The 72,089-nt window shown below is 39.6% G+C and overlaps 1 long non-coding RNA gene across 1 annotated transcript; it reads left to right on the top strand.

Moving 5' to 3' along the window:
- Positions 1–23,899: 23,899 nt before the first annotated feature.
- LOC133552383 (uncharacterized) lies at positions 23,900–61,949 on the top strand. The gene is made up of 4 exons (XR_009806693.1): positions 23,900–24,594; positions 25,901–26,143; positions 26,212–26,254; positions 61,873–61,949. It is a non-coding gene; the product is annotated as an uncharacterized LOC133552383 (long non-coding RNA).
- The last annotated feature ends 10,140 nt before the right edge of the window (positions 61,950–72,089 follow it).

Here is a 72,089-nt window from a genome sequence, read left to right as displayed (position 1 = left end):
TGTTTGCGTCCCTCACTCTTAGCCCGCTGCCCCAGCAAGCCACAGCATATAAGAAAGCGCTCGCCACCACCGACTCGTAGAACATCTTCAACATCTTTGTACAGACTTTGAAGGATCCTAGCCTCCTGAAGAACTAGAGGCGGCTCTGTCCCTTCTTGTACAGGACCTCAGCGTGTTTTTACCCATTCAGCTTGTTGTCGGTGTGTACTCCAAGGTATTTGGAATCTTCAACCACCACATTGACCCCCCTGATGGAAACAGAGGTTGCCGAGTACTCCTCCTCCTTCCCAGGTCCACAACCAGCTCCTTGGTCTTCGTCACATTAAGCTGGAGGTGGTCCTTTCCACACCGTGTGACAAAGTCCTCCACCAGTGCCCTGTATTCCTCATCATCACCATCCTCAATACACCCCACTATCGCAGAGTCATCAGAAAACTTCTGAAGGTGGCAGGACTCTGATTGATAGTGGAAATCAGTGGTGTAAATGGTGAAGAGGAAGGGGGAGAGGACTGTACCCTGCGGGGCCCCGGTATTGCTGACCAGCCTGTCAGACACACAGTCCTGCAGTCGAACGTACTGTGGTCTGTCAGTCAGGTAATCTACAACCCAGGACACCAAGGGGGCCTCCACCTGCATCTTCTTCAACTTCACACCCAGTAGCCCAGGCCGTATAGTATTGAAAGCACTGGAGAAGTCGAAAAACACGACCCTCACACTGCTTGCAGGCTTGTCCAGGTGGGTGTGGGCTCGGTTCAGCAAAAGAATATGTGTATTGCATTTGAAAGGGTTACTTGCACTATTATTGAATATTATGATTACGATAGGGCTTGATTTAGCCAAAGTTAGAGTAAACTTTTCTACTATTTAAAGGGGAACATTATCACCAGACCTATGTAAGCGTCAATATATACCTTGATGGTGCAGAAAAAAGACCATCTATTTTTTTAACCGATTTCCGAACTCTAAATGGGTGAATTTTGGCGAATTAAACGCCTTTCTGTTTATCGCGCTGGAAGCGACGTCAGAATTTGACGTCGCCGACGTAACACACCCGCCCTTTTCATTTTCAACACATTACAAACACCGGGTCTCAGCTCTGTTATTTTCCGTTTTTTTGACTATTTTTGGAGCCTTGGAGACATCATGCCTCGATGGTGTGTTGTCGGAAGGTGTAACAACATTAACAGGGAGGGATTTAAGTTGCACCACTGGCCCGAAGATGCCAAAGTGTCTGCCGCCAGACCCCCATTGAATGTGCTGGAGTTTCTTCACATTTGACCGGCGATGCTAAGGCAGACATGGCACAGAGATGTATGGATAACCTGCAAATGCATTTGCAACGATAGTCAACGAAATCACAAAGGTGAGTTTTGTTGATGTTGACTGCCAGCTAATCGATGCTAACATGCTACGCTAATCGAAGCTAACATGCTATTTACCGGCGGCGCTAAAGCAGACATGGTACAGAGATGTATGGATAACCTGTAGATGCATTTGCAACTATATTACGTTTCCTCCCACCCACATTTAATGCGAAAAAAACACTTACCAATCGACGGATTTAAGTTGCTCCAGTGTCAAAAGATGCGCAAGTCCTGATCGTTTGGTCCGCACATTTTACCGGCGATGCTAACGCAGCTATTCGGCCATGCTATGGCTATGAATTGCGTCAATAGCTATTCGCTCAATAGCTTCAGTTTCTTCTTCAATATGTTCCTACTCCAACCATCTGTTTAAATACATGCGTAACCTGTTGAATCGCTTAAGTCGCTGAAATCCGAGTTTGAATCCGAGCTAATGTCGATATATCTTGCTGTGGTATTCCCATTGTTTATTTACATTGGCAGCACTGTGTGACGTCACAGGGATATTCTGAGACCGGTAAAATTTAAAAAAAAACTTCAAAAAATACAACAAGCCACTGGGAACTGATTTTTATTGTTTTTAACCCTTTTGAAATTGTGATAAATTTCCCCTTTAACATTATCATTGTCAAATGCTTTAATTTTGTGTCTACAGACAATTGTATGCTATACACAATAACGATCTGCAGTAGGACACGGGCATTAAAATTGTTTAAGTGGCATCAAAAAGGCATTCAAAGTTAAAGTACCAATGATTGTCACATACACACAAAGTGTGGTGAAATTTATCCTCTGCATTTGACCCATCCCCTTGATCACCACCTGGGAAGTGAGGGGAGCAGTGGGCAGCAGCGATGCTGCGCCCGGGAATCATTTATGGTGATTTAACCCCCAATTCCAACACTTGATGCTGAGTGCCAAGCAGGGAGGCAATGGGTCCCATTTTTATATAGTCTTTGGTATGACTCGGCCAGACTTTGAACTCCCAACCTACCGAAATAAAAAGTCAGTTGTTGGCACACGTCTTATTCTGGTGCATCGTTACAGGATTACTCTTTTCGGTGCTACTCAAACATGGGCTGACTTCATGAGCACACTCACTGGAAGAATGGATGTCGCTGCAAGCATAAGTCAACTTTAAGTAAACCTTAAAGTTAACACACACACACACACGCATGCGCACACACGTACACACACACACAGTTCAACAATATGCTGTTCCATGTAGAAATGCACACAATGACTTACATTACAAAGCACAAGCAATGGAAATTGATAAGATGTTTCCAGGTTCTGATTCCACTTTTGATTCCGATTAACGATTCAGTTGTTAGGATGTAGAGATAACAAAATGGTGGATTAGCATCAATATTGTTTAGTTTAGAGTTAACATGGCCTTACCAAGCCACCAGTGAGGTCTTAAGAGGCACATAGCATAGAAAAACTCTTTTGAAAAGAAAGAAATACAAAATTCTGTAGAAAAAATTACAAAAGAAGACATGTTAAAATTACACAAGAATAACATTTTGTAAAATTTCTAAAACTTTTAAGAATCTGTTGTTGAAAATACTATTTTTAACAAAAAAACAAACAAACTGTAAGCCATGATCATCAAAGTTGTATTGAATAGAGGCTTGACATACACCATATTGCCAAAAATATTTGGCCACCTCCCTTGACTCACATATGAACCTGAAGTGCCATCCCATTCCTAACCCATAGGGTTCAATATGATGTCGGTCCACTTTTTGCAGCTATTACAGCTTCAACTCTTCTGGGATGGCTGTCCACAAGGTTGCAGAGTGTGATTATAGGAATTTTCCACCATTCTTCCAAAAGAATAGACACTGATGTTGGTCGAGAAGGCCTGGCTCTCAGTCTCTGTTCTAATTCATATCAAAGGTGTACTATCGGGTTCAAGTCAGGACAGTCAAGTTCATCCACATAAGACTCTGTCATCCATGTCTTTATGGACCTTGCATTGTGCACTGGTGCACTGTCATGTTGGAAGAGGAAGGGGCTCGCTCCAAACTGTTCCCACAAGGTTGAGAGCATGGAATTGTCCAAAATGTTTTAGTATCCTGAAGCATTCAAAGTTCATTTCACTGGAACTAAAGAGGTAAGCCCAAATCCTGAGAAAAACAACCCCACACCATAATTCCTCCACTGACCCCTCTCTGTCAGTTTACATGGCCTACCACTTGGTGGCTGAGTTGCTGTTGTTCCCAAACTCTTCCATTTTCTTATAATAAAGCCGACAGTGTCACACCTATGGATCATGTTTTGTTTTGGTCCTGTTCGTTTTTTTTTTTTTTTGGACATTTGGTTCTGTCTTGGCACTTCCTGGTTTGTTTTCGTCTCCATGCCAACTCATTAGTTTTCACCTGTCATGTCACGTCCCTTTTCTCAGCCTCACACCTGTTTTCACTAATGATCACGGCTACTTAAGTCACTCTTTTTCTTGTCTTCATTCTGGGATCTTCACACGCACACACGCTACCCTTGCTGCACCTCCTTCATGCCCTCGTCCAGTTTCATGCCTTGTAAGTTTGTGTATTTATGCTATTGTGCTAGTTTTGTTTATAGTCATTATCATTCATGCCAATCGAGCAAGTGTTTTTGTTACATGTTTGTAGTTTGCAGCATTTATGCTAGTCTTTTGTTTCACACCCTAGTTTTGTACTTCCGCCCTCTTGCGTGCTTTTTGTTTGTCTTATTAGTTATAGTATCAAATAAAAGCAAATGTACTCACAGTCACGTCTCGCCCGTGCAAATCATTCTCTGCATCGAAGAAACAACTTTAAACCAAGCCCTGTTGTGACAGACAGTTGACTTTGGAATATTTAGGAGCGATGAAATTTCATGACTGGATTTGTTGAGCTGGTGGCATCATATGACAGTTTCAAGCTGTAAATCACTGTTTTACATTTGACGTTGAACTGCTGACATAAATAAACTTTTCCACGATAATCTCATTGTATGGGTACCCCCTGTTTAATATGAGTGAAAATGTTGTAGGAAAAACATGTAACTTTTCTCTGACTACATACCCCTACCGAAAAAAGGAGAATCTATGTGGCAAATTGTTGTAAGCTTTTGACAACAAACGTTGTCCCCGCTCGGTGACTAGAAATATTACTGCCACCTCCAAACCAGTTAGAATATGTCTCCTCATGCTCATCTAAATGAGATGGCATTCATTTCAATGAAACAGGTAATGTCGCTAACATTATAGACGGTATTAGTACCTGATGTATTTACATCAGAGGACTGATGCTGCCTGGCGTTAGATTGGCGTGGTTCAAAAACATCCATCCATCCATCCATTTTCTACCACTTATTCCCTTTGGGGTCGCTGGTACCTATCTCAGCTACAATCGGGCGGAAGGTGGTGTACACTCTGGACAAGTCGCCACCTCATCGCAGGGCCAATTCAAAAACATGACATTCATTTATAGGTATTGCATACTGTATGTTCTGGTATGTCCTCCTCTTGAAGAAATAGCAACGTTGGAATTATTACAAGTAGCGCTGTTGCGATGTTTTCCTGTAAAATGTTGGAGCGCTTCTTCCGCCCGGTGCCGCCAAGTGGCTTTCTGACGCTGGCTGACATCACTACGCACGTTGCATGATGACGTCATCCTCACCCGGAAGAACCGTTAATGGAATCGGTTGACAAAATGGCAAAGCTGATCCACATTTAAAAAGATGGAAACCCCCCCACAAAAACACACGCAGAGACACACACCCGCAACATGAAAACTGTCATGCATTAAAGTAGGACAATGCAGAGAGGATGCACTAATGCAGCAGCCTAGCAAGTGACCACACACACACACACACACACACACACCAACAAACACTCCATGCATATTTAGGTCACACAAATACCCTCAAACAGCCTTCTAACCTGACACACCTTCCATTCCGGTCTGTCTCTCTCTCACACACACACACACACACACGCACGCACGCACGCACGCACGCACGCACGCACACACACAACACACACACACACACAGTCTTGTATTTGTTACCGTCTTGAGACCTCCAAATAAGGCCTACTTCTTTAGGGCCACCCTTTTCTAGATAAATGAAGATTTGTATTTACAACATTATTAATATATACAAATTATGTGAATATAAAAAAGGTTGTTGTAAAAAAAAAAAATGTTTGAATTTAACAAGAAAAAGGTCTCAATTTCACAAGAAAAACTTTGTATGTTGGCAGTATTATAATAAAAGTTGTAATTTTACTCAACGCAAGTCAAAATGTTACAAGAAAAAAATGAACGTTGGAATTTTACTCTAGAACAGTCGCAATGTTAGAAGAAAAGCTTAAAATGTTGTCAATTTTATGAAATGAGTCTTAATTTGCTAAAAGCCACAATTTTAATAAGAACACTTAAAAATGTTTGGAATATTATAATAATAATCAGAATTTTACCTGGCAAAATTATGACAAAAGTCATCATTTTACCCAAAAATGTCACTATTTTACAAGAACAACAAAAAAATTGGCAATATTTTATAAAGGTCAGAATTTTATCCGACAAATGTCACCATTTTGCAATAAAAAGTAATAATTTTATGAGAAAATATTGCAACATTACTAAAACAGAAAGAATATGACAATTTCTTCCCTATTTTATAAGAAAAAGTCGACTCATTGTGAGAAAAAGACTGCTTTTAGTCATTTTTTTTTTTTTTGTAATTGGTTTTTAATCTTCATTATTTACTTCAAGTTATTACAGTATGTCTCTATACACACACACACACACACACACATATATATATATATATATATATATATATATATATATATATATATACATATATACATATATATATGTATATATATATATATATATATAAATATGTATATATATATATATAACACATTTCCAGTGAGGGTTGGACTCCGCCAAGGCTGTCCTTTGTCACCGATTCTGTTCATAACTTTTATGGACAGAATTTCTAGGCGCAGTCAAGGCGTTGAGGGGTTCCGGTTTGGTGACCGCAGGATTAGGTCTCTGCTTTTTGCAGATGATGTGGTCCTGATGGCTTCATCTGACCGGGATCTTCAGCTCTCACTGGATCGGTTCGCAGCCGAGTGTGAAGCGACCGGAATGAGAATCAGCACCTCTAAGTCCGAGTCCATGGTTCTCGCCCGGAAAAGGGTGGAATGCCATCTCCGGGTTGGGGAGGAGACCCTGGCCCAAGTGGAGGAGTTCAAGTACCTAGGAGTCTTGTTCACGAGTGGGGGAAGAGTGAATCGTGAGATCGACAGGCGGATTGGTGCGGCGTCTTCAGTAATACGGACGTTGTACCGATCCGTTGTGGTGAAGAAGGAGCTGAGCCGGAAGGCAAAGCTCTCAATTTACCGGTCGATCTACGTTCCCATCCTCACCTATGGTCATGAGCTTTGGGTCATGACCGAAAGGATAAGATCACGGGTACAAGCGGCCGAAATGAGTTTCCTCCGCCGTGTGGCGGGGCTCTCCCTTAGAGATAGGGTGAGAAGCTCTGCCATCCGGGAGGAACTCAAAGTAGAGCCGCTGCTCCTTCACATCGAGAGGAGCCAGATGAGGTGGTTCGGGCATCTGGTCAGGATGCCACCCGAACGCCTCCCTAGGGAGGTGTTTAGGGCACGTCCAACCGGTAGGAGGCCACGGGGAAGACCCAGGACACGTTGGGAAGACTATGTCTCCCGGCTGGCCTGGGAACGCCTCGGGACCCCCGGGAAGAGCTAGACGAAGTGGCTGGGGAGAGGGAAGTCTGGGTTTCCCTGCTTAGGCTGTTGCCCCCGCGACCCGACCTCGGATAAGCGGAAGAAGATGGATGGATGGATGGATATATATTTTTATTTTTTATTTTTTTATTTTATTTTATTTTTTTATTTATTTTTTTAATACATTTTGTCAAAAGGGGAGCATTTCAATTTCTTACACACACTTGTTATTACATATGTTGGCAAGAGGGAGAGCACTTAAATTTTTTACACACACTTGTTATTTCATGTGTTGGTCAGAGGGGCCATCCATCCATCCATTTGTACCGATTATTCCCTTTGGGGTCACGGGGGGCGCTGGTGCCTATCTCAGCTACAATCGGGCGGAAGGCGATTACACCCTGGACAAGTAGCCACCTCATCGCAGGGCCAACACAGATAGACAGACAACATTCACACTCACATTCACACACTAGGGCCAATTTATTGTTACCAATCCCCAGGTGCATGTCTTTGGAAGTGGGAGGAAGCCGGAGTACCCTGAGGGAACCCACGCAGTCAAGGGGAGAACATGCAAACTCCACACAGAAAGATCCTGAGCCCAGGATTGAACAATGACTACTCAGGACCTTTGTATTGTGAGGCAGACGCACTAACCCAGGGGTAGGGAACCTATGGCTCGCGAGCCAGATGTGGCTCTTTTGATGACCGCATCTGGCTCTCGGATAAATCTGAGCTGACGCTGCTTATTACGATAAGTAATGAATAATTCCACTTGTAATGCAAAATAACGTTCAAAATATAACACATTCTCATCCATTTTTATGTTTTAAGAAGTTGCGTTTATGGTAAGAAGTAAGTTATTTATTATTGGTTGGTGTAGGACTAGCCCCCGTGGGGGTTCTTCAGACCACCAAGCACTGACATGAGAGCCTGTTTCAGGGTTACAATATTGTTTTATTTTTCAGTAAGTCTCTCAGTTGCTTTCCAGCATTTGTCTTTTTCTCTTTCATTCTTGCTCGCGCTCTGGCTCCAGCCCCGACCCCGTCTCTCCTCCTAGCTGCTGCTTATAAACAGAGCGACAGGTGAGTAGATAACAAGGCCCAGCTGGGCCATCTACACACCCGTTGCTGATTTCGAGGCCGGTCCTAGCAACACCCTGCTTTGCTGCAGGCCCGCAAGCCACGCCCCCTCTACATTTAGCTTCAGAATAACAATGTTTTTAGAAAGAATAAGATACATTAAATGTTGGTCTTACTTAAAAATGCACGCGTTTAGTTGTGTTCAGTGTTAAAGAAAATATTATATGGCTCTTACGGAAATACATTTCCAAATATTTGGCTTCTTGGTTCTCTCAGCCAAAAAGGTTCCCGACCCCTGCACTAACCCTTCTGCCACCGTGAAACCAGAGGGGCAGCACTTTTAAAACCGACACACCGCCAATTTGAAAAATCCCTCCTTTTTGGGACCACCCTCATTTTGATTTATTTCACCACCAGGGGTGAAAAAGAGAAATTCTCTATTAGATGCAGTATTGGGAACATGATTTCGCTCCTAACTTGTTCATCGGTCCTCATATGGAAGGTCATTTTCCTTGTTGATGTCTCAAGAAGGGTAGAAATACAAGAACACACACACACGCACATGCACGCACACAATCTACATAAACCTTCTCCTAATGAATGTGGCAACCATTATGAAATTCCCCTGCTTGTTTCTTTGCCTTAACAAGCTTCAATCAGCTAACAGAGCACTTTGAAGTGGCAACAGAGTTAAAATATTATAGAACACTGAGGACATGAAAAAGCAAACTAAAGAGGTCAGGTTTTTACAAAAGGCAAAGGGTGTGCAAGCAAAGTTTAATCTACAAAAAAGGTGAAATTCATTTTGACAAAACAAAAGACCTATGAATATATTTTTAGACCTATTTTAATGTTTTGGCCGAGACGAGGAAAAGGATAGATGCAAAGAGGAAAACTGACGTTTTTTTTGTTTTTTTTCTCTTCCAGTATCCCCTGAAAGAAAGAGAGGAAATGAGATACAGTAAGCAAAAAAAAAACAAAAGGTATCAAGGATAAGTGTGGAAAAGGTGCAAAGAGAGAAGAAGGAAGCTGCCAAAACTATTTCTGGTATACACAAGAAAAAAAAGAGGAAGGGAAATGCTGACAGCAGCCCGATAAACAAACTACAGCAGAAAGTAGAAAACAAATACTTAATGGGCAAAATTTATTTAAACATTGCAGGTTAGAGTACATATAATAATAGTTACATTTACAATGTAAGCACTACTTTGGAGTATTTTTAGTGCAACATACCTTTTGCTTGCACTTTTATTCAGAATCTAGTCAAAATATGTATGTAATATAGTTACAGGCACATTCATAATACGTAATATTTATGTGTTTTGCTCATTTTAAGCATACGGCAGCGTATTAATTTCATAGACGCATCGCAACGTTTATTTTTTCCTCCAACAAAAAGTACTACAAATGGCAGATTTAATGAGAGCCAACGACTTCTTTGGAACAAGTGATGATCTAGAACGAGGGACGGCAACCATGCGGCTCTTTAGCTGGAGCTTTAACAAAAATGTATGAAAAATGGAAAAAGATGAGGGTAAAAAAAAATATATATTTTTTTGTGTTAATATGATTTCTGTAGGAGGACAAACATGACACAAACCTCCCTAATTGTTATAAAGTACACTGTTTACATTAAACATGCTACACTGATTTAAGTATTTGGCAAGCGCCATTTTGTCCTACCAATTTTGGGGGTTCTTGAACTCACCGTAGTTTGTTTACATGTATAACTTTCTCCGACTTTCTACGGTGTGTGTTACGTCACTTCATTTTTTCCCCCAAACTATTAACGTTGAGCATGAATGCACAAAGGTGAGTTTTGTTGATGTTATTGACTTGTTATTGACATATTTGGTCACTGCATGACTGCAAGCTAATCGATGCTAACATGCTGTCTCGGCTGTGTGTACATATTGCATCATTATGCCTTATTAGTAGCTATATTTCAGGTAAATTAGTTTCCTTTAAGTCCTCTTAATTCAATTTATGTCTTATGACTATCTGTATATAATATGGCTTTTAATTTTTTGCGGCTCCAGACGGATGTGTTTTTGTATTTTTGGTCCAAAATGGCTCTTTCAACATTACCGGTTGCCAACCCCTGATCGAGAACCTTATATTTTAGAGCCAGAATATAAAGAAGATGAGCTATAAGTTTTACATGCGGAGTGATGAGTAGATCCAGCTTTAGTCAAACACTAATCATTGTGTAGCAGTACTGTTGAGTACTGAACAATATATACAAACAAAAAGAAGTTGAATGTTAAAGTTGACCAACTTCTCGGTTTATGGCCATAACCTTCTAAGCGAGTTAGCTCTAAAAATAGATTGTCTGTGTTAGCGCTTATAAGAACAATATCGCTAATACTTTGTACAAGTATATCGCTAATTCTTTTTAGAGGACTTTATAAGCGCAATAGGTTGTATTCACCTGATGTCACGTCCAGCTCGTTACATGCGAGGCTGGAAATGGTGTGCCAGCGAGCGTCTGTGATCGTAGCGTTCTGGGTGGCATTTTGCCTTTCCCGAAGAAAAATGCCATATGTGTAATTTTCTTGCATCCGGGTGATGCAGAAATAATGAGAGTTTGTTCCTTGAACTCGTAACTTTAATAACAACACATCAGCGGCATCTCCTAACTGGTATACATCACTAGTCAAGTAGCAACTCCACTGCACGTACTTCCTGTCTAGCAACATGACTTCAAAATAAAATACCTTACGTTCTGGTAAACATCACCATAAAAGAGATGTCCTTCCTTGGTGGTCAGTGGAACCCGCACGACGAAAGCGAGCAACTGTCACAGCCGCCTTTTAGATGCGGCCTCAGTGATGTTGACTATGGGAATCTGAATAAAAGAGGGACGCGGGAGCTGAACCTTAGAGTGTAGGGCGAGACTGTGACTAAGTGTGCAGCGCCATGCTAAATTGAACTCTGTCTCTGCATGATTCCTCGCTTCTTGTCTGTTTAATAGATGTCATCAGTGTTTGAACCTGACATATCTCTCAGAATCCTCTGCTCAGCGCAGCCGACATGGTGGGAGGCACGGTATGCTGCTGTAAGCAGGAATGGAATTGTGTTCGAAGTAGATGAGAGGAATAATTTTTTTAACATTTCAAGAAAAATGTTATCAAAATCTATAGCTTTTAAACCAGCATGAGACTTTGAACTGTTTAAACTGGTTTTCGAATTTTAACTGCCTTTTATTTAACAAATTGCTCTTTAGATTATGTTCATATATATATATATATATATTTGTTTCTCTATTATAAATTATATTTTTTTGTCTGTAATTTTTCTGCACTTCTCGGCTTTTTATATGTTTACTTGTTCGCGTGTACAGCCCTTTGTTTTTCAACTGTGATTGTTTTTAAAGGGCTTTATAAGTTGTTATAACTGTTTGAGTTATGTTGCTCACAAACACAAAAACAAACCCTGGCGAAAACATAACATCTTGGCAGAGGTCAAAAAGTTTGCGTTCGGTAAAGCAAAGAACATTACTTTCGTCTCAAGCTTTTCCAAGGCCACACAGAAGCAGCCGGTCACGTCGCACCGCTTGAAAGGAAATCACCAAAGAAAGCTGTACACCGCTGGAAATACAAGTAAACTGAAAATCCCCTTGATATATCCTCAATCCATCCAACCATGTTCCACCTTTTGTCTGTCTCGATCTCACTGGGGGGCTGGAGCCTATCCAGCTCCACTCGGGCGGAAGGCAGGTGCACCTCCGCACACAGAAAAAGCTCTTTGAAGCCAACATTTGTGAGGTATTTACACTTTCCATCCATCCATTTTCTACCGCTTGTCCCTTTTCAGGTCGCGGGGGTTGCTGGAGCCTATCTCAGCTGCATTTGGGCGGAAGGTGGTGTACACCCTGGACAAGTCGCCACCTCATCGCAGGGCCAACACAGATAGACAGACAACATTCACACTCACATTCACACACTAGGGCCAATTTAGTGTTGCCAATCAACCTATCCCCAGGTGCATGTCTTTGGAGGTGGGAGGAAGCCGGAGTACCCAGAGGGAACCCACGCATTCACGGCGAGAACATGCAAACTCCACACAGAAAGATCCCAAGCCCAGGATTGAACCCAGAACTACTCAGGACCTTCGTATTGTGAGGCAGATGCACTAACACCTGTTCCACTGTGCTGCCCCGGTATTTACATTTTTGAAGTTAAATTGTTTGTTAACTTTTCTGAGAAATGTAATTTTCCTAATTGGTAAACATGTCCACTGTGGAAGACACTAATTTCTCAGAAAGTAAAAGTTGAAAGAAACCAAAGTGAACAATATTGTTTTATACTGCATGTTCACATTGTCACTTTAAAGACTTCAACTGTAATTATTAATGTTTTGATTGAAACAGTAGATGTTTTTGCACAATTATTTGTACTTATAAATACATGTTTGTAGTAATGAATATGATTAGAATATTTGAGCATTATTTTTGCATTCAATTCAAGTGTTTATCCTATGGATTGAATTTTCACAATATCATGTTAGACCCGCTTGACATTCATTGCTTTCGGTACCCTAGGGGGTGGTGGGAGGGGGTTGCCCACATATGCGGTCCTCTCCAAGGTTTCTCATAGTCATCATTGTAACTGTCACCGACGTCCCACTGAGGTGAGTTGCCCTTGCCCTTATGTGGACTCTACCGAGGATGTCGTTGTGGTTTGTACAGCCCTTTGAGACACTGGTGATTTAGGGCTGTATAAATAAACATTGATTGATTCTAAACTTAATTTTACACTATGTTTTTTTTGGACACATATACCACAATAGTATTGTACAGTGGCCTTAAAACCGTGATAATATTGTGCCGTGATATTTTGTAACTTCCCTCCTGTTTAAATTGTAGGGTGTCTAGAACGGGTTAATTGGATTTACATAATTTCTCAAGGGAAAAATGTTGCTTTGGTTATGGACAGTTGGGTTTTCAACTACTGTAAGACCATATCTTCTTACTCTGTGCTCATTAAGATGTTAGGTCGGATGTTGGTTGTTGAATGATGTCGGTGGAGAGACACAGAGAGAAGAAAAGCACTGACCAAGAGAAGCTCTTTTTTTTTTTTTCCAAGATGGTGCCGCTATATTGGCTGCCCGGTCGAAGGAGGTTTGTGCTCTTGTGGATTCTTCTTTTGTGTCCTTGATGTTTCCCTCCTATTTTCATGTGTTTTTTGCCTTATATTTGGGGCACTTTTGGAACTGCGCAATAGGGGCTTGCACTTTTGTGACTTCTGTGGTGCTTTTTTGTAAACTTTTGGATCTGCGTGAGGGAGCATTTTGGCCATGGTCATGTTTGCACTGCAGACCAACTGCTGGATTTCTGCTACACTGGAGTCTGTGTGGAGGGACCAGAAGTAATACGGAGGAAGAGACGGGGCTGCCTACTAGCTTAACGGATTCTTGCTCATCCGCATAGACTGGACATTGGCCGGGGTTAGTGGGCAGCCTATGATGGAGTCGGCTCTTTTGGTTGGTATATTGGGTCTGATCCTGTCTCTGGCCAAGCGGCCCACCACCCTAGCAGACGACGAGGTTGGTGTTGAAATTGTATGTTTGATTTTTGTTGTTGTTTGTCTATGCAAGTGTGCAATATGTTTTATTAATTTCTATTTTTTCATTTGGTTTTACCTTGTAGCTGTATGTAGAAATTGTGCAGCTGAAGTGGCAGCGTTGAATCAGCTCTGTGCTATTTTAATGTCCACCTAGCAGGCAGAAGACATTGTTTCAATGAATACGTATGTACAATCAACATGGTATCAACTTTGCAAAAGAGTTATTTGTGTAAATTGAGACAAGATTGATGTCTAACGTTGGATCCAAGTTGTTGGTTGGGCAATTACCAAATTTCAAAGGTCAAATCAACGTCACAACCTGACATTGAATAAGTGTTGTCAAAAAGCATGTTTTTCAGGCCCACTATGCCAGTAGTAAAAAAAAAAAAATCTGAATTCGGACATCAATCTGGATCAAGCCCAAACTGTAGTCACTTGTTCCTTACCTAACTTCTGTAATTTCTGGAAATTTACATGAAAATCCATCTATAACCATTTAATATATCTATAGTGGAATGAAAAATACAGAGTAAGTCATAGTAGTCATAGTCATCCACTCCCTTTGTAGTTGTATTTGTGTTGGAAAATATTGGTTGAAAAATGACCAAAATTCAATGTTCAAATAAACCGCTGTCAAAAATAATGTTGTTTCAATGTTATGTTTGAGTTACCCACCATCAGGACCTAATTCAACAAGTTCTTAATGTTGTTTTAATGTTTTGTGCCGGCTGGGCATTATATTCTCTGATGTTTCTTTCTTGTTTTCATGTGGAATTGTTTGTATCTGCAGTGCAACCACGTAATTTCCCCATTGTGGGATGAATAAAGTATATCCGCTCCTATCCTCCTATCTTTCTAACCAGCACGTCACACTTGCTCTTATCAGCCAAGACCAATTGAGAAAATACTTTTATCTTCAATATGAACGTGATATGAATCGCCACCCAGCTCACTTTCTCTTCTGTAAAAGGGGGGATTCCTGATTTCCAAGACATATGCAAAAGTACTTGTCTTACTTAGGGTACACAGCGATTCCAAAATTTACAACAGTAATATTTGAAACACGTGGCCTGCTTAAACTTTGGGCATTCGAGGACCAGTTTTGCCCAAAAAAGGTGTTTACAAAATAATAAATTTGTTGGTAACAACTCAGCACGATACTTATGTGTGACACAAACATACTTTAAATTGAACAGAATAACATTAAGTCATATAAAATAATTAAATGTAATAAAGATTATTCTAGTTACGAAAGGATACGTAGTGTCAGGCATTCTATAGCAATTTCAAAGCCAAAATTCCAATTATATCTAAATTTTTACTTGCATACGTTGTTTTCTGGATTTGAATATACGTCTATTTTTAGTAGGACATCCACACAACTCTTGTCACAAAAGGCCCCTGGCCTTGTGGTCAACTACCAGAAGTCGTTATTCACTGTGGAACTAATTACCACGGGACAGTTGGTGAAGCATATCAATGGAAACAACTAAAGTGCACTCATACTTGCCAACCCTCCCGATTTTTACGGGAGTCTTATCAATTTCAGTGCCTCTCGGGGCAACCATTCTCCCGAATTTCTCCCAATGTCCATCCGAACAACAATATCGGGGGCGTGCCTTAAAGGCACTGCCTTTAGCGTCCTCTACAAGCTGTCGTCACGTCCGCTTTTCCTACATACAAACAGCGTGTTGGCCAAGCCATATAATATATGCGGCTTTTACAGACACACACAAGTGAATGCAAGGCATAATTGATCAACAGCCATACAGGTCACACTGAGGATGGCCATATAAACAACTTTAACACTGTTATAAATATGCTCCACACTGTGAACCCACACCAAACAAGAATGACAAACACATTTCGGGAGAACATCTGCACAGTAACACAACATACACACAACTACAGCACAACAAAAGGGGGGAAAACAACCCAGGAGGTGGCCGCCTGTCCTCAGCAACTAAAATATGAGAAAACAAAATTAAATAAAGAATACAGAAGAAGACAAATTAGGGGTTAACAGTTATTTGTACATAGAAATACAATTAAATGTATTGCTAAAAAAAAAGGCATGGCATGTAGATAAAAAGGCAAGTTAAAAATATTAAAACCATACAAACTTCCAAGTGGTACGGTTAAGGTGCCAACTTTGCTATAAAGACACACAACAAAAACGCACAGGAAAACCGTCTACAAACAAGTAACTTGTCTAAAAAGTAACAATTCCGTTGTCTGATTTGGCCACACATGACCAAATGTGCCGAGGATTCGAGGTAATGGAGGGGGTGTTCCCCCGAGGCACGTATCGAGTAACCGGAAATGATGATGTGTGAAGCCTCGTTCCCAAGTTGTTCCATGTGACTGTTTCTGGACGCGGTTCGGATTTGTCTGGAGATTTGACAACTCATAAACCGCCCAAGCTCCATTGAAAATGTGAGCTTTTGAGACTTGTGGTCAGTTTAGAATATACACAGAAAGTTTTAAAGATGCCGCTAGAATCAAATGAATACAAACTGAATCCAAACAACAAACTAGATATCACATTACGCCTATACTGGCTCACCTGCACTGGCTTCCTGTGCACTTAAGATGTGACTTTAAGGTTTTATTACTTACGTATAAAATACTACACGGTCTAGCTCCAGCCTATCTTGCCGATTCTATTGTACCATATGTCCCGGCAAGAAATCTGCATTCAAAGGACTCCGGCTTATTAGTGATTCCCAAAGCCCAAAAAAGGTCTGCGGGCTATAGAGCGTTTTCCGTTCGGGCTCCAGTACTCTGGAATGCCCTCCCGGTAACAGTTCGAGATGCTACCTCAGTAGAAGCATTTAAGTCTCACCTTAAAACTCATTTGTATACTCTAGCCTTTAAATAGACCTCCTTTTTAGACCAGTTGATCTGCCGCTTCTTTTCTTTTTCTCCTAAGTCCCACTCTCCCTTGTGGAGGGGGTCCGGTTCAATGGCCATGGATGAAGTACTGGCTGTCCAGAGTCGGGACCCAGGATGGACTGCTCGTCCAGAGTCGGGACCCAGGATGGACCGCTCTCCTGTGTATCGGCTTGGGACATCTCTGCGCTGCTGATCCCCCTCCACTTGGGATGGTTTCCTGCTGGCTCCGCTGTGGACGGGACTCTCGCTGCTGTGTTGGATCCGCTTTGGACTGGAGTCTCACGGCTGTGTTGGATCCACTATGGATTGAACTTTCACAGTATCATGTTAGACCCGCTCGACATCCATTGCTTCTGGTTCCCCTAGAGGGTGGGGTGGTGGTGGGGGGGGGGGGTTCTCATAGTCATCATTGTCACCGACGTCCCACTGGGTGTGAGTTTTCCTTGCCCTTATGTGGGCCTACCGAGGATGTCGTAGTGGTTTGTGTTGTGGTTTGTGCAGCCCTTTGAGACATTAGTGATTCAGGGCTATATAAGTAAACATTGATTGATTGATCCATTAAATTAATATTTCATGACCACCTTCTATAGGTGACATCATCAGAACTTTAAAAACTCAGTTATTTTTTTTTTTTTGTGGCAACGTCAGTTCTTTAATGTGTTTATCACTGTTAACATTAAATTTAAAAAGTAAAGCATTCAGTAATTATTCATTTTAACCAGGTACCAGGAATCAATAGCTGGATAATGGAGAGGTTTTTTCCCCCAAAAAATAAAACAAAATAAAATTAAAATAAAAAAAAATAATCGCCTAAAACCACATCTCCTCTGTTCTGTACACCATTGTCAAAGTTACATTATATTGTCATATTCCTCCTTATACCATTTCCTCAACCTGCCCTATCATATGATTCTACCATGTTGGTAAAATACAAACACAATATATAAATATATATATATATATAGATTAATATATATATATATATATATATATATATATATATATATATATATACAGTACAGGCCAAAAGTTTGGGCACACCTTCTCAGTCAATGGGTTTTCTTTATTTTCATGACTATTTACATTTTAGACTGTCACTGAAGGCATCACAACTATGAGTGAACACATGTGGAGTTAGGTACTTAACAAAAAATGGTGAAATAACTGAAAACACGTGTTATACTCTAGTTTCTTCAAAATAGCCACCCTTTTCTCTGATTACTGTTTTGCACACTCTTGGCATTCTCTTGATGAGCTTCAAGAGGTTGTCACCTGAAAATGTTTTTACTTCCCAGGTGTCATAGTTGTGATGCCTTCAGTGACAATCTACAATGTAAATAGTCACAAAAATAAAGACAATGCATTGAAATGAGAAGGTGTGTCCAAACTTTTGGCCTGTACTGTACATGTATAACACATACAAATATTTGAATATACTTTGTTGATGTACCTAGCAAAACCTTTTTGTCAAACATCTATTGTGATTCATTGTGATTTCCAAGAGCTATAATAGACCTAACATTTCAATGCATCACACATTATCTGGTTGAGATGCAGCTGTTTGTAATTATAAAATTGACCAGCATGTGGTGTCTTGTGCCGGAGCATGCATTGAAGCTTCCAGAAATTGTCAAAACAATTGGCTCAAGTGGTTCAATGCCTATGCGATGAGGTGGCGACTTGTCCAGGGTGTACGACACCTTCCGCCCGAATGCAACTGAGATAGGCTCAAGCCACCCCCCGCGACCCCAAAACGGATGGATGGATGGTTCATTGCCTCATGAGCCTTCATCTGACCGTCACTACCACACAGCTAACAGTTACCAGACTGCATACCTTCAATGCAAGTGAGAGGATGTGAGGCAACCAGAAAGTGGGCGTGACACAATCCCTGAAAGAGAATTGGGACTCACCCTCCCAGTTATATAGTGACCCCAAGCCTAAAGTCATGGTAAGCCACCATCACCTGTTGATAATGAGGTCCCACACACGTGTCCAAGACAGCAATGAACAACCTTTTCCTGCGACACCAGTAAGAATTTAGAGTCTTTAATTAACCTCACATTCATATTTTGGGAATGTGAGAGGAAGCCAGAGTACCCGTAGAAAAGCCATGCATGCACGAGCAGAACATGCAAACTCCACACAGATATTTTTCTCACACTCCACACTACAAAAAATGCAAAAGTATGTATTATTCGTGCTGATATCGGATCAATACCGGTATTGGCCGTACTCGGTAGGTATCGAATATGTCACAGGGGTGTCAAATTCATTTTAGATCAGGGGCCGCATGGAGAAAAGTCTGTGCACACGCGGGCCTGAGTATTAAAATCATGACATTAAAACTAAAAAATAAAGACAACTTCAGCTTGTTTTCCTTGTCTTACTTTGGCCAAGAATAGAAAAAACACATTCTGAAAATCCATCCATCCATCCATTTTCAACCGCTTGTCCTTTTTGGGGGTCGCGTGGGGTGCTGGAGCCTATTTCAGCTGCATTCGGGCAGAAGGCAGCGTACACCCTGGACAAGTCGCCACCTGATCACAGCATTCTGAAAATATTAGTATAAAAAATATTTTTAAAAATACCGGCAGCGGTAAAGTTTAGATCCAAAAAAGAGAGAAGAAAGTGAAAGAATGTTTATAACTGAATACATTTACATATGCATACAAATTAGTTTTTTTATGAATTATGTCACGTTCATGACAACATTTTTCCAAAACACAATACAGAATGTGAGATATAACAGGTTCATGCATACATTTGTCATTTGTTTTCAAAACGGTTACAAAAAAGTGGGACCTGATAAATTTACTGTGGCACCCCATTTTTATGACTAAATGGGGTCCTTGTGACCCCATTTTGAAAATTCCCAGCGCCAACACTGATGGAGTATTGGTGCGTGCAAAAAAGCAGCAGGCAGCTGTGGTCTGTGGGCCAGTTCTAATTAATACTAATACGAATCAACTATCATCCCGGGGGCCATAGATAACTCATTGGGCCCGCGGGCCTTGACTTTGACTCATAGGGGTAATGAACTAAAAAAGTTTTATCGGAACAGTCCTAGAAATAATAACTTCTTTACCCTTCAAATGATTACATTAGTTTCAATGACATTTTAATTAATTGTATGTATTTGCATAGTGTTTTGTTGTAAAGTGAGTATTTCAGTGTATATTACAGTATATTCGTAGTTCGTAGAGAAGACACTGTTTACCAGCAGTGATGCTACTATAATCCCAGATGTGCTCTAAGCAGGACGCAATAAAAGCAAATTTTCAATTTTTTCCCCCCAATATGTCAATCTCTGTGGAAAAAGCAAGCAGATATAATGCTGCACTCTAACATACTGAGCAGCCAGCCATAAAATCCTATTATTGTGGTCCCTGGGAAAGGGATTTGACTGTCGGGCTGTCTGCCGGTCACAATTCTTACTTAATCTCTTCAGACTATCAGGGATTGTTGGCCGTTATCTGAGCAAGAAAACTATAAATGTTTCATGACACTGTACAATATGGCTATGCTCACTGTGGCTAAAGATGCGGTCCGCAAGCATATTGAATGCCATACATATACAGTATCAAGACGCTGGAATTCAAATTCAAGGTGAAAGTGACTGTGATACCCTGAATAACATGATTTTTTTTGAAAGTCATATTTTTGGAAATTGTATTACCCGGAGGCATACAAATAGAGAGATTCGCTCCCTTGAGTGAAGTAAAGGCAAAATCCAAAGTCAGCTTCATCCGTGGGAGTAGCTGAGAGAGGCCTGTGCAGTTGTCACATTGCGTTTTACTTTCAAGAAAAATATAAAGCTCTGAATACTGTTATTGTTTGCAGACCTATTGGGCTGTATTGAATATTTTATATATTTCAATGAGGTGGTGACTTTTCCAGGGTGTGCGCCACCTTCTGCCCGATTGTAGCTGAGATAGGCACCAGCGCCCCCCCCGCGACCACTCAGGGAATAAGCGGTAAAAAATGGATGGATGGAAGATTGAAATGGTTCATGTAGTTCTACCATGCACAGGAAGGAAAACCGCATTCGAAAAAAAATATTTTTTTTTTACCTGGTGGATATGGAGTTAACTGCTCCACCCTTTGATAAACTTACTGAGAATTGTTCACAGGAGATTCCTAGAAATAAACTCATTAGAGCTGAAGAGGGAGATTTACTCTGAAGTCAATCGCGGCTTCAGGAGGTAGAGTGCTGCACAGAGAGATAAGCTATGGTGAAATAGGCGGAAATCTTCATAGGCAGGATGTTAACATGGAAAATGTGTGGACGTGGAAAGAGCGCTGCCCTTGGGTCACAATGCTGAGTCATGCGCACAAACGTTTTTGCCCAGATTTGGCTCAATCAAACCTTTGTGATTAATTAAATGCTGTTCGAAGTTGCAAATCAGCAATACGGAGATGAACATAATTTTCAGCAGGGATTAGATAGTATTTTATTCATTCCGTCAGGAGAGTTCCTCCAGGAAAATTTAAATTTTCAGCACAATCCCATTCAAGATCAGACAAACATTACAGGGAGACAGAACAGGATCGCTGACGGGTCTGCCGGCTTTCAGCGCCCCTTACAAAAAAGGTGAGATACAGGTAAACAAGTGGGGGGGAATGGGAGAAAAAAATCGTAGATTAAAATAAAATGAAAAAATCGGTCTAAGCCTGGGCCCCTGGGGAGGGGGTCCAGACTAGGGCCAAGGGAAAAAAACAACTCATAGCCATAGTACACATCCCTCTTACATGTGTGTAAGAGGGAAACATCAAACAACAAAGAACACAGAGAACATTAAAGACATTAAAGCAGCAGATACAACCAGACACTTCTACATACAGCTATGAATAAAAAGTAAAAGAAACATATCCACTGTGGTGGCATCTGCGGTGTTCCACGCCATCGTCTGCTGGGGTGGATGGAGCATGGCCAGAGACAGGATCAGACCCAACAAAGCAACCAAGACAGCCGACTCCATTCTCGGCCGGTGTCCAGTCCGAATGGATGAGCGAGGATACGTCCAAGGTGACTGAGGTGTCCGACACCTGCTCACCCAGCCAAGACACCGCAAAGCCTCTCCGTCCCAGCGCTCAGTGCTATTTCCGCAGCCCTGTCCCCTTATCCGCATCTCCTCCAGTCCCTCCAAACCGACTCCGGTGTGGCAGACACCCAGCAACTGGTCTCTATAGCCAAAAGGTTCCCGGGAGGCAGATCCAGAAGTCCACAAAAACGCACCACAGAGGTCACGAAAGTGCCACCCCTTGTCACACAGTCCCAAGGGGTCCCGGACCGAAAGGCAAAAAAAAATATTAACACATGAAAACAAGAGGGAAACACAAAAGGATAACACAAGAGCACAGAGCTCCTGCCAACATCAGCCACTACAGCAGCGCCATCTTGGAAAAAATAAATAAATAAATGTCCCAATGTCCCAATCAACATTTTTGGCCTCAGATCCAATACTTTAACAACATGTTTTATATTAAGAAACTAAAGCGAACACAATAACACATTTTATAAAGCGTATCTTATTAAAATTAGAATTTGCTGGTATTGTTCTAAATCAGGTCCGGTGGCCATGGATGAAGTGCTGGCTGTCCAGAGTTGTATCCGGAACAACAGGGGCCTTATATCCCTTGTTGAGAACAGTATTCAACACGTTCCATGTTCTCCTACAATCCCCCTGCGATGCTTGTAATAGTTCAGAATAATAGTTGCGCTTACTTTTCCTGATAAAATGAGTTATTTTATTTCTATAATTTGTGTATTTTTCTTTGTTGACAGAGGTGAGGTTTGAAATATAACATTTGTAGAGTTTATCCTTTTGTCTGATGGACTTTAAGATCCCCCTTGTAATCCAGGGATTTTTTTCTGAGGTATGATTTTTGATAGTTTTTTCAGGGATTGTTTCCTGAACAGCATCCTGAATTATTTTAATCAGATTTTCATATGCAGCATCGAGACAGGTGCAATTAAACACAGAGTCCCATTGCCTGGCAAGCAGATTATTATTTAGGTGTTGAAGAGTTGTATTGTTGAGTATTTTGGTTTTACCATTAGAAGAATAATATTATAGGAAAGTGGTCTGTGATATCGGATTGCACCACCCCTGTCACGAGCTGTGTATTCCGGATGTTAGTAATAATGTTATCGATTATTGTTTTTGAGGCATCTGTGACTCGAGTGAACCTATTGATGGTGGGGAAGAAGGAAGAGGAATGTAACGTGTTGGTAAAGTTCAGTTTTGCTTCATCGTCCTTGGAAATATCAATATTAAAGTCTCCAAGAAAGATGCAGTTTTTGTTTAGTTTATTTAGACTGAGTAATAGTTCATCCAATTTGGAGAGAAAAGTGTCAAGAGGTGAATCAGGAGGACGATAGAGTACTCCAACAATTAACTTTTTTCCTTTGTCGTTGATCTCCATGAACAAGGATTCACAGAGATCATCTTTGAGGGTAATGTTGCATATTTTGGCATGAAGATTGTTCCGGACATAGAGGCACACACCTCCACCTCTTCCACTGGGTCTATTTTTTACATGTAAACTGTATCCATCCAGTCTAAACAGATCAATATATGAAGAATCAGAAAGCCACAATTCACTACAGGCAATAAAGTTAAAAAACATACAGCTCATATTGGGAAGTAGAGAGACTAAATCAGTGTGATGTTTATTCAGGCTTCTAATATTCAAATGCAAAAATGAGTAACTATAAAGATCATATAAGGACTTTAATTGCTCAGGGTCATAGACATTGCAGTTTATATTATTCTCAATACCAATACAGTGCTGTAAATCTCCAACTGTGTCAAGGTCTTCAAAACCCATAAAATAATATGTCAAAGTATTCAGGTTTGCCTGCTGGGATGGCATTCAAATAGTAAACACACATACATGGACACTCCCATTCACACACACTCGTACCATACATACTGGAAAATGCTGCTTCCATTTAGCATAGGATCACATCAATCCCCTTCAATGTATGAATATGACATGACCTACTGAGAAAATAAACATTCACGCACCTCCCCAAACCCACCAACAACCCACAAAATATCACGCGTAGTCACCCCGATGGACGTATGAGTCCCACGAAAACGTCAAAGTTCCTACCAAAAAGAAGAGGTCCCAACTAGCAGTCAGGTTTTGAACCACCTCAGTGGCACATCAGCGCCACCCCGCGGTGTAAAAAGAAATTACGGCCAATACGAGACCAAAACAATAACAAGAATGTCACGTGTGTATCAGAGCCAGGTGTGGCCTGCGCTAATCTCACTTCAGAGAAAACCAAAACAGCAACAAACCCTGTGAACAATATGAGGAACATCAAACAATGGGATTGTACACATTGACTTTAAAGCGCAACGTGAAGGCGTGGGGCTGGTAGATCAGTTAGGAGAGATGTATAATGTTAATGTTGCTCTGCTCTGAGAAAGTTAAGTTGTCTTAGCTAGGTAGCTAACATTAGCTGACCGTGTAGCAAGTCACGTTAGCCGTGTGCCTCCTCAGTAGCTGGCTCAACACCCAAGTTGCAGCTTGCGACCCGGGTCGTGAAGAATGTCTTAGCCTCATCCCCCGAGGAGAGGGATCTCCTGCCTGTCTACACCATGATGGAACACTTGGCCGGGTAGCGCAGGGCAGGTCTGAGCTGTACTCCTTTCGCTGGTCGACAACTTCGGGTGGATAACCCTCAAAGACCAAGATAGAGTGACCACGGAACTTTAGCTTTCCTCTGTTGGACCGGGCTTCCCGGATAATCGCGTCCTTTCCCCAGAACCGGAGGAGCTTGATGATAACCAGTCTTGGTCGCTGGCCTGCTGGAGGTTTGGGGGCGAGGGACCTGTGGGCGCGCTCGTATTCGGGTGGGGAATCCAGGATGTCGCTGAAGACTTCCACCAGCATGTTGGAGAAGAAAGCAGTAGGTTGTGGTCCCTCAATGGATTCAGGTAAGCAAATGATTCTGATATTATTGCGGCGGCTGTGGGAATCCAGGTCTAAAACTTTGACTGCCAGTTTGGTATTTTTACCAAACTGGCTGTAATGGATGTTTTCAGAGTTCGCACGCGGCTCTCCAGGTCATTAGCCGTAATCTCTAGTTTGGCAGAGTTCGCAGACACTGTGGCTTGTACTTCGTCCAGTTTGCTCTCTCTAGCTGCGAGCGAAGTTTTGAAATCTTTTGAAAAGAGATTCCCGATGGGACTCCAGCAAAGTGGTCAAAGACGCCATAGACAGTTCAGGTTCCACATCAGTCTGATTTCCTCTGGTTTTTGGCATTTTTAGAGGAACCAGAGAATAAACATGTGCAAACAGCAAACTTATTGTTTAATGTGTTTTTAGGAGAGAGTTGGAATCGGCAGATTTAAGGTTAATTAGGCATGAGGGAGCGAGACGCGACACACTCAGCCTGGTACCATGTCACTCTACCTACTTTCTGACTTTGTGAACAAAAGCAAAAAACAACATAAATTATTTTGTAATAAAGAAAATAAGAACAATAAAAATATGAATCTAATCACTTTAGCATCGTTTATATACGAACACTAAACTAGGTATTAATAGTGTCGACATCATGCAACTTCTGCCTGTGTGTAACAAGTAGGGTTGCCAGACATGCCAACAGGACTGTGTACATTAATGATGGAGAAGGGGAACTGCAATGGGTTTGACAGGTGAGCCAACAGACACGCTGGCATCGATTGGTTCAGCCTTAGCCTGCAGCAAACTGTTGTCAAAGCTGTATTCCATAGAATCCTATTTCTATTCTAGACTACTTTTATTCTCACTGTAATAAAAAATATGGAACACAGTGCATCCCTTGACAGCTCAATACGAAACGCGTACTTTTTGTCTCTAAACACAGAACGATTCTGTTTTTCAAGGCACGGTTGGCAATCCTATCTTTTATGTGAGAACAAACTTTAAGTGGTAAAAACCGGGACACACTCGTGGTCGAGATCATTTAAAAAATACAATCTGTAATTCAAAGACGTATGGACAATTTATGTAGCGTAACTGCAGAAAACTAAGTGGTTTTGTCAGGTAATTTATACATTATAAATTATTTTTATTACCTGCAAGGCATTGTGTGTAGTTGTGCATGTTTTGCCCAACATGTAAGTCAACCCTCTTAATCATGCCATTTACATCCTGCAGTCTAAGAACACTGCAGCATGGTGATGTGCACTAATTAACCGAGCTGGCAAACCATCATGCTTTGTTTATCTCGTTTTTCCTTTACTGCATATTTTTCAGACTGGAGTTGGACTGCTGTTGCTGTGTGTGGCTTTTTAATCATTCGCCACAGAAACAAAGACGATGTTAGAATGTCTGCAAACAGTCCAAGGTCAGCAGAAAAAGAACACAAGGCGTACACAAAGCATCTGAGAGAAGAATTGTCCTGGCTACAACCACTAACAGGCCTTCGTGCGGCACATGGAAGATAAGACACAATACGATACAAGAGGGGCTTGTCATCCTCACTCTTTTAAAATACAAGTATGTTCTCTCATCTGGGGAATGACTGATGCTCGTTAAAAATATTGTCTTTCTCCTCATGTAAACAGGTCTCAGTTTGGAGCCAGTTTGATATCAACCATAATTATCTAGGTGAGTTTTCGTTATAAGGTATTTTTACGGACTATTGATGTAATGATTTGAAAATTTCATATCAAGATAATTGTGATTAAAATCCATCCTTTGGGGTCGCGGGGGGCCCGGGTGCCTATCTCAGCTACAATCGGGCGGAAGGCGAGGTACACCATGAACAAGTCGCCACCTCATCGCAGGGCCGTGACGAAAATTATTATGCTTATTATTATGATCACAGTATTGATTGTGCTAAAGAAGTACTTGTACACACATTGAAATATTTAAACCAATTTTAATTTTTTAACCGGAATCTGTGCAACTCCGGAAGGAATTGCGTGTGAATGCCACCGCTGACAAGCCGCCAACGTTACGTGAGTCGAACTTAAATGCATACAACACTGTGTCACATACCAAGTCATATGCCTCTGGGGTAAACGGTTGCAAAATTAGCTAAAAAAGTTAGCATGCGTCTCATACCAAGCGATATGGTTCTGGGGTAAACGGTTGCAAAATTAGCTGAAAAAGTTAACATTTGTCACATACCAAGTTATATGACTCTTAACATGTGTCACATACCAAGTTATATGACTCTGAGGTAAACGGTTGCAAAATTAGCTGAACAAGTTAACATTTGTCACATACCAAGTTATATGACTCCTAGCATGTGTCACATACCAAGTTATATGACTCTGGGGTAAACGGTTGCAAAATTTGCTGGAAAACTTAGCATGTGTCACATACCAAGTTATATGACTCTTAGCATGTGTCACATACCAAGTTACATGACTCTGGGGTAAACGGTTGCAAAATTAGCTGAACAAGTTAACATTTGTCACATACCAAGTTATATGACTCCTAGCATGTGTCACATACCAAGTTATATGACTCTGGGGATAAACGGTTGCAAAATTAGCTTAAAAAGTTAGCATGTTTCACATACCAAGTTATATGACTCTTAGCATGTGTCACATACCAAATTATATGACTCTGTGGTAAACGGTTGCAAAATTAGCTAAAAAAGTTAGCATGTGTCACATACCAAGTTATATGACTCTTAGCATGTGTCACATACCAAGTTATATGACTCTGGGGTAAACGGTTGCAAAATTGGCTGAAAAAGTTAACATTTGTCACATACCAAGTTATATGACTCCTAGCATGTGTCACATACCAAGTTATATGACTCTGGGGTAAACGGTTGCAAAATTAGTTGAAAAACTTAGCATGTGTCACATACCAAGTTATATGACTCCTAGCATGTGTCACATACCAAGTAATATGACTCTGGGGTAAACGGTCGCAAAATTAGCTGAACAAGTTAACATTTGTCACATACCAAGTTATATGACTCCTAGCATGTGTCACATACCAAGTTATATGACTCTTAGCATGTGTCACATACCAAGTTATATGACTCTGGGGTAAACAGTTGCAAAATTGGCTGAAAAACTTAGCATGTGTCACATACCAAGTTATATGACTCTTAGCATGTGTCACATACCAAATTATATGACTCTGGGGTAAACGGTTGCAAGATTAGCTTAAAAAGTTAGCATGTGTCACATACCAAGTTATATGACTCTTAGCATGTGTCACATACCAAATTATATGACTATGTGGTAAACGGTTGCAAAATTAGCTAAAAAAGTTAGCATGTGTCACATACCAAGTTATATGACTCTTAGCATGCGTCACATCCCAAGTTATATGACTCTGTGGTAAACGGTTGCAAAATTAGCTAAAACAGTTAGCATGTGTCACATACCAAGTTATATGACTCTTAGCATGTGTCACATACCAAGTTATATGACTCTTAGCATGTGTCACATACCAAGTTATATGACTCTGGGGTAAACGGTTGCAAAATTAGCTGAACAAGTTAACATTTGTCACATACCAAGTTATATGACTCCTAGCATGTGTCACATACCAAGTTATATGACTCTGGGGTAGACAGTTGCAAAATTAGCTGAAAAACTTAGCATGTGTCACATACCAAGTTATATGACTCTTAGCATGTGTCACATACCAAATTATATGACTCTGGGGTAAACGGTTGCAAAATTAGCTTAAAAAGTTAGCATGTGTCATATACAAAGTTATATGACACTTAACATGTGTCACATACCAAATTATATGACTCTGGGGTAAACGGTTGCAAAATTAGTATAAAAAGTTAGCATGTGTCACATACCAAGTTATATGACTCTTAGTGAATTAGTGAAGTGAATTATATTTTTTATAGCGCTTTTTCTCTAGTGACTCAAAGCGCTTTACATAGTGAAACCCAATATCTAAGTTATATTTAAACCAGTGTGGGTGGCACTGGGAGCAGGTGGGTAAAGTGTTTTGCCCAAGGACACAACGGCAGTGACTAGGATGGCGGGAGTGGGGATTGAAACTGGAACCCTCAAGTTGCTGGCACGGCCACTCAACCAACCGAGCTATACCGACTCTTAACATGTGTCACATACCAAGCTATATGATTCTGGGGTAAACGGTTGCAAAATTAGCTGAAAAAGTTAACATTTGTCACATTCCAAGTTATATGACTCTTAACATGTGTCACATAGCAAATTATATGACTCTGGGGTAAAAGGTTGCAAAATTAGCTTAAAAAGTTAGCATGTGTCACATACCAAGTTATATGACTCTTAACATGTCTCACATACCAAGCTATATGATTCTGGGGTAAACGGTTGCAAAATTAGCTTAAAAAGTTAGCATGTGTCATATACAAAGTTATATGACACTTAACATGTGTCACATACCAAATTATATGACTCTGGGGTAAACGGTTGCAAAATTAGTATAAAAAGTTAGCATGTGTCACATTCCAAGTTATATGACTCTTAGCATGTGTCACATACCAAATTATATGACTCTGGGGTAAACGGTTGCAAAATTAGCTTAAAAAGTTAGCATGTGTCATATACAAAGTTATATGACACTTAACATGTGTCACATACCAAATTATATGACTCTGGGGTAAACGGTTGCAAAATTAGTATAAAAAGTTAGCATGTGTCATACCAAGTTATATGACTCTTAGTGAATTAGTGAAGTGAATTATATTTTTTATAGCGCTTTTTCTCTAGTGACTCAAAGCGCTTTACATAGTGAAACCCAATATCTAAGTTATATTTAAACCAGTGTGGGTGGCACTGGGAGCAGGTGGGTAAAGTGTTTTGCCCAAGGACACAACGGCAGTGACTAGGATGGCGGGAGTGGGGATTGAAACTGGAACCCTCAAGTTGCTGGCACGGCCACTCAACCAACCGAGCTATACCGACTCTTAACATGTGTCACATACCAAGCTATATGATTCTGGGGTAAACGGTTGCAAAATTAGCTGAAAAAGTTAACATTTGTCACATTCCAAGTTATATGACTCTTAACATGTGTCACATAGCAAATTATATGACTCTGGGGTAAAAGGTTGCAAAATTAGCTTAAAAAGTTAGCATGTGTCACATACCAAGTTATATGACTCTTAACATGTCTCACATACCAAGCTATATGATTCTGGGGTAAACGGTTGCAAAATTAGCTGAAAAAGTTAACATTTGTCACATACCAAGTTATATGACTCTTAGCATGTGTCACATACCAAATTATATGACTCTGGAGTAAACGGTTGCAAAATTAGCTTAAAAAGTTAGCATGTGTCACATACCAAGTTATATGACTCTTAACATGTGTCACATACCAAGCTATATGATTCTGGGGTAAACTGTTGCAAAAATAGCTAAAAAAGTTAACATTTGTCACATACCAAGTTATATGACTCTTAGCATGTGTCACATACCAAGTTATATGACTCTGGAGTAAACGGTTGCAAAATTAGCTGAAAAAGTTAGCATGTGTCACATACCATGCTATGTCACTTGATATGTGACACATGCTTGTTTTTTAGCTAATTTTGCAACCGTTTACCCCAAGTTATATAACTCTTGGTATGTGACTCATGCTAACTTTTTTTTTAGCTAATTTTGCAACCATTTACCCCAAGTTATATGACTCTTGGTATGTGACTCATGCTAACTTTTTTTTAGCTAATTTTGCAACCATTTACCCCAGTTACATGTCTCTGGTCTCCCATACCAAGTTATATGACTCTGGGGTAAACGGTTACAAAATTAGCTCAAAAAGTTTTCATGCTAGCATGCTAACATTAGCATGCAAGAGATATATTTTTCGCTTTATTTTATCACTTAATCTTTGTTTCCAAATGCTGGTGCTCTGTGAGAATGCATAAAAGGTAAGCTATGACATATCATCTGTGTTGATATCACTGAAAAACAAAATCCACAGGACTTACATGAAAAACGTTTATGTACATCTGTTGAACATTGCATTAGCTCGGTTGGTAGAGTGGCCGTGCCAGCAACGTGAGGGTTGCAGGTTCAATTCCCGCTTCCGTCCGCCTAGTCACTGCCGTTGTGTCCTTGGGCAAGACACTTTACCCACCTCCTCCCAGTGCCACCCACAATGGTTTGAATGTAATTTAGATATTGGGTTTCACTATGTAAAGCGCTTTGAGTCACAAGAGAAAAAGCGCTATATAAATATAATCCACAATTCACATTATTTTGCTGAATTTTGTGCATTAATTGAACATTATTTTATTATGTTACTTCAAAGTATATGACATTTTCACCAAATAAAACAACATATTTTCATGATTATTAGGTATTATACTGTTAAATCAACTTAAACGGCATAAGTTTTTGTTCCTACTAAAATCATAAACCAATGCAAACTTTTGTAGGAATTCTACAAGCTAAAACTGTTTCTGCATGCACAACCTCCAATCCACTAAAACATCTCTATCAATGATATTCAAAGATAATCAAGAAAAAAAATTCAGACTCTCCATCCTTGTTAAACTGTTAACCGATTGCATAAAGTTTGGAGCAAACTCTTTCTTGTATCACTCCCAGAATGTTTGATTTTAATGTTGGATCTTGGATAAGCAATTAGTTCTGTTCCTCGTATGCCATATTTTCCTGTACAAACCCTGTTTCCATATGAGTTGGGAAATTGTGTTAGATGTAAATATTAACGGAATACAATGATTTGCAAATCCTTTCAACCTATGTTCGGTTGAATATGCTACAAAGACAACATATTTGATGTTCAAACTGATAAACATTTTTTTTTTTTTTAATAATCATTAACTTTAGAATTTGATGCCAGCAACACGTGACAAAGAAGTTGGGAAAGGTGGCAATAAATACTGATAAGGTTGAGAAATGCCCATCAAAAACTTATTTGGAACATCCCACAGGTGTGCAGGCTAATTGGGAACAGGTGGGTTCCATTATTGGGTATAAAAGCAGCTTCCATGAAATGTAAAGTAATTCACAAACAAGGATTGGGCGAGGGTCACCAATTTGTAAGCAAATTGTCGAACAGTTTTAGAACAACATTTCTCAATGAGCTATTGCAAGGAATTTAGATATTTTACCATCTACGGTCCGTAAAATCATCAAAAGGTTCAGAGAATCTAAAGAAATCACTGCACGTAAGCGATGATATTTTGGACTTTTGATCCCTCAGGCGGTACTGCATCAAAAACAGACATCAGTGTGTAAAGGATATCACCAAATGGGCTTAAGAACACTTCATAAAACCACTGTCAGTAACTACAGTTGGTTGCTACATCTGTAAGTGCAAGTTAAAACTCTGCTATGCAAAGCAAAACCCATTTATCAACAACACCAAGGAACACCGCTGGCTTCGCTGGGCCCAAGGTCATCTAATATCGTCTGATGCAAAGTGGAAAGGTGTTCTGTGGTCTTGACGAGTCCACATTTCAAATTATATTTGGAAACTGTGGACGTGGTGTCCTCCCGGAACAAAGAGGAAAATAACCATCCGGATTGTTATCGGCGCGAAGTTCAAAAGCCAACATCTGTGATGGTATGGGGGTGTTTTATTGCCCAAGGCATGGGTAACTTACACATCTGTGAAGGCACCATTAATGCTGAATGCTCCATACAGGTTTTGGAGCAACATATGTTGTCATCCAAGCAATGTTATCATGGACGCCCCTGCTTATTTCAGCAAGACAATGCCAAGCCACGTGTTACAACAGCGTGGTTTCGTAGTTAAAGAGTGTGGGTACTTTCCTGGCCCGCCTGCAGTCCAGACCTGTCTCCCATCGAAAATGTGTGGCACATATGACAGCGTAGACCCCGGACTGTTGAACAACTAAAGCTCTACATAAAACAAGAATGGGAAAGAATTCAACTTTCCAAGCTTCAACAATTAGTTTCCTCAGTTCCCAAACTTTTCTTGAGTGTTGTTAAACGAAAAGGTGATGTAACACAGTGGTGAACATGCCCTTTCCCAACTACTTTGGCACGTGTTGCAGCCATGAAAATCTAAGTTAATTATTATTTGCAAAAAAAAAAAAAGTTTAATGAGTTTGAACATCAAATATCTTGTCTTTGTAGTGCATTCAATTGAATACGGGTTGAAAAGGATTTGCAAATCATTGTATTCCGTTTATATTTACATCTTACAAAATTTCCCAACTCATATGGAAACGGGGTTTGTATAACAAAAGCGGATATCGGGAAAAAGGTGCATGCCAAGAAAAGGCCGATAAGAATACAGACAACTTAAAATGGCCAGATGGGAAGCCAAGAATCACCAGTCATTATTCTGTCCACAAATCTTTATGAAACCCTGACTGCAATAAAGCCCAGAAAGAATAGAAGCGGCTAAAAAAGCGTGAGGGAGCTCGACAAAAACTGGGAAAGGTAATCCAAATGAGCACGCTGTGGACAACGAGGGGAAATTCAGTAGCGTCCGCCAGCTGTGGAGCAATCAATAGTAGGTGCACCTGCCACCAAAGCGCAGGGTTCTGAATGGGGGAAAAAACACAAAAGCAAAAACTAAAAAGAAAACAGGAGCCAAATTAGTTCAATAACCAAACTCGCTATCAATAATAAAAATGTATTAATATATTGGCACCTTATATCATCACAATGGTGTGCAGGGTGCTTTACAGGGTGAGCAGGTGCAAACAAATAGGAACAGTGTAAACTTAATATAACACATGCATATTAGACGGTAAAACATCTCACATTACTTAACAATCTGTTTTATAGACTGCAAATTAGAAATTATAGCATAACTGTTCATTTGCATTTGTAATTACAAGACAGAAACACAGAATAACAATATGACAATATCATATTAAAAACACATAGACACAGTAATAAAAAAAACAGTAAAATGAGTTAAAGCGACAATATGACTGTGAACATTTAAGAATCATTAAGATGTGTTTGTTGAAAGTGCCGAATGTGAGACATTCTGGAATATATTTTGGGAGGCTGTTTCAAAAATTGCTCCTTTGGACTGACAGGTTTTGGCACCAGAACTGTGCATACTAGATCTGCGAATCTTTGGGTGTCCCACTATTTGATTCAATATCAATTTTTGGGGTGACGATTCGATAATATATCGATTTTTTCGATTCGATTCAATTCTCGATTCGAAAACGATATTTTTCCGATTCAAAAACGATATTTTTCCGATTCAAAACAATTCTGTATTCATTCAATACATAGGATTTCAGCAGGATCTACCCCAGTCTGCTGACATACTAGCAGAGTAGTAGATTTAAAAAAAAAAGCTTTTATAATTGTAAAGGACAATGTTTTATCAACTGATTGCAATAATGTAAAGTTGTTTTAACTATTAAACGAACCAAAAATATGACTTATTTTATCTTTGTGAAAACATTGGACACAGTGTGTTGTCAAGCTTATGAGATGCAATGCAAGTGTAAGCCACTGTGATACTATTGTTCTTTTTTTTTAATTTTTATAAATGTCTAATGATAATGTCAATGAGGGATTTTTAATCCCTGCTATGCTGAAATTATAACTAATATTGATACTGTTGTTGATAATATTCATTTTTGTTTCACTGCTTTTGGTTTGTTCTGTGTCAAGCTTGTGTCTTCTCAATTGCTCTGTTTATTGCAGTTCTGAGTGTTGCTGGGTCAGGTTTGGGTTTGGAATTGGATTGCATTGTTATGGAATTGCTGTGTAGTGGTTTGTTGGATTGATACAAAAAAAAAAAAAAAAAAAAAAATGTTTAAATTACAATAAAAAAAAAAAATTAAAAATGAGAATCGATTCTGAATCGCACAACATATTAGATTCGATTCGTATTTGAATCGATTTTTCCCCCCACCCCTAGTGCATACCCTGCAGAAAAACAAACACTTCTGTCAGTAGTCACTTTATTGTACGTGGAAAGTGAGTTTGGCTAGTCCATGGAGAACTTTAGAAATCAAACATTCATTTTGGAAATTTGGCAGTATATACTGTACATTATGCATGCAGTGGTTAAAAAACATATTTGTTTGGAAGACAAAAATATACATTAGCATAACAAATACACATAACATAGAGATGAATAAACATTCTTATGCACGTTAACAGAAAGACAGACTGAAAATTGACGGGAAAACTCTTCTTTTCAATCAATCAATCAATGTTTATTCATATAGTCCTAAATCACAAGTGTCTCAAAGGGCTGCACAGGCCACAACAACATCCAATCCTTTAACACTAAAAACACACAAAATACATGTCGAAACAAAACATAAATGCAAAATGAGAATACATTTTTTGCTGTGTTTTGTGTTGACAATATTAAAAGTTAGCCCTTCATCATCGTTGGATTGTGTACTCTTTAGCTCGGAGCTAAAATCATTAGAAATGTCATATTTACCACAGTGCCAGGAAGCTGAGCAACTGTTTGTACTGCTGCAAGAGTATGATATAATGTTTTGAACTAGAGTACGAAGCAGAAAGTTTTGGATGTCAACAGCTTTATAAATTAAACCATTAGAGATGCATTTTTAGACAACAAATGGTGCAATTATCAGATAGTTGTGTCCATCTGTTATGGATACGGTTGTTACTGTGTAAGCTCATGCACTACATCAATAGATTTTTTGTTGACTGTCGCCATTCATCCTAAAGACAGAATTGCTCTTTTGCAAATTTTTCCAATACTTTTTTTTTGTAACACAGTTGATAAGTGACCCACTTCTGAAAGACAACAAAAGAATGTCTACCTCTATTCCCCTTCATCTGAGCCCTTGGAGGCATGGGTGTGCCAAGACACAAATAAAAAATACATTAAAAGAATACTTTTAAGAAATGCACATGTGACATGACAGTAAATGGCAGTATGACAAGAAATATATCCACCCATTTTTCTACCGTTTGTCCCTTTAGGGGTCTATTAGAATTTGAATTATATTATCAGTGGATGAGTCAGATATGTTATTTGAAATGAGAGTGAAGAATTTAGTGCATCACTGATTACACATGATTTTAAGGGGATCCGTTAAATGAGTAAGGTCTGGTATTCTGTCTGATGTTTCATTCTGTAAGGAGCTCGGATCAGAGGGAAAAAATCTTTCATGCATATGTGGATGAGTGCGTGTGTTATTTGGCAGTGCTAATAGTCTCCAGTTTCAATGAAAGAAAACATTAGAAATTAAAGCAAAAAGGAGTAACAGCGGGGAGAGTAGCAAGGGAAGGGGCAGAAAGACTGGGAATTGATCGAAAGCACAATAAACACAAGGGGAGCAATGAAGAGAAACTAAAGTGAGGGCCAACAAAGAAAAACCCAGAGGAACAGGAGCCAGCATGTGATGCATTATAGAAAAGTCTGATTTACGGTCTTAATGTTGCTGGGGTAAATCCCAAGGAGACCACCAGCAGAAACATATGCTGCATTTCAAAATGCTTTACTACTTTCTATGAAAATACACTCAATTGGATTCAGAGAAGCAATTCAAAAGTACAGCAATGATGCACAAGAGACGGAAAACATACAGTTGATTTACCCAAAACATTTTACTCAATTTACATGACCAAAATAAATAATATGATCTCATATAGAGTTAACACTAAATATCGTAACGCTGAGTAAAATCCGAATTGTTTGGCTGAAACGACATGCACATTTAGACATACACACCTTCTCATGTCTCAGTTCCAAGATATTAGGTTTTTAATTCTGCTCCTTCCCGCAGCCTCACGTATAATTAATAAATCCATTTGGTGGACGATGTTCCCTAAAATTGTTAATGTGTGTGAGCAAAGGCCAAAAGTCCCTGAGCATTCATTGGAGCACATGTGAGCAACATCCGGCTTGCACACTGTGGCCATACCAGCAGCACACCTGTCCCAAACCTGACTTAATAACAATTTAAATGTCTTATTATTATTATCAAATGACAGCAGCCATTTGTATGATATCCATCCATCCTTCCATCTTCTTCCACTTATCCGAGGTCGAGTCGTGGGGGCAGCAGCCTGGGCAGGGAAGCCCAGACTTCCCTCTCCCCAGCCACTTCGTCTAGCTCTTCCCGGCCAGCCGGGAGATATAGTCTTCCCAACTAGTCCTGGGTCTTCCCCGTGGCCTCCTACCGCTTGGACGTGCCCTAAACACCTCCCTAGGGAGGCGTTCGGGTGGCATCCTGACCAGATGCCCGTGCCACCTCATCTGGCTCTTCTCGATGTGGAGGAGCAGCGGCTTTACTTTGAGCTCCTCTCGGATGGCAGAGCTTCTGCCCAGCCCCGCTTCCCACCCCAGCCTGACCGACCCAGCCCTTAGAGCCAAACCTTGTCCCGAAGTTACGGATCTGTCTTGCCGATTTCCCTTACCCGCCTTGTTCTAACATGCCAGAGGCTGTAATTTGTATCACTTACAATGAATATAACCAAAAAAATCTTGGTTTTCATGAACTATGTACCCCTTTCACAGATCACGTTTAGTTTTTCCTAAAATATTCACATGTTGCACAATGATATGTACGCATGGCATCCAGTGTACATTCCTGTAACTTTCTGTCCGTAAAAATACATCTTTTAATGAACATTTCTGTAATCTAATAACTGCATTTCATGATTAATATCCATAAATTAACATTATTAATAAATTACAATATATTAAGCACACATCCATTAGAGGGGTCATAGTGTAAAGACCTGGAATTTACACTTTATGTGGGGTGTTTTTTGTTTTTCTAGATAGAAATGTTTTACCATGGTTTTTGGCGTGGTTTGAATTGAATTGAGATATTTATTTCAAACCTGCACAGTACAACTAAACACAGTTTTTTTTTTTTTTTTTACATGTTGGCAAAGATATTTATGCAAGGCTTGAAAAGGGGTTGGATGAAGCAGCTGCTTATAATAGCCCAACCCCTCTCACTCATTCCACATTTGACATAAACAATATAATACAAAAACAATACTCTATAAACAAAACAAGAAAAACTCCTGTACACTAACAATACCATGAGACAAGACAAGACGAGACAAAACACACACATGCTCACACACACACACACACACACGGGCCCAAACACTCTCCGACCATACACCTCTCTTCCATCGCTCTGTGCGGAGGGCATCACTCTCTTTCCTCATCGTACTTCTTCAGTACTTCTTTTTTAAACAGTGTTTTAAATTGAATCATGCTAGAACACGTTTTTAACTCGTCCCCTAAGTTGTTCCACAGACTGACTCCATGCACTGAAATGCACATTGATTTTAAAGTGGTTCTAAATTTAGGCAAATATAATTTGTTGTTTCCTCTTAAACTGTAACTATGGTGATCATCTCTGTCATGGAATAGGTTCTGTATATTGGATGGCAGAGAGTTTTGGGATGCCCTAAACATAATTTGAGCAGTTTTAAAATTGATCAAATCGTTCAGTTTAAGTTGCTTTAAGTTCATAAATAGTGGATTTGAATGATGTCTGTAGTGAACATTGGAAACAATCCTGATGGCCTTTTTCTGCAGAGTGACTAAAGGTTGTAGATGTGATTTATAACAATTTCCCCGGACTTCAACACAATAGGTTGAATATGACATGATAAATGAATGATATAATAACAGCAGAGCATTGGTGTTCAATAAATGACATGATCTCCTCATCATTCCAACACATTTAGCAACTTTTTTCCTCAGGTAACTTATATGAGGCTTCCATGAGATATTTTCATCTATTACTACTCCTAAGAAAGAATTGTGATGAACATATTCTATTGGTGTATCATCAATAACAATCCTGATCGGTATATTACTTTTGCGATTGCTAAAGAGCATTATTTTGGTCTTCTTTAAATTCAAAGACAATTTGTTCGCATTAAACCAAGTTTTTAACTCGATCATCTCCTCAGTTACAGAAGTCAGAAGTTGCTTCACGTCGTCACCTTCACATGTAATTGTTGTATCATCAGCAAAGAGGATGAATTTCAGCAGCGTTGATACTTTACATATTTCATTAATATATATTATAAATAGTGTGGGTCCCAGTACCGAGCCCTGAGGAACTCCACAGGTTATGTTCATCAGTGTAGATTGATGTTGGTCCATCTGAACAATCTGCTGTCTCTCATTTAAGTAGCTCTCCAGCCCTTTCCCTGCCAATCCCCTTATGCCATAGTTTTCCAGTTTATTTACCAAAATCTGGTGGTCAATGGTATCAAAAGCCTTTTGCAGGTCAAAAAAATTCCTATAACAAAATGATTCTTCTCGATACCATTAGTAATGTTCTCTAATAAATTAATTAAATCTAATGAAGTTGATCTATTTTGTTGGAACCCATATTGACAATCAGATAATAATTTGTGCTTTTCAATGAAGCCACGAAGTCTATCATCGAATAATTTTTCCAATATTTTTGATAACTGTGGCAGAAGGGAGATGGGCCGGTAATTAGTGATGTGATGTTTGTCTCCAGATTTGAAGATGGGGATGACTTTCGATAGTTTCATTTGTGAAGGAAATTGTCCAAGTCGAAAAGATAAATTGCAGATGTGTGTGAATGGTTTGATGATTTCTTCCGCTACGTTCCGGACTGTCCTCATGTCGAGGTCATAGATGTCACGTGATGTTTTGTTCTTGCTTTTCTGAATGATCTCCAAGACTTCCTTTTCGACAGTCGGAGTAAGGAACATCGAATAAGGATTTTTTTCAACAAATTCCATGGGCTGTTCATCATCAATTGGTATTTTTTTTGCCAGCTTAGGCCCAATATTAATAAAAAACATATTAAAGCCGTCAGCAATCATTTTCTTGTCAGTTATGATTAGGTCGTTCTCAACAAAACACTCCGGATAACAAGGACTATTTGAACCATGCCCAATAATTGTATTTAATACCTTCCAAATTCCCTTTATATCATTTTTCTTTTGGATTAATAGTTTGGTGGTGTATTCTTTCCTGCTTGCTCTTAATATGCTGGTTAATTTATTTTTATATGTTTTGTACTTTTGTTCTGTTTCTATGGTTTGTTGCCTAAAAAAAGTCCTATATAAATAATTTTTCTTTTTGCAAGCGTTCACAAGCCCTTTGATTATCCATGGAGTTTTTTTTGAGTTACTTATAGTGCATTTTTTGATGGGGCAGTGTGTATATTAGGGGGGAAAAAATGTCAAGCTGCATTTATATTTGACGTTTGAAAAACAGAATCCCAGTTTTGTTTTGCTAAATAATTTTTAAGTGCTGTTAATGATTGTTCTGTTGTGGCTCTTAGATAATATTCACTATTTACAGGTTTGGATGTTTTGCAGTTATTATTGTACACCATGAACACCGGTAAATGATCACTGACGTCACTCACTAACAAGCCTCCAGTTACAGTCTGATCCACAATATTACAGAATATGTTGTCAATAAGTGTGGTACTGTGTGTTGTAATTCTTGTGGGTCGTGTAATCAGTGGGAATAAGCCCATGGAGAACATGGCGTCAACAAATTCTGCTGTGCGTTTGTGTTTATTAGGATTCAAAAGGTTGATATTAAAGTCACCGCATACTATATATTTTTTGTTCCTCTTAAATAATTTTTCCATCCATTCAATAAATATTTTCAAGTCGGATCCTGGTGTTCTATAAATGCAGGTTACAATAATGTGTTTCCTATTTGAAAAGGATAATTCCACAGTGACGCATTCAAAGAGTTCCTCAACAGCTAAACACATATCATTTACAATACTACAGTTCATATTTTTGTCCACATACAGAGCCACACCTCCTCCTCTCTTGGTTTTATGGTTGGTGCAAAACATTTCATACCCATTTAATTCAAACTCATTGCATGTATTCTCATTCATCCATGTCTCTGAAATACCTATAATATTGAATGGAGATTTGAAATGACTCAAATAGTCCTGGATATCATCAAAATGAGAGTATAGACTCCTGCTATTAAAATGTGCCAATGATATATTATCATCTTGCATAAATGTTTTATCAAATGTAACATCAGTATAATATAAACAATCATTGTTGGTGTTTTGAGGAGCATTTTTATCTGGATCCAATCCGCTCATAAATCTTTGTGATTTGTAGTTGCTGTGATCTGAGAAATAGATTGATTCCAAATTTTGGGAGTTTATCAAATCTTCATTTTCCTCTATTTCAGAGGAGAATTCACTATCAGAACTATGCATATCGAGTTATTTCAGGGACATGAAAAAAGGAAGAGGGTGTGTGATCATGTCAGATAAATGATTACTTTGTTCATGAAACATGAACAAGAGACGAGGGCATATGGTCAAGGACTGTGGGCCACAGACACACAACACAAACATGCACACAACAACTCGACCATTTAAACAAACACATAAACAATAACTCATCCACACACACAGAAACATACACTCACAAATTGAAGGCAATAAAATATACATGGAAAAACAAAAAGCTCCCCCCAAGAGCTTCTAAATATCCGATCACAAAAGTAAAAAACCAAAGAAGGAATATTAACAAAATATATACATATATATATACATATACATACACACACACATATATATATATACATACAAATATATATACACGTATGTATGAGGTGTGGCAAGTATCACATATTTAATATGGAACAACTTCAAAATTCAAAAATTATTTCCTATATAATTCCCATTCATAACACAATTTTCTCAGCAAGGTTCGGAAAAGAAAACAGAAAAAAAGAAAAAAGAGGCACGTGGCAACATGACGCGACAACGACTCAGGAAGTAAACAGGTCCATGCCTGTCTCCAGCACAGATGCACAACGACGAAAAAGTCATAGATGCACGACGAAAAAGACTCACTGAAGAAAAAATCTAACAAAAATAGTCTTACCAAGTGTCGTATATCCATGTCTCTGTGTGGGTACCCCAACGTTTAGCGGAGTTTACGAGGCTGCGGAGATAAACTTTGCAGCATCTGCTGGATTGTCAAAAAAGTGTTGTTGGGAGCCTTTGGAGAGTTTGATAGTTGCTGGATATATGAGAAAAGCTTCAAAGCCAGCTTTTCGAGCGCTGTACATCGTGGAGTATCAGGGTCGTGTCAGCTTGGCTGTCGCGTCACTGTAGTCCGAGGCAAAGTGAACGGAGTTCCCGGAGAGCTGAAGAGGATGTTACCTAGCCTCGTTCAGGATGCGATCCTTATCCGTGTACCGCAGACACCTCACTATCATCGTCCTGGGACGGGCAGATTGGCGCGGGGGGCCGATGCGATGGGCCGATGCGATGGGCCCGCATGAGCTCCGGAATATTAGCAGCCAGGGCAGGGAACCACTTGGGGATGTTGGCGGACAGCTAAGACAGCGCATTATTTCCTTCTTCGCCTTCCTTGATGTTAATGATTCTAATATTCTCCCTCCTGCTTCTGTCCTCGAGATCTGTCATTTTTTCCTCAATCTGCGTGAGCGTTTTGGAGAAATTGAGCATAGCTTCCTCATTGCTATGGACTCGTGATTTAATTGAAGACACCTCATTGCGGACAGTTTCAATGTCGGCAGCGTACATGGCTAAAGTGTCATGAGTTGAGCCAAGTTGTTCCTCGGCCTCATTAAAACATTTCCTGAGTAAAGGGACGGCGTGGCGCAGTGGGAGAGTGGCCGTGCGCAACCCGAGGGTCCCTGGTTCAAATCCCACCTAGTACCAACCTCGTCACGTCCGTTGTGTCCTGAGCAAGACACTTCACCCTTAGTCCTGATGGGTGCTGGTTGGCGCCTTGCATGGCAGCTCCCTCCATCAGTGTGTGAATGTGTGTGTGAATGGGTAAATGTGGAAGTAGTGTCAAAGCGCTTTGAGTACCTTGAAGGTAGAAAAGCGCTATACAAGTACAACCCATGTATTTATTTATTTAAAGTCTCAAGATAGGCCTAAGTGACGACAGGTGTTTGAGACGAGGACGATCCCGATTTCATTGTTGCCTTTTTCATTGAACTTGAACTTTTGTAGCGGGTGTGCGAAAAATGACAGAGTGTTGTTAATGAAAGACAAAAAGTTATGGCAGAAATCAAAGTAGCGTAGAGATTCTTTTATTTTTTTTTAGAGCATGCAGGGGAGCTTCGGTTTTTTGACATGCTCTACTCCGCCATGATAAGGTCGAATATAAACAGTTTTGCTCAATAAAGTGATCGATGGAATTGTTGTCCTCCTTAAGGAGTTTCCACAGAAATTACATTAATTGAACAATGTTGACGAACATTGTACCCTGCTGTGGCCGCTTGTCACCTGTCACTTTTGCACTGACTGCAAAATCATACAGCATGAATTGTTAAGTGTTTATTTTGTTTCAAGTTCAGATGGGATTTGATTTTGTGCACGGCATATATTTGTTCTGCGCACAGGACGCACGAGCAGGCGCGCACCATTGAGGGAACATTGTTGGTGGACAAATAGTTGTTTTGGCTTTTGTCAAGCATTACTACATATGGGTTGTACTTGTATAGCGCATTTCTACCTTAAAAGTACTCAAAGCGCTTTGACACCATTTACACATTCGCACATTCACACACACATTCACACACTGATGGCGGGAGCTGCCATGCAAGGCCCTAACCATGACCCATCAGGAGCAAGGGTGAAGTGTCTTGCTCAAGGAAACAAAATTATCCTAGGGTTTGGACTAGGGTTGTACGGTATACTGGTATTATTATCGCACCGCGATACTAATTGTTATGCCCATTTGATTGTAGACTCTTACTGACACCTTGTGGCGATATGAAAATACTACGCTTAATTAGTTTGGGCACTTCCGGGTTGACGATGTCAGTTCAGTTTATGAGACAATTGAGAAGTAGAAACGTTTTGTTAGCTCTTGCAAGCCTTGGAAAAGATAAGCCTGTGAGAAAACTGTTTAACTTGTTTATGTAACTCAATATTAAGGTGGAAAGTGGTTCAATTTGATAGTAAGACGTTTATTGAAAAACACTTTTTGTGCACTGTTTCAATGGATGTTTTGAGGACTTAAAATGGCGGCCAGTCACATATTTCCACCTTTGAAATAGTTTCAACACTCAGCAGTATTTGTTTTATGATAGTACTGTATATTTGTGTAAAGCTAAGATTTACATATTGTGTATTACATTTCAGTATGTTATTTGAATCACATAGCTTATACACAGAGGTGGGTAGTAACGCGCTACATTTACTCCGTTACATCTACTTAAGTAACTTTTGGGATAAATTGTACTTCTAAGAGTAGTTTTTATGCAACATACTTTAACTTTTACTTGAGTAAATTTATCGAGAAGAAACGCTACTTTTACTCCGCTCCATTTATCTCCAATCAGGTCGCTACTCGCTACTTTTTTTTTATCGATCTGTTAATGCACGCTTTGTTTGTTTTGTTTTTGTCAGACACGCATTCAAAGTAGGAACTACGCATGCTTGCGTTTCACCAATCAAATGCAGTCACTAGTGACGTTGGACCAATCAAACAGAGCCAGGTGGTCACGTGACCATCACACGTAGAACCCGACATGTTGAAAAACTTATGCGGGTGTTACCATTTAGTGGTCAACTGTACGGAATATGTACTGTACTGTGCAATCTACTAATAAAAGTTTCAATCAATCAACCAATCAATCAAAAGTGTAAAGGAAAAAAGGCACTTTATTTCAACCGTACTTCCCGTCATAAGCCCAAAGACTGATCGCACAGTTCCTGTCTTCACAATAAAAGTGCCGCTACATCACGCTTGCGCTAACAAAACAAGAGTCTCCGAAAGCCAGCGCAAACAAACTAGCAAGCTACGGAGTTTGCCGCCAATGTATTTCTTGTAAAGTGTATAAAAACGAATATGGAAGCTGGACTAATAAGATGCCAAAAACCAACGACTTTCATGATGTATTAGACAGGAAGGAGGAACTTTTTTTCTCCTCCATTTGAAAACCGGGACGTTAGCAGCGCTATACTGTCTGATTCCAATCAAAGCAAGTCATCAGAATCAGGTAATACACCAACTTATATTCTTGTCTTCATTAAAGATAGGAATCTATGTGTTAAACACACATGTTTATTCATTAAAACACCTTTAACATGTGAACAAAAACGGCAAAATAAATAAATATAAATTATATACTGTATATATATATATATGTATATATATATATATATATATATATATATAGATACATGATGTGTGTGTGTATGTATATGTGAGGTAGATTACCTCGACTTGGTCATTTACTAAGTAATTGATTAACGTTGAAAAACTTATTGGGGTGTTACCATTTAGTGGTCAATTGTACGGAATATGTACAGTACTGTGCAATCTAATAATACAAGTTTCAATCAATGAATGCCTACTGAGCCTATGGTGCTGTTAAGTTATTGTGGCCCAATTTGCCTTATTTTTTTTTATTTTAATGTATCATTATTTAATATATAATATTGTTTTAGATGCTTAAGAAATATTCCTGGCTCTGAATTTGCTCATTGCTATTTTTATGTTTTTGTGCATTATTTGTTGCCGTAATCATTAAACAAACAGGTTACTCATCAGTTACTCAGTACTTGAGTAGTTTTTTCACAACATACTTTTTACTTTTACTCAAGTAAATATTTGGGTGACTACTCCTTACTTTTACTTGAGTAATAAATCTCTAAAGTAACAGTACTCTTACTTGAGTACAATTTCTGGCTACTTTACCCACCTCTGCTTATACATTTGTCTTTGTGTGTATTTCAGTTTTACAAAAAAAAAATAAAAGTCCAGTGCAAGACAAAAGTAAAGAAAGGAAAAGACAAAGCAAGATCAAAAACAACAGAGAGCCTAAATGGATTCATCTGCTTTGGAACTTTATTAGACATCTTGCATTGTTTGTTAGCTGTCTGCCAAGCTATATAACCTCACCACGTATAGTGAGGGCAGAACACCAATGAATCATATTCAGTACTATAGGGCCTCTAAAAAGTACCGGTCCCCCACTCGTCGTCGTGTCATTGCAGACGAGCATGTTCAGCAATCCATAATCACAGAGTATTTACAAGCAGACACAGTGTGTAGACAGAAAAGGGAGATCGGAAAATGTTTTGCTTTATAACTAATAAATAATAATAACAATAAATAATAAGGAGAAGTCATAACACTGAAACACCTTTATTACATTTTAACAGAAATGAAGATAGAACATGTTAAAACAGGAAATAAGCAGATATAACAGTAAATGAACAAGTCGATTAATAATTCATTTTCTACCGCTTGTCTTTGATAATGTTGACAAAATGGTAGAATAATAAATGACACAATATGTTACTGCATATGTCAGCAGACTAAATTAGGAGCTTTTGTTTGTTTACTTACTACTAAAAGACAAGTTTTCTTGTATGTTCACTATTTTATTTAACGACAAACTTGCAATAAGAAACATATGTTTAATGTACCATAAGATTTTTTGTTAAAATAAAGCCAATAATGAAATTTTTTTGTGGTCCCCTTTATTTAGAAAAGTACTGAAATACATTTTGGCACCGGTACCAAAACATTGGTATCAGTACAACACTAATCCAGATCAACACCAAAATACAACATCAAAATACAACTCAAAAAAATAAAATAAAAAATACGTAACTTTTCCAAGCTCTGTAAATTTGATTTTAAGATTGGATGATCATTTGCTGGGTGTGGGCGCTCACAATCTGTTTGGGGATCTATTTCACGTAAAGAGGCCCATGTAAAATGTCAATTGATGAATTACAGAGTACTTAATATGAATTTATGTGAAAAAATGTTCCTCGCTCTTTCCTTCATTAGTTACCAATAAGAAAATAACAGCAAAAGTGTTGTATAAGGCAGATATATTGTATTGACTTCTATCCCTGGTCGCGATCCTGGCAGCAATGTTTGCTAATTTGTTTTAATGATGTTAATTTTGTTATTTTGCACCCAAAAAAACATTATTGAACAAATTATTTCAAATAAATTTGTTTGTAAACCAAAATACAGATCTAATTAAATTCAGGAACAGTACAGTTGTTCCTCCGTTTTAGAAAACCCGGTTCTGTGACGAAGCTAGAAACTCAAAACACTTATTTCTCAAATCAACAGAGCCTGTTAAAATGAATTTAAATTCATTTAAATTAGTGCTTGGCCCTCACAAAACAACACCATTTGAACATTGACATAACAAGGAAAACTAACTTTTGGAAACTAAATTGTATTGTATGGCTCTATATTTGCCTAGTGTGTGAATGTTGTATGTCTGTGTTGGCCCTGCGATGAGGTGGCGACTTGTCCAGGGTGTACCCCATCTTTTGCCCCAATGCAGCTGGGACAGGCTCCAGTACCCCCCGCGATCCCGAAAGGGACAAGCAGTAAAAAATGGATAAATCGATGGACAAACGAATACAATAAATTGTAGTACTACAGTACTACAACAATTAGTTTTATGAAGTCATGTAATAAAAATGTAAAGCATTTACATTGTAGAGTGGACTTCAACGGTATCTCCTTCCAGATGCTTCTCCGTCGAACACACCATCAGCAGCTTGTCCATATTTTCATCGATAAATGTCCCCTCTTTTGATATTATTTTAACATATTTGCATGGCATTATTGACTCATGCTGCTTCAGCATGGTGCAGACTAGCACTGTTGTGCTGCAACTGCTTCTCCAAGTTCACCAGCTACGCGCTCTGCCATCTTTTTGATGATGTATTTCTTTAATTCAATGGATATCATCCACTTCTTCTTCTCCGCACTCCCTTTCTTCCTACCTATGTTTTTAGAAACAAAGTCATATTGACCTCTAGCCATAAGCTAATGCTCGTAAATTTGACCCCATTGTTTTGGGGCAGATCTTATGGGGTTTACTGTGACATTTGCTTCGCCGAATAGTGGTATGGAGGCTCGTAACTAAAATTTTTGATCGCAACTTAAAGCACAACAATTAGGCGAGAGATCTCAAAACACTAGTAAGTCAAGGTACCCACTGTATAGTATAACAATAGTTTCATAAAAAACTGTGTGAAATGAGGTTGGTTGCAATTGGGGTCTGGCTAAATTAGATCCCCAATTTAGCCAGTGGAAGCCCTGCATTTATATTTTGTCAATTTTCCATTAATTGCATCTTATGTATTTTGAAATCTGTGCAATGCTGGCTTCTTGACAATGCCAGAATGGTAAAGCCAGGAATATTCTAGAAACTCCAACACATTTATATGCCATAAACATCATGCATCTACTATCCAGTCTTGGCCACAGGGTTTTTGGAATAAGGACCGATTTCATGACTGGTCAAGCATCATAAGTCATGCAGTGTGCAAGAAGGTATGACAATGATTGGTCGCTACCTGCCGGCTCCATTTCTGCTGTGTCGCTGTCACAGTAAAGCAAAGTTACGCCTGGATTTCACAAAAAAGTCAGAGCCGTGTTTGCACCCTCACTGGGCTTTTGTAACGTGAACTGGATACCTGTCTGAATGTATTGCATAGGGATGTCTTATTTATTTCAGTTGTTGGTGCTTAAAATAACCAACAAGGCTGATGCTACCCTTGATTTTAGCATCAAACAAATGTTGGTACTTAAGTCAGAGTATCGTTTTTTTTCATGACTCAAAAGTAAAAATCAGTCATCCAAATAATTACTTGAGTACGGTATTTTTCCAGTAGAAACACGCATAGGCCCCAATGTGGCCTCAATGTCACATGTGAAGTTCGATCAAGTGAAAACAAAGGAAGTTGACCTGTTTCTTTAAACGAACAAGTAAGTCACTACTATAGGAGATAGCGCATGTTGATAGGTTTGTGCCATGGCTGTTGTGTAGAGGAAGTAGCCAGAGTTTGGAAAACAACTGAAAGAGGAGGAAGAAAATATTTGCAAAAAGGAAAGTGATCACACACGACGTATTTTGTATTTTCAGAATACAAACGTCAAAGTTGACTGTACATTTTACTGAAATGTGTACTTCAGATATTTCACTATATATATATATATATATATATATATATATATATATATATATATATATATATATATATATATATATATATATATATATATAGTACAGGCCAAAAGTTTGGACACACCTTCTCATTTCAATGCGTTTTCTTAATTTTCATGAAGTGAAAACCATTACAGGTGACTGACTACCTTGTGAAGCTCATCAACAGAATGCCAAGAGTGTGCAAAGGGTGGCTATTATGAAGAAACTAGAATACAAAACATGTTTTCAGTTATTTCACCTTTTACAGTACATAAGTACATAACGCCACATGTGTTCATTTGTAGTTTTGATGCCTTTAGTGACAATCTCATAGTCATGAAAATAAACAAAACGCATTGAATGAGAAGGTGTGTCCAAACTTTTGGCCAGTACTGTATATAGGGACAACGTTTTGAGAATACAACTTACAAAATAAATAAAAAAAATTCAACTTCACTTTGAATCAATTCTCTAGAATAGCAGCTCAAGCTCTCTAGTAGCCAGTAGCTACTCGCTAGTGGTCGTAGAAGCGGTGTGAGTAGGGCGATGTGTCACAACGCCCAAATAGTTAAATAAATGATAAATGGGTTGTACGTGAATAGCGCTTTTCTACCTTCAAGGTACTCAAAGGGCTTTGACACTACTTCCACATTTACCCATTCACACACACATTCACACACTGATGGAGGGAGCTGCCATGCAAGGCGCTAACCAGCACCCATCAGGAGCAAGGGTGAAGTGTCTTGCTCAGGACACAACGGACGTGACGAGGTTGGTACTAGGTGGGGATTGAACCAGGTACCTTCGGGTTGCGCACGGCCACTCTCCCCACTGCGACACTGTTCCTCTGTTTTCGCTTTTACAATACCAATGTCGCTATAGCTTGGGTAATGCAGGTCACGGCATGTAAATGGAGTATCGTGGGGCGGATTGTGGATATTTGTTGCATGTTAACCAAATACCTGCATCTTTAACTGTTTCTCACTAGCAGTTTTTCACTATTTAAAATTGCACAGAAAAGAGATAAATATCTGTGTTGTTTTTCGCAGATGATGGGTAAAACTCCCCCCAAAAGTGCAGCTTTCTTTAAGCAAGTTGAACTTTGGCTCTGACTATTCCCTGTGCGACACACGCTTGCTACAATGGTAAATACATTTAAAAAGCTGTGTTGCTTGCTACAATGGTAAATACATTTAAAAAGCTGAGCCAGAAAACCAACCAATTACAAGGAACTCTACCAGTCCTGCCGAGAAGAGTAAATAAGCATCTTGCCAGAATTATGACAGAATATTTTTGTACCTGGACCAGGTGAAACCTACTCAGGGACGTTTCAATATTAGTATAAGTGTGTAAATGTGACCTAATGTATATTAAACAAATCTAAAACAAAAACCTAATTGATATTTGACATACATTGTACATCATCCCCACTCTTGAAAACAAAAGCGTCACCTAAATCACTAAAAGTCGAAAATTAATATGACAATCATCTATTTTAGTCTGTGATGAGGTGGCGACTTGTCCAGGGTGTACGCTGCCTTCCGCCCAATATGCAGCTGAGATAGGCTCCAGCGACCCACCCCGCGACCCCGAACGGGACAAGCGGTAGAAAATAAATGGACGGATGGATCAATTTTAGTTAAAGGAAACCTTCTGAGAAGCAGCGTCGCCTTTTTTTCAATCAGTGTGGAAAATGCCCTTTCTCAGAAAAGTTAACTTACATTTTAACTTATAATTCTGTCTTTCTTTTTTTAATGATTGTTACACACACACTCGGTGTGGTGAAATAATCCTCTGCATTTGACCCATCACCCTCACCCCCTAGGAGGTGAGAGGAGCAGTGAGGAGCAGTGAGCAGCAGCGGTGGCCGCGCCCGGGAATCATTTTAGGTGATTTAACCCCCAATTCCAACCCTTGATGCTGAGTGCCAAGCAGGGAGGTAGTGGGTCCCATTTTTATAGTCTTTGGTATGACTTGGCCAAGGGTTTGAACTCACAGGATCCTATATGTATTGGTAGCTTATCGAGTAGAGTAAATTTGATGTGCAGCAGGTGCTTTCCCTCGGCACGGCCCGACTTGACTGAGCCTGTTTTGGCTTGAAACACTCGAGGCAAATGTGGTGCGTATTCTTACCTCCACCACAAAGGTTATTGTTGACGTCTATGAGTGTGGGAGGGTTCTCCTGGTGCCGACAGATCTTTCATGAGTCCGGTAGTATGGTGTAACAAGTCTATTATTTTAATACAGCAGTATGGTTTGCTTTCCAGCTAAATGTCTCTTGGACTTTTCAGTCCGGCGTGTTTCTGTTTTTCCCTCTCTCTGTCTCATGTGTCTTTTCACCAGCAACTCCAACTCCAACTCCATGTCTCTGTCCTGCTGCTGCTAATAAAGGCGACATGTGATTAGGTAACAAGTCCCAGCTGGGCAATCTACTCACCTGCCGCTGTCTTCGAGGGCGGTCCTTACACACCCCGCTCAGTGGCAGGCCCGCAGGCCACGCCCCCCTCCACAGTTATGTTTTCGCCAGGCTTTGTTTTTCTTTTTGTTAGCAACATAACTCAAATCCTCGTTAAACCCAACTCAATTCCCCCAGCCAGTAGACACCCACCTATCTTCCATCCTACGTTTCCCAGACGTCACCTGCTACTTCAGTCCACTGCCATGCTGCCATTACTAAAGTTTGTGACGAAGCCTCAGGTCCCAATGCAGCCATTACCTCTCAGTGCTTCGGATGATTTTCACCCTACAAACTCAGTGTAGTCTTTAGTGGCTGTGTTCTCAAGTCTGTTGATTACTGCCCAGTGGTCCCCATGTCTGCTCTTCATGTCTCCAGCGGCAACTTTGTGACCAGATTTGTGTCCCCATTTGCCTCCATTATCTCACCCCGTGTGCTCCCTGACAGCCCTAAGGCACTGGAGCTCTTGTGGGCTGCAGCCAGCAAAGCCAGTCCGTCTGAGAAACAGACAATGTTTTTCTGGCAAAGGTTGTATTGGACTTTGTATCAATTGGACTTTTAAGCATAATGACTTTTTTCAAATGAGGTGGTTAGTTAATAGGCGGTGGCTTAATTTGGCTATTAATCACAGGTCCTCGCTAAAATGTGAGACAACTTGCGTCAGGCAAATTTAATTTCACATTAATACCCATGTCAAGACGACAAGTTTGTAACAAAGAATCATCATTTCCCTTTAAAATAATATTGTAATTTGAGAACATTTAACTTTCGAGGGACATTAGATTTTAATTATTTTCAAAGCCAAATAGGAAGCATAAAAGTTGTCAAGGGATTAAAAACTGTTCGGATTCATAGGGTTTTTTTGTTTAACCTTTTTTATCTCAATATCTTAATAAACTTAATCAAATATATAAAAAATAGTTGTGTTTTTTTTTTCCAATGTTGATCATTTTATTCAAATAATATCACAGGTTTAAAATAATAGATAGACATGTTATTACAATTTGCACTATAGGACAACTGTGACATTATTTGTTTAAAAGGACTTTAAAGAATTGAAAAAGTCATCAGTCTCCATTCCCTGAGGGTTAAAAATTACTAAAAGTGTACACACTTAAGGTACGCTCTGCCCAGCCATTAGGTGAGATTTGTAGGCGTCCTTTACGGACCCAAAGCAAAGGTCAAGAGTCCTGTCCTGCCTTTTTGGGCAGGATACATATCAAACAAATTTAAAATCTCCTAAAATAAAATTTGGAGCCTCGGGCGAGATCGACAGCAGTTTTTGCACCACCTCGAAAAGAGAATCACAGGCAGAAATCGCATTTGATTTAGATTTATATACACCTTAGTGTCAGAGTTAGTTTGTGACAAACACCAAGATGCAGAGATGGAGGCAGGCATGGAGTGAGAAAACATCATTTAATTTAAAACACTAAGACAAAAACAAACAAAGGGTAAAAATAAAAAGCGCGCACGTGTGCGGATAACAAACAAAAAGAGCTAGCATGGGAACTAGAAAATAAACGGAGCATAGCATGGAAGCTAGCAAAAACAAAAAGGCCTAGGGTGGAAGCTAGCAGGTCTCGAGCAGGAAACAGAAGTCGTACATGAAATATGAAAACAAACTTGGAAGCAGGGAACAAAAGGCAGTAAGCTAAAAACCCCAATCAAATAAAGCTTACCGCAACGCTGCATTGACAAAACACGACACGACAGGTAGCAACGACAAGAACGACATCGACATGACAATTATCCAACAACTCACTGGAGGACAAAAACAGACTCAAATAGAAGCGGGCTGATTGACACCTGCTGTGGCCGGGTGCCAATCAGCCACAGCTGATGGGGAAAACAGCACAAAGGGAGACAAACAGGAAGCTGAACCAAAATAAGAGTGCTGACAGGAAGTAAGGACAGGAAATACTAAACACACGCAGAGGAAAATCTAAAACACAAACAAACTGTCAGTGGCAAGCCTGACAGTAGCCCCCCCTCCCCCCTCCCATAATGGATACCAGACGTTTTACAAACCCCCCCTTAGAAAAAAAAAAAAACTGTCCATAGTCAAGGGAGGGGTGAGGGAGGACAAGGCGCTGGGCCGCCAGGCCCAGTGTCCCCGCACCCAGCGGGGAAGAGTCAAGTGGCGATTGCAAATAGAACGCCGCTGCAATTTGCGAGGCGGTCGCCCCTGAAACGACCACCTCTGTGGCCGACAAGAGTATGATGGTGCTCTCTGCTGGCCCACCGGACAGGATGGTGGTGGCGCCCCCTGCTGCTGGCCTACCGGACAGAATGATGGCGGCGCCCCCTGCTGCTGGCCCACCGGAAAGAATGGTGGTGATTCCCCCTGCTGCTGGCCCACCGGACAGAATGGTGGTGACGCCCCCAGCTGCTGGCCCACCGGTGAGGATGGTGGCGTCCCCTGCTGCTGGCCCACTGGAGAGGATGGTGGCGCCCCCTGCTGCTGGCCCACTGGAAAGGATGATGGCGCACCCTGCTGCTGGCCCACCGGAGAGGATGATGGCGCACCCTGCTGCTGGCCCACCGGAGAGGATGGTGGTGGCGCCCCCTGCTGCTGGCCCACCGGGGATGATGGTGCCGTCTGTTGCAGACCTACCTGAGATGATGGTGGCGTCTGGCGGCCAACCGGAGATGATGGCGGCGTCTGTTGCAGATCCACTTTTGATGATGGCGCCGACTGTTGCAGGTCCACTTGAGATTATGGTGCCATAGTTTGCAGACCCACTGGGACGAGAAGTAACCCCCCCCCCCCGTCCCCTCAAGGGACGGATCCCAGACGTCCCCAGAGAAGCTAACACAGGACAGGGATTGGTGGAGGGACTACAAAACTAGGCAAAGTGTTTGCTTGATTTGGCCATCAATTCTAAAACTTTGTTAAGTCTCTCTGCCATAGACATCTCTGCAGGGTTCGTATTTGGCTGGATTATTCTGTCAGAGTTAGTTTGTGACGAACCCCAAGATGCAGAGATGGGGGCAGGCATGGAGTGAGAAAACATGATTTAATTTAAAACACTAAGACAAAAACAAACAAAAAGTACAGACAAAAAGCGCGCACGTGGGCGAATAGCAAACAAAAAGAGCTAGCATGGGAACTAGAAAATAAACAGAGCTTAGCATGGAAGTTAGCAAAAACAAAAAGGCCTTGCGTGGAAGCTAGCAGGTCTCGAGCAGGAAACAGGAGTCGTACATGAAATATGAAAACAAACTTGGAAGCAGGGAACAAAAGGCAGTCATCTAAAAACTGCTATCAAATAAAGCTCACCGCAACGCTGCATTGACAAAACACGACACGACAGGTTGCAACGAAAAGAGCGACATCGATTGATTGATTGATTGATTGATACTTTTATTAGTAGATTGCACAGTTCAGTACATATTACGTACAATTGACCACTAAATGGTAACACCCGAATAAGTTTTTCAACTTGTTTAAGTCGGGGTCCACGTTAATTAATTCATGGTCGACATGACAATAATCCAGCAACTCACTGGAGGACCAAAACAGACTCAAATAGAAGCGGGCTGACTGACTCCAGGTGTGGCCAGGTGCCAATCAGCCGCAGCCAAGGGGAAAACAGCACACAGGGAGACAAACAGGAAGCTAAACCAAAATAAGAGTGCTGACAGGAACTAAGGACAGGAAATACTAAACACACACAGAGGAAAAACTAAAACACAAACAAACTGTCAGTGGCAAGCCCGACACTTGCTGATGAAAAGTTGCGGAAACTCCAGAGGAAAGGGAAAAGGGCGTATCGATACCAAAAGGATTTAATTGTTCTTTGTCCAAATACGTTCCTTGACAGTCACTGAGTTGTTGCTGCAGTATCGTTTGTTAACGTAAACACATATGTCTTCCGCTAAACATTTCCCCGTCACCTCAGCTCGTCTGCCCATCCGGAATGGAGCTCCAAAGCCGGCCAGGGCCGGGTCGTTGTCCCAGTGGCTCTCCGTAAACCACGATTTCGTAAAAGCCAGGACCCCGCAGTCTTTTTAGTCCTTCTGTTATCATACTTTTCCCTGGAGTTCGTCCAGATTCCCCTTCAGCAACTGAATCAATCAATCAATCAATCAATCAATGTTCATTTATATAGCCCTAAATCACTAGTGTCTTAAAGGGCTGCACAAACCACAACACAAACCACTACGACATCCTCGGTAGGCCCACTTAAGGGCAAGGAAAACTCACACCCAGTGGGACGTCGGTGACAATGATGACCCAGTGGGACGTCGGTGACAATGAGGACTATGAGAACCTTGGAGAGGACCACATATGTGGTCCTCTCCAAGGTACCCCCCCCCCATTAGGGGACCGAAAGCAATGGATGTCGAGCGTGTCTAACATGATACTGTGAAAAGTTCGGTCCATGAATATTCGTTTGCATCATGGAGGGCAAAGGAATCCGGTCAAGCCGTTATTTTTTAAATCGCAAACTGACACTTGCCCTTGCACGCCTCAAAATGTCAATCAAATTAACAATGAAAGTTTACTTATATAGCACTTAATCACAAATGTCTCAAAGAGCTGCACAAAACACAATGACATCCTCGGCTCAGATCCCACATCAGGGCAAGAAAAAACTCAACCCGATGGGAACAACGAGAATCCTTGGAAAGGACCACAGCGATGTGTCCACAGCATCTAAAGTTACAAAATTACTCTGCTCTAACTGACGGACACGGTCCTATAGCAAGGCCAACCTATCCATGATAACGGTGCACGAAGAGCAGGGAGCCATACTTCAATCACTTCAAACATTTTAAATTTTCCTGAAGGAATCAATAAAGTACTATCTATCTATCTATCTAACCAATCAATCAATCACAAATGTCTCAAAGGACTGTACAAACCACTACGACTATGACATCGTCGGAAGAACCCACATAAGGGCAAGGAAAACTCACACCCAGTGGGACGCCAGTGACAATGATGACTATGAGAACCTTGTAGAGGACCTCATATGTGGGCAACCCCCCCGGGGGACCGAAAGCAATGGATGTCAAGCGGGTCTAACATGATACTGTGAAAGTTCAATCCATAGTTGCTCCAACACAGCTGCGAGAGTACAGTTCAAAGCGGATCCAAGACAGCAGCGATAGTCCCGTCCACAGGAAACCATCCCAAGCAGAGTCGGATCAGCAGCGTAGAGATGTCCCCAACCGATACACAGGCGAGCTGTCCATCCTGGGTCCCAACGAAGGGCCATCCTGGGTCCCGACTCTGAACAGCCAATACTCCATCCATGGCCATCGGACCGGACCCCCTCCACAAGGGAGGAGGGGACAGAGGACAAAAAAGAAAATAAGCGGCGGATCAACTGGTCTAAAAAGGAAATCTATTTAAAGGATAGAGTACACAAATGAGTTTTAAGGTGAGACTTAAATGCTTCTACTGAGGTAGCATCTCAAACTGTTACCGGGAGGGCATTCCAGAGTACTGGAGCCCGAACAGAAAACGCTCTATAGCCCGCAGACTTTTTTTGGGCTTTAGGAATCACTAATAAGCCGGAGTCCTTTGAACGCAGATTTTTTGCCGGGACATATGGTACAATACAATCGGCAAGATAGGCTGGAGATAGACCGTGTAGTATTTTATACGTAAGTAGTAAAACCTTAAAGTCACATCTTAAGTGCACAGGAAGCCAGTGCAGGTGAGCCAGTATAGGCAAAATATGATCAAACTTTCTTGTTCTTGTCAAAAGTCTAGCAGCCGCATTTTGTACCAAATGTAATCGTTTAATGCTAGACATGGGGAGACCCGAAAATAATACGTTACAGTAGTCAAGAGGAGGCGTAACAAACGCATGGATAATGATTTCAGCGTCGTTAGTGGACAAAATGGAGCGAATTTTAGTGATATTACGGAAATGAAAGAAGGCCGTTTTAGTAACGCTGTTAATGTGTGACTCAAAAGAGAGAGTTGGGTCGAAGATAATGCCCAAATTCTTTACCGAGTCGCCTTGTTTAATTATTTGGTTGTCAAATGTTACAGTTGTATTATTAAATAGAGGTCGGTGTCTTGCAGGACCGATAATCAGCATTTCTGTTTTTTTGGCGTTAAGTTGCAAAAAGTTAGCGGACATCCATTGTTTAATTTCATTAAGACACGCCTCCAGCTGACTACAGTCCGGTGTGTTGGTCAGCTTTAGGGGCATGTAGAGTTGGCTGTCATCAGCATAACAGTGAAAGATAACACCGTATTTGCGTATGATGTCACCCAGCGGCAGCATGTAGATGCGGAAGAGTGCAGGGCTTTGCATTGTTTCTTTTACCGAGTCGAGTTCTTGCTGTCTTCAGAACTATAGGCGAAGAATAGCAGCAGCGTAAGGGAGCAGACGCCTTCAGAGCGTAGTTGCTTTAGACCATGACTAACTCAGCTTCGTTAGCTTAGCAGTTAGCTAGCTGAGAGAGACATACTTGCCAACCTTGAGACCTCTGAATTCGGGAAATGGGGGGGGGGGGGTGGTGTATATATTTTCAAGTATTTATTTATATATATATAATCCGTTCATGAATGAGTATATCCGTTCGGCCACCATGTTCAATGGAAAAGTCTGATCTACAAAATTTGCAGGCAGCATACCCCTTCCCCTTCGAGCTGTCCTGGATGAACTGAAATTATTTTTTTCAATCATTTTGGAACTTGCGAGCCTACTTCTTCTTCTTACTCATCGTCGCCATGTCTCTTCTTCGTTCTTCTGCTTCGTCTCTGTTGTGTTTTTGGACATTACTACTTGCCGCAGTTTTGAAGCAATGCATGATGGGAATCCGGATGTTGTATGTCAGTGTATTAACGCCCCGGCTGGAATAAACACACGTTGAGAAATAGCTCCGTGCCTGCCTACTTTATGGGTTATAGATAAACCTCTGGATAATGGAGACATATATAATAGTCTCCTTTTCAGGGGAGAGAGGACGCTAAAGGCAGTGCCTTTAAAGCACGCCCCCAATAATGTTGTCCAGGTGGAAATCGGGAGAATGGTTGTCCCGGGAGATTTTCGGGAGGGGAACTGAAATTCGAGAGTCTTCCGGGAAAATCGGTAGGGTTGGCAAGTATGGAGAGAGAGGTAGTGAGACAGAGAGTGGGTGAGTTGTATGTTTGATAAGACTATTGACTATGTTTGACAAGGAATAAAGAAAGCTGTAAAACAATTGGAAGCAAACATATCGAAAGATAGTACTTGGCTTCCTACACCTGTGTCCCAGCTTCATGTGATGTCCTTCAACTGTCCTCAGGGTGAATTTTAACGATCGTTTTGAAGTTTCCTACACACTGGTTTCCTACACAATGCAATGCCCCATTTGTACGATTCAGAAAACATCGGGAATATGTAGGATTTTACATGACATTAGCGGTTAAATTATTTATATGTGGGAAACAGTTAGTTAAAATGAGACACTTGAGGTGCATCTTTCACCATCGTCATTAAAGTTAATAGCGCCCCGATGGTCTTTAAACCTTTTAATAGTCCATCGGTTACCTTGTTTTCACACTTGTAAGCCTGTTTTGAAAAACTTTATGATCTTGGCAGCAGCACCAAAGAAAAAATACTTAATATGTCCTAGCATTTGCAACGGGAAAAATGTACCTTGAAACATATCACCCATTTAAGTGGATTAAAATCACCCCCAAACAGCACAATTTCAACGAGTAACAAGCCTTGTAAAAGTAAAAAACAATACAGTAAAACAGTGGTTCTCAAACTTTTTTCAGTTATGTACCCCCTGTGAACTTTTTTTTAAATTCAAGTACCCCTTAATCAGAGCAAAGCATTTTTGGTTGAAAAAAAGAGATAAAGAAGCAAAATACAGCGCTATATCATCAGTTTCTGATTCATTAAATTGTATAACAGTGCAAAATATTGTTTATTTGTAGTGGTCTTTCTTGAACTTTTTGGAAAAAATATATAAAAATGAACAAAAAATTGTTGAAAAATAAACAAGTGATTCAATTATAAATCAAGATTTGTACACATAAAAGTAATCATCAACTTAAAGTGCCGTCTTTGGGGATTGTAATAGATTTCCATCTGGATTCGTGAATTAATTCTAAACATTTCTTCACAAAAAAATTATTTTTTAACATCACTGTCGACACTGAATATTGCATTGTTGCATTTCTTTTCACAGTTTATTAACTTACATTCATATTTTGTTGAAGTATTATTTAATAAATATAATTATAAAGGATTTTTGAATTGTTGCTATTTTTAGAACATTTTTGAAAAATCTCACGTACCCCTTGGCATACCTTCAAGTACCCCCAGTGGTACGCGTACCCCCAGTTGAGAACCACTGCAATAGAATGTACTACAGCCAGCTACAGTAGTTTTATTAATTTATCAAGTTAAGAGATTACCTTAGAGAGTGGACTTCTACGGCATAGCCTTTCACCTGCTTCTTTGTCAAACACAGCATCAAAAGCCTTTCCATACATTCTGTTTCCGCATGATTTCAGTCACATTACATCACAATATGTCAATTTCCGTAACATCCTGCATTTATTTATAGTTGATTTTGTTTTTATTGGCAAGTTTCGTCATTCTGTGAATGTGAAAATCAGAGGACCCTATGCCCTAAAATGATGTAGAAAAAAAAAACATTTATTAATCGTGATTTGTTTATAGCTAACTCTAAATTTACAGCAATTAATTGCAGATGGATTAAAAAAAAAAAAAGTCATTCTAATGTATACCCTAGACCAGAGCTGCCCACATTTTTTCTGCAGGCAAGCTACTTTTCAATTGACCAAGTCGAGGGGATCTACCTCATTTATGTATATAATTTATATTTATTTATAAATATAAATGCTAATTTTAGGTCTATTTTTCTAATGACTGGCTGGCCATCGACTAACACACTCCATCCCTGCCCTAGACAGATCATTGTCATATTATTTTATTATCATGACTGGACAATTGGTTTGCTTTAATAAATGTTCTTAAACATGATGTTTTTTTAAACAGCTCAACACAGAAAGGATACAAACACACTTTTAAAGGCCTACTGAAAATTTGATTTTCTTATTTAAACGGGGATAGCAGGTCCATTCTATGTGTCATACTTGATCATTTTGCGATATTGCCATATTTTTGCTGAAATAATTTAGTAGAGAACATCAACGATAAAGTTCGCAACTTTGGTTGCTAATAAAAAAGCCTTGCCTTTACCGGAAGTAGCAGACGACGTCACAGGTTGTAGGGCTCCTCACATCCTCACATTGTTTATAATCATAGCCACCAGCAGCTAGAGCTATTCGGACCGAGAAAGCGACAATTACCCCATTAATTTGAGCGAGGATGAAAGATTTGTGGATGAGGAAATTTAGAGTGAAGGACTAGGAAAAAAAAATAAGTAAAAAAAAAAAATAAGGTGATTGCAGTGGGAGAGATTCAGATGTTTTTAGACACATTTACTGGGATAATTCTGGGAAATCCCTTATCTGCCTATTGTGTTGCTAGTGTTTTAGTGAGTTAAATAGTACCTGAAAGTCGGAGGGGTGTGGCCACGGGTGTGTTGAGTCTCTGAGGGAAGTCACGGCAGCTGCAGGAGGACGCTGGCTCCGCTGATCTCGGGCAAGAGGCGACTTATTACCACAATTATCTCACTGAAAACTGCCAGTTGACATGTAGTCGGGATCCATGTTTGATTGACCGCTCTGATCCATAGTAAAGCTTCATCTTCGGGAATTTTAGACAAGGAAACACAGTGTGTTTGTGTGGCTAAAGGCTAAAAGCTTCCCACCTCCATCTTTCTACTTTGACTTATCCATTATTAATTGAACAAATTGCAAAAGATTTAGCAACACAGATGTCCAGAATACTGTTTAATTATGCGATTAAAGCAGACTACTTATGACTTGGATCAGGCTGGAAAATAATGTCCGCTACAACCCGAGACGTCAAACGCACGCGTCATCATACGAATCATCATACCGCGACGTTTTCAACACGACACTTCGCAGGAAATTTTAAATTGCAATTTAGTAAACTAAAAAGGCCGTATTGGCATGTGTTGCAATGTTAATATTTCATCATTGATATATAAACCATCAGACTGCGTGGTCGGTAGTAGTGGGTTTCTGTAGGCCTTTAATGAGGAAAAAAATACCTGCCGTGTCTTGCCAGATTTTGTATTTTGTAGGAATACATAATTTATATTCCTGCTGTAGAAGTCTTTGCATTCAGAGGAAGAACTAAGATTCCATGTTTAGTTACCAGTTTCACGCACGAATAGCACAAAATGCGGATTGTTACAATCATGGTTTGATTGTCAAAGATGTTTAGTAATTTTTTCTGCGATATTTCTACCTGAATAAATGACTGAAATATTCTGTACATTCCATGTTCTACAAGTTATTGGTATTCATATCTCTGCATGACAATGTCTTAACTTTCTCAATGTATTATTAATGTGTGATATTCAGCCTAATAAACTTTCTGTAATCGAGGACTATCAACATTTTTCATTTAGTTACTGTAGCGAATGTGACGCTTAGCGCTTTTAATGTGAACTGTGATTGGTTTGAGAACGTGTCTTGACATGTTTTGACAACAAAACTAAAAAATCATAAATATTTCCTGCCTACTGTCTGCCTGACTTTCTTTTCTGTTTAGATGTTACCCCTTCTTGCAATAACAGTTACACTCTACATGTTATGTTATTAATGCCTTAAACTGTAATGTAAACACAGGCATGAAGCTCCTCCTCTCGTAAGTGGCAATGCACGCTAGCCTGCATTCACTCCAGTGACGTTGTCTCAAGGCGATTGAAGATAAAATGGTCTTGTATTGGCGGGAGAACGACTTGCCATGGCTTTGGATATCGGATTTCTATAATATTACCTTTTTTTTGTGCATTTCTGCTCACTATTTTCCCGCTTGTGGCTCAACAGTGACTGGATGCAGTGGACTCCATTAGACTTTCTCACACTACAGAATCGCCCGAGGGTCAGAAAGGAGGCAAGAGGCAATATAAAATATGTGCTGATAATGGAATTTAAAGTGAACAAATAAACTTTGACAGCCTTAATGTATATACCGTATTTTTCGGACTATAAGTCGCTCCGGAGTATACGTCGCACCGGTCTAAAATGCATAATAAAGAAAGAAATAAAAACATATATACGTCGCACTGGAGTATAATTCGCATTTTTGGGGGAAATGTATTTGATACAATCCAACAACAAGAACAGACATTTGAAAGGCAATTTAAAATAAATAAAGAATAGTGAACAACAGGCTGAATAAGTGTACGTTATATGAGGCATAAATAACCAACTGAGAAGGTGCCTGGTATGTTAACGTAACATATTATGGTAAGAATCATTCAAATAACTATAACATATAGAACATGCTATACGTTTACCAAACAATCTGTCACTCCTAATCGATAAATCCAAGAAATCTTCTTCCTCGATGTCGCTTCTAAACAACTCTGCCAACTCCAAAGGTATGTGCCACTTCCTCTTGTCGTTTTCTGCTGCATATTTTACTATGTCCAGTTTGTAATCTGCAGGACATGATTTACTTTTCGGTGCCATTTTTGTTCAGCCCTTATCAGTTTTTTTAAGTTACCGCCAACGTTGAAATGATCCATATTAATAGCTACGGCAGTAGCATATAGCAGTTAGCATCCCATTACCCCCCCCCCCGATTTTTTCGATTCAACGCGATTCTCGATTCAAAAACGATATTTTTCCGATTCAAAACGATTCTGTATTCATTCAATACATAGGATTTCAGCAGGATCTACCCCAGTCTGCTGACATGCTAGCAGAGTAGTAGATTTGTTTTAAAAAGCTTTTATACTTGTAAAGGACAATGTTTTATCAACTGATTGCAATAATGTAAATTTGTTTTAACTATTAAACGAACCAAAAATATGACTTATTTTATCCGTCTGAAAACATTGGACACAGTGTGTTGTCAAGCTTATGAAATGCGATGCAAGTGTAGCCACTGTGACACTATTGTTCTTTTTTTTTGTTTATAAATGTCTAATGATAATGTCAATGAAGGATTTTTAATCACTGCTATGCTGAAATTATAACTAATATTGATACTGTTGTTGATAATATTAATTTTTGTTTCACTACTTTTGGTTTGCTCTGTGTCGTGATTGTCTTCTCAGTTATTCTTTTTATTGCAGTTTTGAGTGTTGCTGGGTCAGGTTTGGTTTTGGAATTGGATTGCATTGTTATGGTATTGCTGTGTAGTGGTTTGTTTGATTGATAAAAATGAAAAATAAAAATAAAAAATTAAAATCGCACAACGTGAGAATCGCGATTTGTATTCGAATCGGTTTTTCCCACACCCCAAATATATATATATATATATATATATATATATATATATATATATATATATATATATATATATATATATATATATATAAACATACATATGTGTCAATATACATATATATATATATATATATATATATGTATTTATATATATATATATATATATATATATATATATATATATATATATATATATATATATATACATATATATATATATACATATATATATATATATATATATATATATATATATATATATATATATATATATATATATATATATATATATATATATTGACACATATGTATGTTTATAATTCTGGATTCTTATAATACATAATGGCCCTTGAGTCAAAAGGTTTGGGGACTCCTGTCTTAAAATGATCATTGTGTGCTAAACTCATTTTGTGTGATGACGGACAGGAGTGTGACTTTTGCAGGGTTCCTCAATGGAGGCTTTATCATTAAACCATTAAGGGCCCAAAATAAAGTAGATTTCTGCTAATGAGTGTACGAACCAGTTGTTAAATATTAAAAAATGAGGTAGGTAATAAATAAAAAAATGTTGACAAAAAGACACCTACAAAAATATAGTATGTTTCTTGTAAATCTATTAAATGAACACTGTGAGTGTTACGATGAATCACTGGTTGTTTTCACTGATATTAATCATAAATGAGCACTGGGAACGCTGTCTCAACTTGCCTGTTTGTGTACCTATTTTAGAGGTGTTTTCTTGGCTCCCTAGACACCGTTAGATACAACATTAAAAGAAATCACAGAGGACTGGTAATGAGGGTAGACGAGCAATCCCAAATAGCTGCAAATGATAATGTGTCACAGCCAAAGGCCTAACATCCAGAATGTCTGGGGAATAAACGTGGGAGGCAGAGAGTGAGTCTATTTCTGTACTGGCAATCTTTTTAGTCTTCAGACTCACGAACATACTTTTTCTTCATGCTTTGTAAAATGTGTAATTGTCTCAAATGGGAATATGGTTTGAGATGAAGCTTGTAACTCAGGGAACCAAAATACAACTGCAGAAACATGTTAAGCTGCGTAGCCTTTGAACTGTATCGGTATTGTAAATGTGCAGGAATTTAAGAAATGTATTTAGTTTTCTTAAGGAGGTTAGAATTTGGGTTTTGGTTCGATGACTTGGAGACTCACATAAAAAAATACCTTTGTGGTGCTATGTGCCTATCCTTCTCGTGAAAAATGTAATTTGTTGTTAAAGTATGATTGGTAGGGTTGGGTATCGAGTATTGGGTATCGATTGGAACCGGGACTAACTTTGCGATTCTCCCGGAATCGTTCAAAAGTTTAAATTTCGATTCTTAGTTTCGATCCCCAGTCCGCCGACCGGAAAAAAAAATAAGTCCGCCGACCCGGAAGAAGAAGCCGCTGAACACCAACGAAGAAGCGCCCACCGCCGGAAGTGTTAGCATAGCCCAGCCTATGTAGCCGAGCGAGTCAGTCAAGCATGGATAGCGGGCGTTGGCGGTCGAAAGTTTGGCTTTATTTTACTAAAAAAAATTAAATATCGGCGAAATGTAACACGTGCGACAGGACTGTTTCGTGCTTAGGAGGGTGCACGTCGAACATGATGAAGCATCTCCGAGTTCATGGAGTACAAATAAATGCGTGTCCCGTCTTCGACAGGAGACACTATCTGTCCAGAAAATTCACGTATCCTGCCTGAGAAGGTGGATATGGTCATTTTCCTAAACAAGAACTGTCTCTGATTTTATACTGTACCTGCTATTAATCTGGACTGGGTTTTGCAAGTTGTTTCTTATTGTTTATTTCCTTTTCTGCACCAGGTTAGCCCATCAGTGGGAGCACAGTAACATGTTTAAGTACCTGCAGCATATTACACTTGTGTGTGTGAATGTGTTTTCATGAGGTTTCCTGCAGCCTCATACACTTATGTGTTTTCATGAGGTTTTCAAAAATAAAGCTCTCTTGATGAAAGTGACCCCTGTGAAAATGTATTCATAATTCATAATATTTATATTCAAGTTCATAGATTTGATATTTATATTCTAGTTGAAAACAGCCCTGTGAGGAATTTATAGTAAAGTTCATAAAAAGTTAATAGAATTAAAATTGATGGAGAATGTCAGACTATTTCATTCAGAAAGACTGTAGGTTAGCTAGCTCATTTAAAATATCCTAAACTTTTTTTTGAACCTGCCTTTTTTTTTTTTTTTTTTAAAAGAAAGAATCGGAATCAAGAATCGTCAGGAATCGGAATCGAAACAAAGAATCGGGATTGGAATCGTTCAAATTCAAACGATACACAACCCTAATGATCGGTCGTTAGTTTGGTGGCGTTCACTTGAAAATGACACGTACGTGACTGAGAGGGACTTTTGTGGAAATATTGTTGGGTTAAAAACTTTTGTGTAGTGTTGCCTCCTTATTTGTGATTATTGCAGGCAGATTTGTCATGCGTAGAAGCGGCAGCCGAAGTGAATGCAACAGCGTGTCATAACTACGACAGTCAGCTGTATAAAAAAAAATACCGATAGCCGTATCATTTGTGCAGAAACTTAACAATCCAAGAGGACCAGTACCATAAAAGACCGGGGATGGACCGCTCGCCTGTGTATCGGTTGGGGACATCTCTGCGCTGCTGATCCGCCTCCGCTTGGGGTGGTTTCCTGCTGGCTCTACTTTGGACGGGACACTCGCTACTACAAACCCCATTTCCATATGAGTTGGGAAATTGTGTTAGATGTAAATATAAACAGAATACAATGATTTACAAATCCTTTTCAACCTATATTCAATTGAACGCACTACAAAGACAAGACATTTGATGTTCAAACTCATAAACTTTTTTTTTTCTTTTCAAATAATAATTAACTTATAATTTCATGGCTGCAACACGTGCCAAAGTAGTTGGGAAAGGGCATGTTCACCACTGTGTTACATCACCTTTTCTTTTAACAACACTCAATAAACGTTTGGGAACTGAGGAAACTAATTGTTGAAGCTTTGAAAGTGGAATTCTTTACCATTCTTGCTTGATGTACATCTTAAGTTGTTCAACAGTCCAGGGTCTTGATGTCGTATTTTACACTTCATAATGCGCCACACATTTTCGATGGGAGACATGTCTGGACTGCAGGCGGGTCAGGAAAGTACCCGCACTCTTTTACTACGAAGCCCACATATGCGGTTCTCTCCAAGGTTTCTCATAGTCATCATTGTCGACGTCCCACTGGGGTCAGTTTTTCCTTGCCCTTATGTGGGCTCTACCGAGGATGTTGTTGTGGTTTGTGGAGCCCTTTGAGGCACTTGTGATTCAGGGCTATATAAATAAACATTGATTGATTGATTGATTAATTATATTCGCTACTTTATTGAAAAGTGTTTTAAACGTATCAGGTGTTTAAGATCAGTGTGCTACAACATCTTTTTGCACAGAATTTCTATAGCAGTAGCAGCTGCCAAGAGGTAACGAATTGTTAAACAATATATGTTAAAAAAACAACAGCTGTGTTGTAAACCTTTCCAGTACATCAAAACAAACAATACTGTGCCTATAAATATGTCCATAAATAACAACAATGGTCAGCTATTTTAAATTCTAAAAAGAACAGAAATGGCCTTTGGCCTTCAAAATGTAAAACAAACTATAGTGTTTTTAATATTCTTTCAAAATTGTGGTAGCGTGATGTCATCATGTAATTTGTAATGAAATAACAAATGATTTGAAAAAATATGAACAAGGAAATTGTGTTATTTTCCTGGGAAAAAATGTCTTATATTTTGAAATACAAATATTGACAGGTATGGCCGAGTCTGGTTAAATTGTATTCATTTACTGCCGTGCTTTTATGTTGAAGCCTGACATAAAGAGCTACAGGAACTTTGAACTTGGAGCCATGCTGTGTTGACATAAATGGCGTGTTTACCCAAAATAAACTGGAAAACAAATGTCCCCGGCCAGCTGGACCAAACGCACAACTGTCCATCAAATGAGTGACTATATTATTGATAATGTTACATGCAGCATGTCATACGTGTTGTTAAAACTACAGTACATACACTGTCAAGCCAGCAGTGTAAAAAACAAAACATAAATTGTCGGTACTTTACAGATACTGTTATATGATTTTTCATGTTTCTCAGTCTATACAAATTTGTGTCATATTACATTGTGTTGAGCATTATAAACTCACTTTTTAAAATGACTTGGAGGCAGGATGGATTCCTCCCATTAGCTGCATTGCCAGCCGTCTAGAACAAGCCGATTATTAAAAATTTGATTGCAAAAAAAAATAAAACCTTTTTTCCTTTGGAAGGCAACATTTTTTTTAAAAGTGCCGTTCCCTTTAAGCATGGACTGAATCGCCTTCTTAGTCACACACACTATCCTGACAGTGTTAGGAAATGTTGGCCTATTCTGATCCAACTCACCCTTGTCGATAGAATTGTTGAGTTGTGTTCTTCCCCACAATCTCAAGAACAAACACACAAATCTGGTTCACCGCAGCAGCTGCTAGGCTTGCATCTTATTTAGTAGTGTATTGATTTCTTTCTTGGCATCAGGCCCTGTTCTACCCTCATTATTATGCCCAAGCGGCCCAGAATGTGGAGGACAACTAGTACTGCAGCTGGGCCGCAGATCAAATCCGATGAAGATAAACAGGAGCACAATTTTTCAAGTGACAACTGTTGTGTTAAACTAGATGTAAACATTTGACTTTTGCCACCAAAGCTTTGCAAGTAAACAAATAACTTAGGTTGTCTTTATTCTGAATGGTTTCTGGGTTTGTTTGCGCTCAAGTATCCCACTTAGGATGTGTGTAATGGCTGCGTAAGACAAACCGAATACATAAAATCATGTCAGAATCAGGCCTCTTTATTCCTAAATGAATCTGGAAGTTACCTGAATTGTACATCTGTAATGTTGAATGGACTGTAAATGAACAAATCATGGCATTCAGTCGATCGCAACTGGACTGCTTAGTTTGTCTTGGAAGACGTTTCTGTTAGGAACTCGCATGGCTAACCTTTTTGTGACCCCAAGATGCAGGAACCAAGAAAGCGAAGAGAAGGTATGATGAGTTTTTTTACTCAAACAGAGGAGAAAGCAGTTTTGCAAACTTAGAGTGTGATCTTCGAGCACTGAGGATTGCTCGAGTGAAAACATAAATAGACATATGCTGATTGGCAGCCGGTGTAGAGCGGCTGCCAATCAACGGCACGTGAGGAGAAAACAGTGCTCCAAGGAACAAACAGGAAATTTAACAAAATAAGAGCACTGACGGGAAGTAAATACAAAAACAAGGAAAACCAACAGAAATGAAGTGACCGATCGTCACAGTTTCGCTGCTCATCTGATTATGCTTCTTCAGTTCATGCTCATCGACCTAGATTAGTCAGATCTAGTCCGCGGGTGGTGCCAAAACCCCAAATATTTATTCTCCAAAAACCAGTAGGGTGTGCCTGGGCAAGGACGGTTTCACCCTATTGTAGTGAGAAAAACAACTGTTTTAATGCAAATGAGCAATCCTAACTGTCAAAGTCAACAACAGTCTTAGAAATGTACATTCTCCTCGTAACCACTAGGGTATTGAGTGAAAAATCTAAATTTAAAAGTTATGATCTATGGCATAAACATGTAAGGAGTGTCCCGATGTAATCCTTTGAAGGATTTAAGTAGTTTTGATGCTAACTATATACTGTATATTGCTAACATACACATGCACCTATGAAAATTTGTATATCAATCTTCCCATCATATTTCTGCGTAATAACTATTATGTAATTATTATAGTATATAGTAAGGTATTACTGTAAATGGTTAGTTCTAAAATAAAACGTACAAAAGGACTCACAATAGAGCCCTGGCATGTTCTTGTGGCAATGATCATCAAGATAAGCCAGCAAAGGAGCAGTTCCCATGGAAACTGGAGTCAGATGGGACAAAGACAACTTGACATCCCTATGGAAAAGAATATACAGTCTTGGGGAAGAAGGAGAAGACTGTCACATTTGGAACACATTGTGTGCGCGTGTTGTGTCACCCCCGGATGCACGAGGACCAAGGACAAGCAGGATTAGCAGGTAAGAGCTGATTTTAATATGCAAAATGATAAAAGAACACTTGTACAAAACAGCAAAGTAAAGGCGTGCCGGAGCGCACGAGAAGCTAATGCTAAACTAACATCGAGTTTAAAGTGTCCACAGAAGCGCGTGCCGAGCTCACAGAAGCTAAGACGTAACTTAGCAAATGACAAGGACTTAGAGAAAATCAAACATGTGTGTTGCATATAGCAAGTGACGAACCAAGAATGAACTGAGGTAGCAGGCAGGTATAAATACTAAACCAAACAATTGCCAACAGGTGTGCGTAAGGAAACAGGTAAACAAATCAAGTAACCATGGTAACCACAACAGGAAGTGCACACACAAACTAAGGGATCGGAAGAGTCCAAAAATATTCAAAACACCAAAAAGGACTCAAAAACAGACAAAAGATGTGATCCGGGACAAAGACAGACATTTTGCGAGGACACTGAGGAAGTAGGAAGTCTCCTTTTCCTTGCTTGTGGCCATGAGTGAATTGTATTTATTTGCTTCAAACAATCACAATGTAAAGTAAATCTATGATGGTGAATCTGAAAATTGACAACGACTAGGTGAGCTTTATCAGAGATAAAACAAACACGCCTCGGAGAAAAAGTTGTCCTCCCTTCAATTTGGTGACACAGATTTGATCTCCAAAGGCCGCAGCTGGACGACTTCACTCCACTTATAGTTAAGGTAAACAGAACATTTTTTTTTTTTTGATTCTACATATTGCCATTTTTTTTATTTAATGATGTGAGAAGTCTGACAAAGTTTTTCTTTAATTTTGTTTTGATTAAAGGATATTAATATCTTTGCAGTGTGATTGCTGAAACTTTTCTTTTGGTTTACAATCTTGTTTCTATACCAGACCCCGAAAGGGACAAGCGGTAGAAAATGGATAGATGGATAGTTTAGTTGCATTCTGTGTTTGGCAATTCTGAAAAAACTGAGGGCTGATGAATATAGGTAATACATAAATTTAAACAAGGCATTAATAGGATCGTGTTTGTGGGATTTTCTCTAAAGGGCCTATAGGTTGCTGAGGAAAGGTTAAAGGTCATACAATGATAAGACATACATTTTAAACACATTTGATAAAGCCAACGTTGGTAAGTGGAAACAGACATTTAAAATTAAAGTAAATATGACCTACACTAAATGTAGAAAGTAAAGACTAATATAGGTACCGCATGTTTGAGATTGTAGGCCTCAAAGGGAACAAAAAGGTGCATGAGAAGTATATTGGAGGGAAACTCAAGTAAGTTTCAACAAAGGATACAAAGGAGAGACATGGATGTGTGTTCGAAGTCTGACATTTAAAGGCAATAAAAAAAGATGCAGTAATAGTTTTGATTTTGATGAATTCTTGTCAGTACCCTTTTCCCACTAAAACTTAGTTTGTACCAAACTAAATAAGTAAGCATCTTGCTGGCAAAATAGCTTATGTGTTAAAGCTTGAGAAGAATGGTTAGATAAAATTAGAGTTGAGGCTGCTCTAAGATAAGACAACAAGCACGCTCACCAGGGGGGATGAGAGGAACCGCCAGCCCCTTCTCCTCCTACATGTAATGTTAACAAAAGTCTCATTGTGAGAGAATACAATGATTCTATTCCAAAATGTTCCTTGTCAACATAAACCAGATTATTCACACACTTTAAAGGGTACTCCTCCTTTCCTTTGTAACATGTATTGATGAGGGATATTGAAAATTACACAATTGTATGTTTTAATAAATTATTAAAGTTGCAAGATGATTTTAATATCAGTAAATCAATTAAAATGAAGAACCCAATTGAAGGATAAGGAAGTTTCTCATTTTGATTTGAGGGTGAATTAGTAGTTTACAATATCAAACTTTTTAAAAATCATGTATTGCTTTTTATGGCCTACTGAGTGAGGGGGTTAGTTAGCAAAAAAGCATAATCATTAAATTTACCTGTGTTTAAGACATTTTAGTTTTTAACTATTCCACACTAATTAAGGTCAATTTTTGGAATATATTAGCTTTTTGAATTGAACGACTGAAATTATTTCTGGGGAATGTCCTGGTTTATTTCGATATGATCGTATTTATCCATCGATCCATCTTCTACCGCTTGTCCCTGCATTCGGGTGGAAGGTGGGGTACACCCTGGACAGGTCGCCACCTCATCACAGAGCCAACACAGATAGACAGACAACACTCACACTCACATTCACACACTAGGGCCAATTTAGTGTTGCCAATCAACCTATCCCCAGGTGCATGTCTTTGCAGGTGGGAGGAAGCCGGACTACCCGGAGGGAACACACTCATTCACGGGGAGAACATGCAAACTCCACACAGAAAGATCCCGAGCCCGGAATTGAACTCAGGATTACTCAGGACCTTCGTATTGTGAGGCACATGCACTAACTCTTGTGCTTATTTATATACTACATAAATATACAGTCGTACAGCAAACAAGTGGTGTCAGAGAGCTAAAAACACAAATTAGGAAAAACCTTTGGGTACTGGACTTCTCAAAGTTATGTTACAGAAGCGTCGAGTAGAGGAAAGAGCAAACGGTGAGACATATCTGATGGTAAACCCTGATTGCCAGCTCAACATTGACACCTATTCATGGAAGTGTCTGACTGTCGGTTATCTGGCAAATGGTTCAGTTCATATTTTGATGTGGTGGAAAAGGAGGGTGAGTGTGACATTAAATCAAAATTAATTTAAATGGAAGAT

The sequence above is a fragment of the Nerophis ophidion genome, linkage group LG05 (genome assembly GCF_033978795.1).
Source record: "Nerophis ophidion isolate RoL-2023_Sa linkage group LG05, RoL_Noph_v1.0, whole genome shotgun sequence".
Classification (NCBI taxonomy): domain Eukaryota; kingdom Metazoa; phylum Chordata; class Actinopteri; order Syngnathiformes; family Syngnathidae; genus Nerophis; species Nerophis ophidion.
The sequence above is the reverse complement of the archived record's forward strand: the minus strand, read 5'-3'. Positions and strand labels throughout refer to the sequence as shown.